The 72,089-nt window shown below is 38.7% G+C and overlaps 1 long non-coding RNA gene across 6 annotated transcripts; it reads right to left on the minus strand.

Moving 5' to 3' along the window:
* Nucleotides 1-19,106: 19,106 nt before the first annotated feature.
* LOC140864729 (uncharacterized) lies at nt 19,107-23,679 on the minus strand. 6 transcript variants are annotated; one of them, XR_012144331.1, is made up of 8 exons: nt 23,575-23,679; nt 23,351-23,481; nt 23,239-23,262; nt 22,520-22,998; nt 21,944-21,988; nt 21,085-21,149; nt 19,689-19,748; nt 19,107-19,429 (listed from the first exon to the last, which is right to left on the minus strand). It is a non-coding gene; the product is annotated as an uncharacterized lncRNA (long non-coding RNA). The 6 variants fall into 6 exon arrangements; XR_012144326.1 differs by having other exon boundaries at nt 23,351-23,673; XR_012144330.1 differs by lacking the exon at nt 21,085-21,149 and having other exon boundaries at nt 23,351-23,673.
* Nucleotides 23,680-72,089: the final 48,410 nt, after the last annotated feature.

Below are 72,089 nucleotides of genomic sequence, written 5' to 3' on the forward strand. Positions count from 1 at the left end.
ATTTAACGGATAAAATCTATAAATTTTCCAAAAATTCAAATTTATCCAAAAATCAATTTTAAAATTTTTGGACTCGAACAATTCGATCCGACGCCTCGTGGACCAATCAAAACAATTTTCGATCGGACCAAAAATAGAATTTTAACATATTAAAATTTTAATCAAAAATTAAAATAAATTTTCCCGGGCAGCCCGCGCCCCAAAAGGGGATCGGGCCGGGCAGCCTGTGCGCTGCCCTGGGCAGCGACCATCGCTGCCCGTGTTTTTGCCCGTCAAAAATTTTAATTTTTATTTTGTTTCAAAAACCGAGGCTTAAAAAAAAATTTTGTACAATCGATTAATTTAATCGCTTGATCTGAGCAACCTGGCTCTGATACCACTGTTGGAGAACGGTGATCAGATCAATCAAAATTGATACCCGGTGCAGCGGAAGTTTTAAAATTTTTTATATGGAACAATTCCATATCATGGGTATCAAAACTTTACGATTAAATTGTGCGTGTAAAAATTAAATAACAATTATAAATTTTTACCTTGAATCTCGAAACGAGATTATGGACACCAACAGATTACTCTGCTCTTGGTTGTATATCCCAGGAACTGATGGACGAACAATTCTTCAATCAGGTCCACGAACAGAAGTTTAATCCCTCTGATAGATTGCACTAGAAAATCTATCAGAAGTTTCTACGAAGAGAATTAACGAATTTGATCCGTTAAACCAGACTGGAAATTCAAAATTCACAGGCTGGGATTTTTCGAGCAGAGAGGGGATAGGGGGCGGCGGCCACTAGGTCTCAAAAACCCTAGTGAATTTCGAAAATTATGCCTCTGTTGTGTAATTTCTGTACTGCAATAACTTATTTATAATGTGGGCTGCTAACAGCTTAGGGCCCATTAGTCATAAGTTCAAGCCTGACAAGCAAAGCCCGCATGTTCAGAAATTAATATAAAATTCATCGTGACTCAGATTGATAAACCAATTTCACCAATGTGCATAGAAACCATTTCTTCATCTTTTAAAGTCAAGATAAATTTTTTGAATCCTAATTCAGTGATTTTCAAAAATGTCCATCCCTATGTCATTTTAGGAAATCTTACTCTTCTACTCTGATATAAGAAGTCCTACTTCTTTGTTCATTAAATTTAACTCTTTAAATTTAACTATCTCAACGGGGATTAAAAATCCATTACTTGTGTGACCCTCAATGGTTCAGGGATACAGCTAGCCGTAGGCTCACAACTCCTTGTGACTCGGAACAACAATTTCCGACTTGCCCATCGAATCATGGTAAGAGCGCCTAGCAACATCGCCCCATGATTCCCTAGGTATCACTGATAGTTCCTGCAAGAACCAATAGATTTTGGTTAGCGTACAGTACGGTCCCTTCATCCATATATCCCGATCGAATCAACAACCATTGGTAAATCGAGAGTCGTTCGAGATTCGATAACTATGCAATGCATCTTGAAGATCAAATAGTGGCATCGCATGTGCTACTAAGAAACCATTTCTTAAAACACATCATGTACTCTGGCCAGAGATTCGTCACACTAATATCTCCTCAGATTGCATAAGATATCCACACTAGCAAGTATGTGGTGAATCCTTGACAACAAAGCATCGACTCCTATATGTGTCGTAACTGTACCCAATCCTGACACCTGATGACCCCAATAGAGTCGGTAAATGAGTCAAAGTACAGTACTAGCATATAGAGTCTCAATGATGTTTCAAGTAGTAAGGACTAATGGTGTACAACCAAAACCGCGGACTTTATCCACTCGATAAGTGATAACCACTTGGAAAGTCCGGATAGGGTAGTTCGATCATTCATCGTATGAATATCCATTTGCATGCTTTGAACATCTCTATGTTCCATACCAATGAAACGTGGTACTCGGCATCGCAAATGCTAGTCTCAATCTCGAGCGATCCTTATCCTTATTAACGGACGGCTCAATCGACTACGAACTGTTTAGAATATACAGTGACTATAAGATGTGTTTCATGATAGCCATCCCCATGTGCTACCACATCTTACATACACTATAGTATATTCAAGGTCTTCATCTAAACATCTTATAGTATGTCACAACATAATAATATGATAAAAAATAAAGTAAACGCCATTATAAAAAATTGTAAATTATATTAAACAAAAGATTGTTTATACATAGAGTCATCAAAGCCCTTAGCCACAAGTTGGCTCACCGGGCACCCACTCTTTCAGCGTGTGCATTGATTATAGGAAATTAAATGACGCCACTCGTAAGGACCATTTTCCCCTTCCCTTCATAGATCAAATTCTTGAGAGATTAGCGGGTCATGAGTTTTATTGTTTTTTAGATGGGTATTCAGGATATAACCAGATTATGATTGCGCCTGAGGACCAAGAGAAAACCACTTTCACTTGTCCCTATGGTACTTTTGCTTATAGAAAAATGACATTTGGATTATATAACGCACCGGCCACTTTTCAAAGATGCATGAACGCAATTTTTCATGACATGACTGAGGATTTTCTAGAGATTTTCATGGATGATTTTTCTATATTTGGATCTTCTTTTGATATCTGTTTGAAAATTTTGCGTATGGTTTTGTTGCGATGTGAGGAAACTAAATTAGTATTGAATTGGGAAAAGTGTCACTTTATGGTGTAGGAAGGTATTGTTCTTGGGCACAAGGTTTCTGAACAAGGCTTGGAAGTGGATAAAGCGAAAGTGGAAGTCATTAAGAACTTGCCACCGCCGATGTCTGTTAAGGGAGTTAGAAGTTTCTTAGGCCATGCCGGATTCTACCGATGATTTATTAAAGATTTTTCAAAAATTTCTAAGCATTTATCTTCCTTGTTAATGAAATATGCACCATTTTATTTAAAATTTGATTGTATGCAGGCATTTGAGGCACTGAAAGAGCGACTGGTGACGGCTCCGATTTTGGTAGCTCTTGATTGGAATCTCCCTTTTGAGATAATGTGTGAAGCAAGTGACACAGCGGTAGGTGTTGTTTTGGGTCAAAGGAAAAACAAGGTATTTCACACTATATACTATGCAAGTAAAACTCTAAATGTGGCTCAACTAACTTATGCAACCACAGAAAAAGAATTTCTTGCTATAGTATTTTCATTTGATAAGTTTCACTCATACCTTGTCTTATCTAAAGTCATTGTGTACACCGATCACTCAGCATTGAAATATCTCTTGGCTAAGAAAGATGCAAAACCACGTTTAATTAGGTGGATTCTTTTACTGCAAAAATTTGACTTAGAAATAAGAGATAAAAAAGGTGTAGAGAATGTCGTAGCTGATCACTTTTCGAGACTTAAGAATATGGGTGAGAAAAAGAAAAATGAAGAGGGTGAAATAGGTGATTGGTTTCCTGATGAACAATTATTCACACTCAAAAATTGTCCATGGTATGCAAATTTCGCTAATTATATTGTCACAGACACACTTCCACCAAATTTATCATTTCACCAACGGAAGGAAGTTTTGTCTGACGTGAAATATTATTTTGGGAGGAACCATTTTTGTTTAAGATTTGTGCAGATTCCAAGATAAGGATATGTGTACCAGAAGAAGAGATGCAGTCAATTATGAGTCATTTTCATGATCGTCAGGTAAATGGTCAATTGGGAGCAATGAAAACAGCAGCAAAGATACTATCATGTAGTTTTTTTTTGGCCCACCATTTTTAGAGATACCCGTGTGTATGTTGTTTCTTGTGATCGATGTCAGCGCACAAGTAACATCTCTAACCAAAATTAAATGCCGTTAAATAATATCATAGAATGTGAAGTGTTTGATGTATGGGGAATTGATTTCATGGGACCGTTTCCCACTTCTTTCATGAAAAAATATATTTTGGTGGCGGTTGATTATGTCTCAAAATGGGTTGAGGCAGAAGCTTGTGAAACTAATGATGCTCATGTGGTAATGAAATTTCTGAAAAAAAATATATATATTTAACCGATTTGGCACACCACGAGCAATCATTAGTGAAGGGGGTTCACATTTTTGCAACAAATTATTCGGAAAACGTTTAGCAAAATATGGTGTCACACACAAGATCTCCACCCCATATCATCCCCAAACTAGCGGACAAGAGGAAGTTTCAAATCGTGAGATCAAACAAATTTTGGAAAAGGCAGTTAGTACCAGTAGGAAAGATTGATCGGTAAGGTTAGATTATTCTTTGTGGGCATATCGCATTGCCTTTAAGACACCTATAGGCACTACACCTTATAGGTTACTTTTTGGTAAATCATGTCATCTTCCTGTCGAGTTAGAGCATAAAGCTTATTGGGCAATCAAATCTATAAAATTTGATTCTTTGGCTGCAGGCAGAAAAAGGTTGCTATAGTTGGATCAACTGGAAAAATTTCGGGAGCAAGCATATTGTAGTGACCCAACCCGGATCCACTACCTAATCAGAGTTATAGTAAAAGCGCACGCAATAAAAGCTTAAAGCGTAAAGTGCAGATAATTAAAATACAACAAATCCAATCGGCAGAATACAACCGATGCTACCACAAGTGTATAAGTATTGTTATACAACCAAATCGAAGGTTCAGGGTAAATAAATCCCTACCCTCTACAACCTTGCACTCCCCAAAGCTCAATCCTGCTGAGAGCCGCCTAGACCGTCCAGCCTCAAACCTGCCCCGCCACAAGGTACACAATACCCAACACAGGGGCGTGAGCTAGAACGCTCACTACGAAGCAATGATATAAATACAAATATGCGCACACAGATGATTTAAAACTCAAGTGAAAATACTTGCTCATGGCGCCGAGAATATATGGTACCGGCTAGAGGGCGACTCCGCGGGGTACTCGTATATTCCATATTAGGGCTGAGCCAACCCCATCCTGACCCGAATCCAAAATAGGATACAAGTCTCATATGGAAACTGTCATACCTGACTCGAGTCCAAAATGAGATCATCGTTCCCTATGGAGACTGTCAATGACTCACATCTCTCCGGATGCAGTCACACGTAAAATCATGTATGTGCTAAGACGGTAAAACATGATAAAACATGATAAAACATATAGCACATACTCATGCAATATACAAGCAAATATATCATGCTGGCTATCTCGGTCAGTACTTACGTACCTCTAACACTGCTAGACAACCTAGCTCCACTGGCCTATACTCCAAGCCTACTAGTCCAGTCTACTTCTACTATAATTCAAATATCCATGCATCAACAATAAAGCTCTAAAAGCCTTAACTAAGCTAAAGCGTACTCCTAAATATTTTTAGGATGCCAAAGCTATACCTGCGTCCGTCGTTTGCCCTTTGCTGTCGATAGCCTCAAAACTAGGCCATAGCTCCGCGACGACGTCTAGATCACTAAGCCACTTCCGGATTCCCCGTAGGATGCCTATATCTCCCTAGATCTGAGTTAGAAGGCTTAGGAATCAGAGAGAAAAGAGGAAATTGGTGCGAGAAAATGAATTCTCGGACCCTCTATTTATAGACAGCGTTCGGAGCCTCCGAACCTGGTTCTGAATGTTCGAACTCGATCGGAACCTCCGATCGCACCTTCGGAGCTTCCGATCGCTCAATATTACGTCAGCCATGACGTCACCTTTCTGACGTAAGCAATGACGTGTGCCCTGGTCCAAATCGGAGCTTCCGATCTTGCCGATGGAGCGTCCGATCTCGATCGGAGCCTCCGATCCTGGCACGGAGCTTCTGATCCACTTCGGATCGTCCGATCCTGCTGAACCAATTCAACTAATTCGAGTGCTCTGTATCCATTTCTGAAGTCCGTTATCCCAACAGGAACATACTTAATCATGTTTTACTTAATCTAAACATGATCACGTGATTAATTACTCATTAATCACTAATTAGAAATGCGGGTTACTACATTCTCCCCCACATAAGAAATTTCGTCCTCGAAATTTAAGTCTTAGAGAAAAACATAAATAGTCAACCAAATGTTTTTTTTACAACTGAACAAGAACAAAATCTCAAAATAACTTGGGGTGCTCGGCTAACATTTGTCTCTCCAACTCCCAAGTAGCTTCCTCTGTACCTCTGCGCTGCCAGTGTACCATAACCAATGGTATGCGCTTGTTAAGAAGTACCTTGTCCTTTCTGTCAAGAATCTGCAGGGGTTTCTCCACATAAGATAGATCTCGATCTACCTTTACCTCGGTCGGATGCAAAATATGCGACTCGTCCGCCACATACTGCCTCAACAAGGACACGTGGAACACATCGTGGACCTCCGAAAGATCGGGTGGCAAGGCCAGACGATAAGCCACATCCCCAACCTTCTCGAGAATCTCGAAAGGACCAAAAAATCTAGGTGTTATCTTACCCTTGCGACCAAACCTCATCACCTTCCGGAAAGGTGACACATGCAAGAAAACATACTCTCCTACCTCAAAATGAAGTGGCTTGCGGTGGGTGTTCGCGTAGCTAGCCTGTCGATCCTGGGCTGCCTTAACCCTGCGTTGGATCAACTCTACTGCATCAATCATCTGCTGAATCATCTGAGGACCCTCAACTTGACGCTCGCCAACCTCGTTCCAAAACAAAGGTATACGACAACGACGTCCATAAAGAGCCTCAAATGGTGTCATGCCAATGCTGCAATGGAAACTATTGTTGTAGGCGAACTCTACCAAGGGTAAATGATCATGCCACGCTGGACCAAAATCCATCACCACCGCGCGAAGCATATCCTCTAAAGTGCGAATAGTATGCTCCGACTGTCCGTCCGTCTCTGAATGATAAGCCGTACTCAAGCTCAAGGTAGTACCAAGGGCTCGCTGGAAACTACCCCAAAACCTCGAAGTGAATCTCGGATCTCTATCGCCGACAATGCTCAACGGAATCCCATGCAATCGAACAATCTCCCGCACATACAATTGCGCCATCCTATCAAAGGTGTAATCGCGGTTATAGGGAAGAAAATGCGCTGACTTCGACAACCGATCCATGACAACCCAAATAGCGTCACAATTCCTGGAAGACATAGGCAAGTGGGTGACAAAGTCCATCGTCACATGCTCCCACTTCCATTCAGGAATCTCTAAGCTATGAAGTAACCCTCCGGGTCGTCTAAACTCTGCCTTGAATTGTTGACACACAAGGCATCGGGATACAAACTGATAAACATTGCGCTTCATCCTTTCCACCAAAATCGAGTGCGAAGATCCTTATACATCTTCATGCTGCCTGGATGTACAGAGAATCGACTGCGGTGAGCTTGCGATAAGATCTCATCCCTCAAAGTAGAGTCCTCGGGTACCACAACTCGACCAGAAAGACACAACAGGCCGTCTCCCTGTAAATGGAAACCAGAAGTATTACCACCCTCAGCCAAACGGGTTAACTTCTGCGTCTTCAGATCAAAATTCTGAGCTTCCCGAATTTGTCTGTATAGCGCTAGCTCTGCAAGCACAGAAGAGACACGAATCCCTTGTTGTTCTTTCTTATGACGGAACATGAATCCCAAAGAACAACACTCCTCCACTGCCTTCGAAACCAAACTGGTACGAAGGGAACTCACATAAACCTTGCGACTAAGTGCATCAGCAACGGGATTTGAAGAACCTAGATGGTACTTGATCTCACAATCGTAATCCTTCAACAGATCCATCCAACGACGCTGCCGCATGTTCAACTCAGCCTGAGTGAACAGATACTTCAAACTCTTATGATCGGTGAAGATCTCAAATCGTTCTCCGTACAAATAGTGACGCCATATCTTAAGAATAAAGACAATGGCTGCAAGCTCTAAATCATGTACGGGATAGTTCTCCTCGTGAGTCTTCAGCTGTCTGGAGTCATAAGAAATCACGTGGCTATTTTGAGTCAACACGCACCCCAAACCCTGGAGAGAAGCATCAGTGAAGACAACAAAACCACCTGATCCAGACGGTAAAGCAAGAACTGGAGCTGTCATCAGACGATGTCTCAACTCATGAAAACTGTCTTCACAAGCATCAGATCAAACGAAAGAAACGTCTTTCTTCGTCAACTGAGTCAAAGGCTTAGCTATCTGAAAAAAATTCTCCACAAAACGACGATAGTATCCTGCTAAACCAAGGAAACTACGAATCTCAGAAGCTGTAGTCGGACGTGACCAATTCAAAATAGCCTCTGTCTTGCTAGGATCAACAGATATGCCCTCCTGAGAAATGACATGACCAAGGAACACAACTCGGTCAATATAGAAATCACACTTACTCAGCTTTGCATACAATTGTCTCTCCCTCAAGACTTGCAGTACAGTATAGAGATGGTAGGCATGCTCATCCATGCTGCGAGAATACACCAAAATGTCATCGATGAATACCACCACAAACTTATCCAAAAAGTTGCGGAAAACTCTGTTCATCAGATCCATAAAAACAGCTGGAGCATTCGTCAAACCAATCGGCATCACTAGAAACTCATAGTGTCCATACCGCGTACAAAATGTTGTCTTAGGAACATCCTCTTGTCGAACTCGCAACAGATGATACCCAGACCGAAGATCAATCTTCGAGTAGACAGAAGTACCCTGCAACTGATCAAAGAGATCATCTATCCGCGGAAGAGGATACTTATTCTTCACTGTCACCTGATTCAACTGACGGTAGTCAATACACAACCGCATCGAACCATCCTTCTTCTTGACAAACAGTACTGGGGCTCCCCATGGCGAAACACTAGGTCAAATATAACCCTTATCAAGAAGATCTTGCAATTGCTTCTGCAGCCCTTTCATTTCTGACGGTGCCAATCGGTAAGGAGTTCTGGAAATTGGTGCAGTCCCTGGCACTAACTCAATTCCAAACTCAATCTCCCTTACTGGTGGCAAGCCTGGAATCTCCTCCGAAAATACATCTGGAAAGTCACAAACCACTGGTATCTCTCGGATATCTGGCTCTCCTAAGGATGCGTCAATGGCGTAGATAAGGTAGCCTTCCCCGCCAGACTCTAAAGCACGCCGGGCCTTCAGAGCTGAAACCACTGGCATCGGGGGTCGTGCTCCCTCACTATAGAAATACCATGACTCATCATCCTCTGGACGAAACTGAACAAACCTCTGATAGAAATCCACTATCTCTCGGTAGGTAGTCAATAGATCTATCCCAATGATGCAATCGAAATCCTCCATCGCTAGAATCATCAGGTTAGCACTATGCTGATGTCCCTCGAAATCCAAAACACAACCCACAACTAGATGCTTGGATAAAACCTCGCTCCCCATAGGAGTATAAACCACTAGCAACACGTCTAAAGAAATAAACGACAATCTATACTTCTTAGCAAAACGTGCTGAGACAAAAAAATGTGATGCACCGGTATCAATTAAAACAAATGCAGGAAAACCACATAAACTACAGATACCTGCAATCATCCGATCATTGTTAGCCTCTGCCTGCTCCTGGTTAAGCGCAAAGACCTGACCCTGGGTACGTGGCCTCAAAGAAGAATGACCCCGAGAAGGAGTCTGAGTAGGCTGTCTCTGAGACTGCTGCGGCTGCTGGCGCTGCTGCGAATACTGCTGCTGGAAAGGTGGCTGCTGGTACTGAGGTGGCTGAACAGATGCCTGAGAACCTCCGGAACCTCTCGCTGTTCCAACCAGCATCGGGCAATCTTTCTTCATGTGACCCTCCTGGCCACACTGGAAACATGCAGTGGTCGATCGACCACACTGCCCTGGCGGATGTCTGCATCGGCACTGACGACAACGGTTTGGCCTTTGACCACCAAAGTTATGCACTCCACAAGATCCAGAGGAAGAAGAAGAAGTACCTCTAGCTGCTATGAACGGTGCGGAAGTAGATCTCCACCACTTCCTCGCTCTGCCCTCAAGCATAAAGGCAATAATCTCCATCCTATCCTCAGCCGTGCAACGGAACTCCTGGAAGCACTGCTCCATCCTCTCAAGCCAATCCTCCGCCTCTTCAGCTGTCTCACCACCCGTCAAAGGCTTCGGGCTAACCTCCTTGAATCTGCGCATACTCACTTGCTTGCGCTCCTCGGGCTGTCCCCGATGTCTACGATCATCCGGATCGCCACAACGACCGCCGTCTACACTACCGTAGCTCTCGTCGTAATCTGCCATCTGTTACATAAGAACAGATAATTACTTAATCCGCTTTACGATATTCCCAGTGCAATGTGTCGCTCTGATACCAAAAATGTAGTGACCCAATCCGGATCCACTACCTAATCAGAGTTATAGTAAAAGCGCACGCAATAAAAGCTTAAAGCATAAAGTGCGGATAATTAAAATACAACAAATCCAATTGGCAGAATACAACCGACGCTACCACAAGTGTATAAATACTGTTATACAACCAAATCGAAGGTTCAGGGTAAATAAATCCCTACCCTCTACAACCTCGCACTCCCCAAAGCTCAATTCTGCTGAGAGCCGCCTGGACCGTCCAGCCTCAAACCTGCCCCGCCACAAGGTACACAATATCCAACACAGGGGCGTGAGCTAGAATGCTCACTACGAAGCAATGATATAAATACAAATATGCGCACATAGATGATTTAAAACTTAAGTGAAAATACTTGCTCATGGCGCCGAGAATATACAATACCAGCTAGAGGGCGACTCCGCGGGGTACTCGTATATTCCATATTAGGGCTGAGCCAACCCCATCCTGACCCGAATTCAAAATAGGATACAAGTCTCATATGGAAACTGTCATACCTGGCTCGAGTCCAAAATGAGATCATCGTTCCCTATAGAGACTGTCAATGACTCACATCTCTCCGGATGCAGTCACACGTAAAATCATGTATGTGCTAAGACGTTAAAACATGCTAAAACATGATAAAACATATAGCACATACTCATGCAACATACAAGCAAATATATCATGCCGGCTATCTCGGTCAGTACTTACATACCTCTAACACTGCTGGACAACCTAGCTCCACTGGCCTATACTCCAAGCCTACTAGTCCAGTCTACTGCTACTACAATGCAAATATCCATGCATCAACAATAAAGCTCTAAAAGCCTTAACTAAGCTAAAGCATACTCCTAAATATTTTTAGGATGCCAAAGCTATACCTGCATCCGTCGTTAGCCCTTTGCTGTCGATAGCCTCAAAACTAGACCATAGCTCCGCGACGACGTCTAGATCACTAAGCCACTTCCGGATTCCCCGTAGGACGCCTAGTTCTCCCTAGATCTGAGTTAGAAGGCTTAGGAATCAGAGAGAAGATAGGAAATTGGTGCGAGAAAATGAATTCTCGGATCCTCTATTTATAGACAGCGTTCGGAGCCTCCGAACTTGGTTCGGAACATCCGAACTCGATCGGAACCTCCGATCGCACCTTCGGAGCTTCCGATCGCTAAATATTACGTCAGCCATGATGTCACCTTGCTGACGTAAGCGATGACATGTGCCCTGGTCCAGATCGGAGCTTCCGATCTTGCCGACGGAGCGTCCGATCTCGATCGGAGCCTCCGATCCTGGCACGGAGCTTCCGATCCACTTCGGATCGTCCGAACTCCTCTTCGGATCGTCCGATCCTGCTAAACCAATTCAACTAATTCGAGTGCTCTGTATCCATTTCTGAAGTCCGTTATCCCAACAGAAACTTACTTAATCATGTTTTACTTAATCTAAACATGATCACGTGATTAATTACTCATTAATCACTAATTAGAAATGCGGGTTACTACACATATGATCTGGTGTTATCATATAAGTAGTGAACAAAGAGGAGCCACGACAAGTGGATCAAACACAGGGAGTTCAGAGAGCGTGATGCAGTGCTGCTCTTCAACTCAAGGCTGAAATTATTTCCGGGAAAACTCAAATCGAGATGGTCAGGGTCGTTTGTCATTGAGAAAGTCTACCCATCTGGCGTCGCGGTAGTGAAGGACTCTCAAGCTACACATTTCACAGTCAATGCACAGCGCCTCAAGCACTACATGGGTGAAAAGTTTGACGCGAAAATTGGAACTGTTGTGCTCCAATTAGAAAAAGCTTAAATCAGAAGCTATTGAAGTCGAGCTCTAGACTATAAATTGAGAACTACTTCTCTATTCCTTGCTTTAGTTAATTTCTTTTAATTTTTATTAGTATTATTGGTTATTTCAGTTAATTTATTTTTATTTTATTTGATTTGAAAAAAAAAGGTTTTACGGATTTTTTATGCAAAAAAGGTTCCGCCTAGGCGAGAAATTCTCTGTTTTGATAATTTTTTATGCGCAAGTTTCCACCTAGGCGGAAATAAATTCCTGCCTAGGCGGGAAATTCTCTGTTTTAGTTTTTTTAAGTGCGCATGTATCCCGCCTAGGAAAAAATAATTTACCGCCTAGGCGCGACGGATCGACAGACTTTTTAACGCAATTTCCTCCCTTTTCCTCTCACTTTTCTTTCTTCTTATCCTCTAAACCCTTTCGCCCCTTTCATCCTAAATCTCTAAATCTCATCCTTAATAATCTTTGTCTCAATTTTCAGGTGCTATAACTTCAAGAGACTTACAAACACTCTCAATTTTGGAGAAATCTCAAAGGCAGACATTGCAAGATTTACGTTCTCGAAGTGTTTTTTTCAGATCCCTACTCTCAAACTTAGAGTTCATGGTGCCTATGAGAAGCTGGGTGAGTGGTGCTTCATCTAGTTCTTCTATTGTGTCATGTAAATTCGTCTCTCAAGAAGCAAAGCAGCGATTTGAACATTCAAAATTAAACCGCACTTGTTGGCCCCAACATGGGTTTCATATTAATAAAAGGCAAAGTCTTATTGTTGTGAGGATGATTGAGGAACGGGGTTGGAAAAAATTTTGTGCCCAACCGAAGGTAGGTATTGTTCCTTTAGTAAGAGAGTTTTATGCGAACGCTGGAGAGGGTAATGAGAGGAAAGTATTTGTTCGAGGGAAATGGGTGCCTTGAAAAAGTGATAAACGTGTTGTTTGGTTTGGCTGAGGTGGATACTACGGCGTATGATGCATTGTCTGTGGCGTCTTATTATAATTTGATCATGAGTGAATTGTGTCAAGAAGGGGCGGTGTGGAGCGACCTCGTAAAATTCTCGCAATTTCGTACTCGATACCTTCAAGTACTACCCTCATTGTGGTTTGCCTTTTTAGTCTGTCGGCTTATGCCTATCTCGCACGTTAGTGAAGTGACGAAGGATCGGTCTGTGCTTTACTCTATAATGAAAGGGATTCCTATCAATGTGGGACGCATCATCTCCTCTCACATTTTGCAATGCGCCCACAACTCGCACACCAAGTTATTTTTTTCAACTATCATTACTGAATTGTGTGCATTGGCGGGCGTGAACACTAGCGGCGACGATGAGTGGATTCAGCCCCAAGCAGCGATTGATGAAAATATTTTAGAGGGAAAGAAAGATACCCGAGCCCAGTTTCCCGCAGGAGGGAGTTCGAGTGCATCTCCACCGCCTCAACCGAAACGTCAATCTATGACTGCTAAGGTCGATGATCTATATTCTTTGGCATAACATCAAAACCAGTATCAAATGGTGAATACCCAATACATGACATCTGTGGATTCTTTGATGAGGGGCATTGCTGATCACTTGGGCATGGATTCTTATTTATATCCGAGGCCACCACCTTACCCGCCGGAATTTCAGTTCCCATACTCGATGGGACAACCACCAGCTGATGATGAAGGAGTTGTACCACCGGAGCATGAAGAGGTGGAGGATTGATGGCACCAGGGCAGTTTCTTTTTACTCTTCAGTCATTTTTATTTGTGTTTCGGTGTTTTTTGTTGCTTTTCTGTGTTTATTTTAGTTGTTTTTAATTATGTCACAGTGGGGACACTGCAATGTTTTAGTATGGGAGTACTTCGTTAGTTTATTTAGTTGTTTTAGGTTTATTTTCCGCCTTTCTGCTTAGTTCTTTGAAAAAAAAATGAAAAAGTGAGAAAAAAGAGGATTCAGTGATGATGTTGTGTTGATGCAAACATGCTTTAGATTTTTGGTACTTTTTATTCTAAGCACCCCTGAAAATTTCAAAACATAAGAAACCGTAAGTTGAGTAGTGAATAATTTTTAAGCACGCATGTTAAACCAGTGAAATGTAGCGATGTATTGGATGATGTTTGTGTCTGTTGGATCATTGCATGGCAATAGGTGTTTGTGGAGCTTGATAGCGTTTTTTTTTTTTTTTAATTCCAATGATTTTTACAACAGTGTATGTACGATCTTGGGCGCACCTGTTAAAAGTTTTTATGAAAATTTTTGTGAAAATAAAATTAACTCCAACCGGGTTATGAGCAAGAGATTGAAATCCTAATCACTTGTTCTTGACTAAGTATGTGGATTAAAATGGGGTTAAAAATTTAAAATTTTTTGAAATAAAATCAAGAACAATTTCATCCGGGCCTGGAAAGAGATTGAAATCCTAATCACCGATCCATGGCTAAGTTGAGGGTTAAATGGGATTGTAGCTCCATCTGGGCTATAGACGAGGGGATTTAAATTCTAATACTATCTTAGTTATAGCTAAGTATGCGGGTAATTATTGGGGCTTAAGAAAATCGGGTGCAAAATCTGGAGGTGCGTAATTTATCTCAAGAAAGTCGTGTTTTTGTTTAGAGATTGTTGGGAGGAAGGAGCGCTTGATGGTGATACTTACACTGATTTGTCATTGGTCGTTATCAGTCGTAGAACTAATTCTTTTGAATTTGCATGTAATTGAAATAACATGGTACACACACACGTTCACTTACTCTTCGAAGGTGTACTGTGGGAAATTTGAAGGTGGTGCTTTGCTTGCGATTCATTTGAAAGAAAAGATGAAGGTTCGTTATTGATTCTCTGAGGCTTCTCAAAAAAATATATATTTTTTAGGAATTGTGATCTTATTTTGAGGCTATAACCTATTTTACTCGAGGATGAGTAAAATGTTAGTATGGGGGGTTGATATAACTCGAAAATTGCATAAAAAGGGGGGTCAAATTGGTCGTTATTAAGCATGAGATTTTTGAATATTCCGTGTTTTTGTCTAAAATTAAGTTTTTGAGCTTTATGGTATCTACTCATGTATTTAAGATTTTTTGGCAGGAAAAGACTAAAACCGGAGCTCGGGAATGACCAATTTGATGTTTTGTGCAGAATAATTTCTGCCTAGGCTGGTATAAATTACCGCCTAGGCGGGAATCGCTGAAAAAAGAATGCGGAGGCAAAAGTTTTTCCGCTTAGGCGAGTAGTTTTTACCGCCTAGGCGAGATTTTAATGGTAAAAGAAGACTTGGGCAGAACTTTTTTCTGCCTAGGCGGTAAGATTTTACCGCCTAGGCGCGATACGCTGTTCAGAAAATGAATATTTTCTCGGATTTTGAAAAAAGAAGGACAGCGTGAGGACTCTTGGCATATAAAAGGGTCGAGATTAGGGTTGGAAAGAATAACTTTGGACGGCTACAACTGAAGAGAAGGAGAGACGCAAGAAGCAACTTGAAGAATTGGCCGAAAGTGTTTATTCTTGTTCCAAAACTTTTTTCTAGATTAATTTTTAGTATTATTTCTGAACTTAGATGTTTTTCATGGATTTGATGTGTAGCTAAACTCTTTTTTTTTAGATTTAGGGGATCCGACCCCAAACTTTGACTCTTGAATATTGATTTTTAACTTTTGACGAGTTTTTAATTATGTTATTGGTTTGATTGGAATTGTTGAAGCCTAGCTAACTTCTACAATATTTTATATCGTGATTTTTTTCGAAAGAAAAATTCATGATAGAAAAAGATAACATAGTTCATGGATTTACAATTTGCATAGACATATGAAATTGAATACATGTTGATAGTGATAGTCCAATAGGTCAAAAGCTAAGGGATTCCAAGAATCGTTCATGCAATTTTATACGTGATAAATAATTGAAGACATTTAATTATTTCATGGTATTAAATTAGTTTATCATAACTTGAAAGAGTATGTTAATAAATTAAGGAATCTCGTCAAAAATATGAGTTGATTGTTTGAATTGATTTTCAGAGTCAAATAGGGGAAGATTAACCGAAATCTCAAAAATTTTCATCAATACTTGAATTCAATTTTTAGAAAAAAGTAGTTTAGATCTTTTATTTTTCTTGTCTTTATTTAATTATTTGATAATAGTAGTTGAATAGAAAAATTCTATATTTTTGTTTAAACTCTCTAGAGAAGAATAATTAAGTGAAAGTTGTTTAATACAGTCTCTGAGGACGATACTTTTACTTATCTACTATATTAAAATTTGACTCGTGCACTTGCGACAATCTGAAGCTTAGCGGTTTATTTATTTATTTATTTAGTTGATTTCACTGTGCAAGAAAAGCTCGATCAACTTGCGAGCAAGAAAATATGCAACCGTGGACAAGAAATAGTGGTAGTTACTTCTTAACATTCCTACTTTGTTTCCACAAAGAACATGAAGGAGATAAGTTCGATGATGGTGAATGCCATGAACATATGAAGGAGGCAAACAAAGATATGTTGACCACGATGAGATGCTTGATGAAAGATATGAATAAACTCAGGTTAAGTGGAGTTCCTATGGCAAACACACATGACCCACTGTGAACATGTCTTCCATAAGAAAGGAGATTCGGATGGTATCTTGAAATCCATTGAAACCCAAGGATCCATTGGGAACTCCCAAGCTGATGATAAACACCGCTTGGTGAAGCCCAATTTCAGAAACGATGTTGAGAGATACACTTCACCATCCAAGAGAGAGGAAGAAGTGTAGAAAAGAACTCCTCGAAATCTGAAGTATAACAGTAATATTCTATATTTTCAACATTTTTTGTCATTAACCAAAAGTGTTCTGCAAGACTACGTGGAACCATCAATCGAGAAAATAATCATATGAATGCTCGGGGGCCACCAAATCTCCCTCAGCCTTTGGTTATCACACAATTCATGTATAGGTACAAAAGTAAGTGCAAGATGTATCAGGGAACCATGGATCAATGGTCAAGGGACCAGTTAAGTCCTGGAGGAACCAAAATCCGAAGGCGAAAGAACCTCTCACGTATTAAAGTAACCATGGCCCATGGGCCAAGGAACAATTTATATCATTTTGGAAATGTAGAATCAAATAACTGGTCATATATACGAGAAGGAACCATGGCCCGAGGTATACAGAAAAATACATACCAGCAAAAGAACAACAATTAACGATCAAGGAACATGTTTTGTCTAGCATATTGGCCGGTTGGGCGAAAATCTTGCGGGAAACTCAGCTCAATGCATGGTATTATATCCAGGCACATTGGTCTGTTGGGCCAAAAGCCTGCGGGGGCATTTTTTTGACCCATAAATTAATTTGTGTCATTAATTAAAGCCCAATAAAGCTATAAGAACTGCAAAGAATTGGTCAACAACTTCCAAGACCCACAATGCAAGTAGTGGAATGGTGAAGTTGGACACTCGGAGAATCGGATCGACTCTCGAGAAACCAAGCAGAGAAAGAGGAGAAGACCAAGTCAAAACAGTTACAAGTTGTGGAATGGTGGAGTTAGGCATTAGGGGAACCTTCGGCACTCGAGGAACCAAGCTGAGAAAGAGTGAGAGAAAAACCATGTCAAACTAGTTGAGAGTTAGTGGGGTTGTTAGTGGGGTGGTTAATGCTGCAAGAAGTGGGCTAATGGAGTTGAGCACTTGAGGAACTGACTCGGGAACCAGCATATAAAAATGGCATCCATTCATAAATCAAGACATCAACAATCAATAAATCCAAATCAAGCTCCTAAAGCTCTCAATTTTTACAGCAAACTTTTGACATAATTTTTCAATATTTCATTTTTATTTTTTCATGTTTTTAGAATTTCAATATATATTTCCAGCATGTATTTTCTTAGTTCCTCCGCATTTCTAGTAGTATATTTCTATGTTTTGTTTATTGCAAACATTAGTCATTTTCAAGTTTTTGTATCAAAGTTAAGGTTTTCGATTGCTATTAAGAATTTTCCTTCGTTATTTCTTATATTCTTTAGCGTTAAACCGGAGAAACCAAAACCGACGGTGGAACCGAGACTTGTAATCGTTTTTGGTAGAATTTAGATTTTTCTTTTTTCCTTTTATTTTCTTTCACTTTTGGCATGATTCGTGCCTAGCACACCCGCACGCAAAAAATCCAATCCAAATAGTATCAGATCTCAAAAGATCATCAAGGGCTGAGAGACAACTCCCAACTGCCTACTGTTCAAAAGGAGTTGATCCACTGTCTGAATTTAAGGATTCATTCAACCAATTTTACTTCACTTATATTTCGATATTAGGACATGTTGTATTAATTTGACTTTGTATACTAGGAGTTTCAATTTAGGCAAGGGTAAGACATACGATTGGATTGAGTGTATTACAAGACGAAGAAATAACCAAAGTCTTCTAGTGAATCCTTCCTTTGTGAAAGAATGAGTGACGTAGAAGCAGTTAAGTCTCCGAACATCCATAAACATATCTGTGTAATTTACATTCCAGTCGAGCCACTCTATATATTTGTTCAATCTGAGAGTTGGAATGTTTTCGCACATACATTTGTTGGCCAATTAACATCGACACACAAGAAAGATTATAGTCCAGATTCTATTAACAACTGAGCTAACATTTGAAGAAACATACCACAATAAAAACGGAGAAAGACAATGAATAAAATCAGTTTTCATAGAGGGTTAAAACCGTTGTAAATGATGGTGTTCTAAAAAGCAAGCCCAACGATAATAGTTTATATCCGTTGTCTTTGGAGGCATACGACAATGGTTTTTCAACATTTTAAGTTTGTTGTCTTTGGAGGCATACGACAAGGGTTTTTCAACAGTTTAAGTTCGTTGTCTTTGGAGACATACGACAATGGTTTTGCAACAGTTTAAATCCATTGTCTTCGGAGGCCTACGACAACGGTTTTGCAACAGTTTAAATCAGTTGTCTTTGATATCATACAACAATGATTTTGCAACAGGTTAAATCCAATTTGTTTATTAGATCAAAAAAAATTTATATTGCTCAACCACATGTTAAAACCGTTGTATTTAGTTAATTTTCACAAAAATTATAAATCGTTGTCATTAATTTTTTTAGTATATTTCAAAACCGTTTTCTGTAATTTCTCTTCCCAAAAGTTAAACAACGTTGTATTTGTACGAAATATAATATCAAATAATCAATCTGAAATAAAATAAAATATTTACTACATTCAATCCATGGAAACGTTATCCTCAGGTTCCAAAAAATAACTACACGCATCTAAATTGGAGGATAATATAGCTATGTAATCGAAACCCAAAATATGCTAGCTAAGATATACAAAAGTAGTTGTGCTCATTTGATCAAACTTAGTAGTATCAAACCATAAATCACATATTCTCGATTACGATGTTCACAACATGGATTCTACACAGTTACTAGGGCGATCTTGAAACACAGCTCAATCCTTCTTGCATCAAAACCCTTATGCATTACTCTCGAGTTACCTACAAGAAAACACATTCCCAATCAAAATTTCAGATTCATCAGTCCATCTCACACTACTATGCATCAAAACCAAGCAAACATGTTGTTTTAATAAAAGCTATAATCAATAATAGAAACATGTCAGTTATCCAATTTCAAAATGAATAAGTCAATGGGATCAATCAAACTCCAAATGGATGGTTTTCAAAATTTCTGGAGAATGTGTTGACAAATGGAGTTGAAGTCACCATAAGTACTGATCTAAGATGACTTAATTACCTTAATTTCAAGGCCTATTTGGGGTCGATTATGTCGCGCACTAGTAAGAATTGGAGTATTCTGGAAACAAATACAAGATTATTGAGTTATTGCTCTGACCTCAATCCTAGAAGCATGTAAATATTTTTGTTTTTTTCCTACAAAATGGTAGTGGTCAAGAACTCTACGTTTGGCTAAGTAAGTTCACTATTTTGTAGAATGATTATAGGAGACAATGCAATCTTGGTAGGATGAAAGTAGTAGTGAGAGCTAGTGACTATCAGATTACAGAATGTAAGGATTGGAAACATCACCCTTTGTTTTGCAGGGATGGAAGTTGAAATTAGTGATCCATTATTGCTAAGCAACATTTGTTAAAGAAGGTATGAAGGATAAAAATAAAATATCTATTTTCAAAAAAGATCATAGGATCGTATATTAATTTATTTAACTTTAAATGGATGATAGGATCATATATTCCTGATAAATTTTATGAAAAGAAAGACTCAGAAATGATAAAATACATGGACTTAACCATAAACCCCAGCAACAATAAACGAAGAGCTCTTGCTTCATGCTAGAAAGAAAATGAAATGAATTTTATAAGTAAGAAATTTGATGGTCATATTTCAAAAATCAAAAATAAGAAAAGTAACTATATGAAGAACATGATTGTTTTATCAGCAGTATCCCACAGTCCAAGATTCACAGTTTTCCATCCATAGAGACATTGGCACTGAAGTTATCAAACACAGTTGGAACATAATCCTGAATCAATCAAGAACATACAAAATTATGGCGAAGAAAACACACACAAAATAAAAAAGTAAATAAAGCCCAAAAAAAGAAGCTCAAAGAGATAACAAGCAACACACACTTACAGTGGGAAACGTCGAACCAAAATTTCCCAAGAACTGTGTTTGACTTTTGAGACCTTGACACATGTTTTTGAAAGCTAGAAGCAGTGACAATTTCATAATGATATATGGCAAGTTTGATAAAACGAGATCACTAGAAAAACATGAAAGAACAACTTTCGAAGGAATATAAGCTTTGTCCAAATAAAAACACAAAAGTTTAAGTTGTAAGAGCAAAGATGGCAAAAACTCACTTGAGATTTTTGTGGTCTAGACTGCCAACAGGTGATTAAGTATACAAAGACAAACATAGAAAGTAATTTGGTATATATATAATGAAGGTGTGATCGATTGGTTTGGTTTAATAAAGAGTAAAATAATTAAAATATGCATCTGCACGCTTCGAGAATACAAATGGAAAAAAATTCTCAAAGTTGAAATTATTAAAACCTAAATCTCATTGACATTTCATCTGTAATCTTCCAGAATACAACTTAAAAACATCTAAAAAGTTTCAAGTATTAAAACTTAAATCCCATTATTATGACTAAGATACTTACAGATTTCTCGTCAACTAAAATTGAAGGTAATTTCTTCTCTGTTGCAATAACAACACGATTCGCAGCTACAACCACCAAAACATAAGGATAATGAGATTTTCTATTAGCAAACATTTTCCTTTCCATTGCGAAAGCCATGGATTACTTTAAAAACGATGGAAATAGAAATAAATATTCTCCACGAGAACCATAATAATGTTTTTTATGTTGACTTCAGGGTAGAGATCCTGATTAGTTTCCTCATCATTTAATTCAAACACGAAACACAAACCTTTAAATAATTAGGCATAGCTTGTAAACATGATAAACTTAAATTTTTTAGCTGAATTTACCCTATCTAAATGGAAAATCTTAAAGTTATAACATGAGAAACCCAAAGTCATGGTGTACCGATGTTTTAGCATTTTCTCATGTTCCTAACAATGTAAAATACTTTCTCAAGTAATGAATGTCATACCCATTCAACATTTCACTTAAACCCCTTTAACGCTAATGAAAATCATAGTCTGTTGCACTTGATTATATAAATATTATGATGAAAATCAAGAAACAAATCGAAGCCATCCTTTTTATGATCTTTGTTTCTTTCCAAATTTGTTCATTATAAAGAGAAACAAAACAAAACAAAACCACATTTTCACCATTCATCAAGTATCAAGGAAGAAGTTAAATAGCACCTCAAAAAAAAGGAAGTTCTAATCTGCATCACAAGAAAAATTCAGAAATAAAAGCATACTTTTTCCAAAAAAATCTAAATTCTACATGATCAAAATCACAATTAATGATTCTGGCATGCATTCACAAGTTATTCTATTTATCAAACAAAAATATCAAAGCAAAGATGAGTAACAATGAATACCTTTAATGTCAAATAAACCCTAAAAATGTGTGAAGTCAAGTCAGTCTGCACCAAACACAGAATCTCGTCACTTAAATTATGAGAAAGGACCCAAAGAAAACCAAATATTAGAAAATAAAAAATATCGACATTAGAACCAAATCCTACAAGAAATTCTAAAGTTCTTAAAACCGGTTCATAAAAACTATCAACGCATATGAAACTCCCGGAAACTTTCTTTCTAGCGAGCCCACAGATATTTTCTTTAGGTGGTAAAAAAGAAATATGAAATATACCAGAAAAGGAAAATAAATTTGAAGGTTATAAATGTTGTGTTTAATGTTTGATATGTACAGTTCAACTCTGGAGCATTTCATTTGGAATCACTGAAAAATCCATACACAGAGCAACATTTACAGCCTCCACTAATCTCATCAGATAGAATTATCAAAAATCATATCTTTGAGAAACAATAAACTCCAACAGCCAAAACGAAATCCCACCACCAACACCGCATTCTGCTGGAAATTGCAGCATCTTCATCACCACACAGTATTAAAAAAAAAATCCATCTCTCATTACAAATATCAAGAGTACCTGAGGTTTTCAAGGTACAATGGAAACACAATCCTTACACCCCTGAAGCCTTTCATCACCTAACAAAGGCCTGTTATGAACCACAACTTCTACACAACATCCTCCAAAGAAGAACTAGCTTCCATCTGTAACACCACAAAACAAACTACAATAAAGAGACTAAACGGTAATCCAATCTGGACCCACAAAAGCTCCAAAAGCCAAATGTGTTTTGACAAACAGTCAACAGAGGGTACAAATATGAACAATCATCAGTTCAAGTAAAATAAGCTAGCCCGGGTAGATTTCCATATTTGAACACTCGAGGTGACTCTTCCAAATTGAATGAATGTACTACAAAAAAAATAACAAGTAATTCCTCAAAAAGAACAAATTCACAGCTCACACAATCAAACTGAAAGAGGCTACAGTAATTATCCCACTCTCCTGTTCAAATCTTCTTCCCAAGAGGCGAGTTCCTTCTCCTTGCTCTTCGAGTTCTACAAAGTTATGCAACACAATTTAAACTTGAACTTTAGATAATATAGTAGAAATTCGGAAGTGCTTATCAACATTACACTTATGGTATCTAATGGTATGTCCACCATTGCATCATGTTTCTGGCCGAAACCCAAGGTACAGACAACTAATTTCTAAACACTAAAATTAAAAAAAACCCAACTAATTAACTCTGAATATTCGAAATTAATTCCAAATAAATTCTGAAAATGTATCAATACCTCCAATCGGTTCAAACATGACACCTACAACCAATAATACAACTTATATCAATTATTGGAAATCAAATGAATCAAAATTCCCAAAATTCGAAGCCCTAGTTTTCGAATTTACCTTCAACAATGAGAATTTTAGTTCTTAAGTTCTGAAATAAAGCTCCAATCTTCCAAAAATGATGGTTCCAGGTTGAATGGCGGTCAACGAAGGTGTAGCAGTGGCGAAAAATGGCCAACTCAAAAGATACGCTGGCAACAAGAGGTGGCGATGGTTAAGGTAAGTGTTGAAGAAATAAAACAATTGGGGAGAGAGAGTAAACGCAGGATAAGAGAATTGTTGACTTGTTTTCGGCGATCGATCGGCGAGCTAGAGCTGAGCTGGGTCGAAGGGGCGACGGGTAGGGGCTAGGGATTGGGTTTTCCTTTTCTTTCTTTTTTTCATTGTTCTGTTAAGACTCAAGCGTGTAGCTTGTAGGTATTTGTGTATATATATTTTTTTTTATTAAAAAATTAAACGACAATGGTTTAACAAAAGTGTTGTCTTACATTACATAAAACGATAGAAAAAGACAACGGTTAAAAAGAACCGTTGTTGTAGAGCTCCAAAAACACGCACATAGATAACGGTTAATAAAAACCTTTATCGTAAGCCATAAAAGAACCAACTCATAGACAACAGCTTTGTTGTATTTGAAAAATATAAGACAACGGTTTCTTAAAACCTGTTTTTTTTTTCATTAAAAAAGGGCCAACAACAAAACGGGTTTAGTAAAAACCGTTGTTAAAGGCTAAAAGACAACAGTTTTTTTGAAAAACCATTGTCTTTCAGGTGTTGTTGAAACCAAATTTTGTTGTAGTATGTTCAACTGATCAGCGAGATATATATTTTAGGAGCAATCCAACCGATCCAAAACAAAATACAATCGGCATCGGGGGTAGCGCTCCCTCACCATAAAAGTAACACGCATCGCCATCCTCCAGACGAAAATGGACAAGCCTCTAGTAACAATCTACTGTGGCTCGATAAGTAGTCAGAAGGTCAATCTCGATGATGCAGTCAAAGTCATTCATGGCTAAAACATCAAGTTCGCACACAACTGATGACCCTCAAACCCCAAAGTACATCCTACCACTAGAAGTTTATCTAAAACTTCCTGTTCCATTGAGGTAGTGTTGCGTATTTTTGTGCCCGCAAGTGCACGGTATCAAGTTTTAATATATAGTGAGTAAAGTATCGTTCCCACAAGGATTGAAAATTTATATTCACACTAAATACTGTAATTGAAATAATCTCAACTGTGTTTAGAAAATCAAATTTTGAAATTCAATAAACTAAAATAAAAGAAAATAAAATAAAGAATCCAGAATTTCAAGGATGATTTTGGGTACACGATATGAGATGGGTTCTAGATAGAAGATATCACTCGTTTTTTAGTCATGCAAATAATATCAATTGATTATATCATCTATTCCAATTTATAGGCCAAGAACCCTTAATTATTATTTACTACCTCTCCCGAGCGCCGAGTAAATGTTATTATTCTAATGCTAATTTTGATATCCCTATCAGAAATCAAACAACAAAATAATTTAATCAAGTTTTATGGTTCTCTTTCGATGACCTCAAAGGAACTTGTAAGCCTCCCAAACTCTACAAAAATCCTAGGATGTGTTTTCCTATGATCCTATTCAAAATCTCCTCTCCCGAGTGTCATATTTCAAATAAATTTAACATTCAATCTATGGCCAGTAAATTGAAAGGCAATCAAATCAAGAATACACAAATAAATTGTTAAGAACAAATAATAGTAGGCAAAATAATATTCAAAACATGAAAATCAAATCAAGATCCGTCAATATCTAGAAACAACCAATAAGTTTATAATGAAATAATTAAACACATAGACATATTCAAAAATCTCAGAATAAATCAAGGCAGATAATAAAAATCAGATATTAGAGTTGATTCTTCGTCCCCAGATGAATTTCCTCTGTCTTGTAATTCGATTATCCCTTTTCGTTCGCTCCCACGCCTCAAATCCGTGTCTCAAGCCTACTTGAATGTGTAGTTGTGTGTTCTGTTGTTTTCCGCTTGTTGTGTCTGTGTTGTGCGGCTCTCTTGTGTGATGCGTGTGATCTCCCCCTCTTCTAGGTCCGATTATTCTCTTTCATATGTCCTTGAAGCCCGTCGAATAAAGCCCGTGAAATCGAGACTTTTAAGATTTCAAAATTCTGTTGGTTTTTCATTCAGGCAGCGCCGAAGTGCCAGTTTCGGGTGCTGGGGTGCTGCTCGGCATCAAAAATTCTTGGAAAAAAGACGTTTGGCACTGGAGCGCTAGTTTTATGGAGCTAGGGCGCTGCATCTTGTGTCCAGCGCGCAGCATTTTTGAAAAAATCATATCAGGAGTTCTAGCCGTCGGATCAAGCTGAAATTATGACAGAAGCTTTAAAACATATTGAAATTCATTATGAACGGTGAGATTGTATTTAAATTTCCCAAACATTCCCAGTAATTTTCGAAAATTGCTGCTCCATAATTCATCATTCCCCTTCTTATCGCTATTTTTCTTCTAATCCTTGCATCTCACAAAAACAACAAAAAATATGCATAAAATCCACTCCATATATGTCAAAAACCAAGTAAACGCATATATAAATTAATTGCTGTTGTGAAAATTACTCGCAAGCGTACGAGTGTCAAGTTTTAATATAGTGATTAAATCAGATATCGATCCCACAGGGAGTAAAATAAAAATATTTAGTACTTGTAATTAAAATAGTCTAAACTTTATCTAAAAAATCAAACTTTGAGAATTTTGCAATAAAATAAATAATTAGTGAAGTTTTGATAGCACGCACACAATTTTCAGGAATAATCAATCAGAGAATAATGGTCTAGAGGTATAGATTTCACCTAGTTTCAACAACAGTCAATCCTAAATGATTAATCTTCATGAATTCCAATCAATTAATAGCCAAGAACACTTACGTATATTATTTCCTCTCTCGAGAAACAAATAATGTTTATCAACTACAATTAAATTCCAATATCCCTATTAAGAATTTATCGCAGTGATCTATCACAAAACAATGTTCTTTTTAAAAGCTCTGTTAAAATCATACACTCTCCCGAACTGTATAAATAATTAACAGTGTAGTTCTAATGTCTTATTCAAAATCCCCTCTCCCGAGCAATGATTTCAAATAAATATAACAAATCAATTATTGATCAGATAATTGAAAAGACAATCAATTCTAGAAAAAACAATTAATCTAGAAGAAACTCAATCCAATAAAATCAAGAATTCATGAAAGCGTCTACACCAGGTTCCATCCGACCTCTAGATTCTAAAAATTTAGTTCATAATAAAATTCTGAATAAAATAAAACATGTTCATAAATCTAAACATATTCAGAATTAAATAAAAGATAGAAAACAAATATGTCGTCGACGCCGTGTCCGGTCTATCGATCTCCGTCTTTGTTCTTCAGATAAGCTCCAGAAATCTCCCAGAAATCTCTCGATCAAATCTCTGATGTGTAGTGTTTAAGTGTGTGGCGGTTCTCCTTTTCTCTCAGACATAAATTTCTTTTTTATAGCATGCACCAAAAGCCCAACAATAAAGCCCAAGAAAATAAAGAAATTTCCTTTCCCGATTAAAATTTCCAAGTTCAGAAATTGGCGACGAGCGAGCGCTTGAGACTCCAGGCGGGCGCGCATAGCTCTCTGATTTCATTCTTCAATTCTCCCAATGTAAGCGCGTTAGCTCTTCCTCTTCCATTCTTTAGCGCTTGATGTAGCGCTAATCTTTTGGCCCATTAAAAAAGGCCCAATACTGTTCATTCTTTCTCTTTTTCTCTTCTGTACGTTTCTTTCCTTCACTTCTCTTCTTCAATTTTCTTTTCTTTTATTTTCTCTTTTATTCTTCTAAATCCTTTCTCCATTTTCTAATTTAACTCTCCTTATTTTTCTCATCTCCACAATAAATTCTATAATTCACTGTAAACACAAAAATAATAAAATACCCACATAAATCTGCTCGAAACAAATATTTAACAATTGAAATCATATATAAATTAAGTGTATAAAATACACTTATCAAATACCCCCAAACTTAGACTTTTGCTAGTCCCGAGCAAAACTAATAAATACCATAACTTCGAAAAACTCATTCTATCAAACCAACAAGAATAGCCAAGAAATAATATGGATCAATGGCCTCGGCAATGATTTCAAAAAAATTTCAAATCCAATCTCATCCAACCTACTAACACTTGAAAGTTTTAATCATAAGCAAAATAATCGCATAAACACACAATCTCCGCAACTCACGTTCAAAACATCCTTATCCAAATTCAATTCGCACATTCATAGATCATGAGGACTTTTCAAGGTATCATAGGATCAAATAAAGGATATTGAATCCTAAACACTCACAATCAGGTAAATGAAACGAATAAGCGTGTGTAAGTGTTTCGATCAAAATTCATAATCATTAAAAGCATCAATCAACAGTCCATAAGCTAAATTCTCGCAACTCTTCTCCACTAATATATTGGGCAACTGAGACTCGGTCAATAGGACTTAATTGGCTCATAATGTAAGGCCTGGCTCATGGCTACAAATGAAGGAAAAGAATTCAAAAATAAGGAGTAATTCATATTTATCAAACTCTAATTACGACTCTTTTTCATTCACAATTTCACACTTTTTCTCTTCAATTCACTTCATTAATTTTTTTCTCAACTTCATCTTCTTTCACAACTCTTTTCAACTTTCATCATTTTTTTTTCTTTCTACTACCTTTTTCATTTTTTCTTTTCAATTCACCACCACACCAATCCTTTTTCTCACAAATAAAACTAGGAGCATATAACAATTTAGCATTCAACTTACTCCCTTAAAGGTAGGAAATAGTGTTTAGGCTATTCAGGTAGTCAATGTAGGACCTTAAAATATTGACGAATGGGGGTTTAATCACACGTTTACACGCATGTCATTCGATTTTTAATTAAAGCTCAAACAAGGTACTAGGGATAACATATTAATAAGGTAGCTTGAAAGGCTCAAACGAATTCAGAAAAATTGCCTAAATCATTCCTAATCTCAGTATTGCCCATATTTTGCCTCGAAGAGTGTTTGAACTAGTTCTAGACAAGTCTCAATCCACAATTAATTCATACAAATTTCAATCAGTGCAGAAAAGAATAATCATCAGCAGTTAACGATGATTTTTCACAACAAATTTCAGATCATGTACCTCAAAGTACTCATATAAGTGTAGCTCAAATAGGCAACTAAGGATAAAATTTTTCAATGAAAATTAGGCCCAAAAATTCCAAACAATGCCTCAATCATATCTATGTTTGTATATCTCAAAAATCAGATTCAATTATTAATTACAGAGTATATAGAAAATTATTCATTCACTTGGTTCCATTTTTTCAAAAAAATATTTTTCAGATAGGTGGACAGTCATGGATTTCAGTTATAGCACAAAAAATATTTTTCATCAGCCATGCATCCATTTCTTTCTCAACTTATTTTCAACTCAACTCTCAACTAACACAACTAAACTCAACAAAAATTTTATCTAATAACCACACAATAAAATTTAACTACTCAACTATCAACCAAACAACTAAATCAAACATTGATTCACCCCCCAAAACATAATGTAATCATTGTCCCTAATGATTAAAAATCAAAAAAATGAACAAGGGACTCGTACCTTTGACACCGAGCATCAGTACTCGGTGTTATCAAAATTTTCATGAAAAAATAATTCGCAACCGCAACCATGGTGAAAATAGTTGAGATGCACCACATGAACATCCAAAAGATCGTGAAAATTAATACATGCACACAATTAAGTCACAAAAATAAAAACAACGCAAACAAGATACAACTCTTAATTTATGGGAAATAAGAGAGTGTGCTCGATGTCAAGCCCAAGAGGAGATTCGATGGCCCATGAAAGTGAAGCCATTGGAGCATTAATGAGACGCCCTTCCTTAGTGCGATTGCGCATGCATGTTGCTCGGTCCATGGCTGCGTAGTATTAGTTTGTACTCTGCTGGGAAATTTGCTTGAACAAGGAAGTGATTGCTCGTAAAGAGGCATCACAATCGCATGTACGGAGCAACTAGGAAAGCATGGAAAGCTACTCTGTGCGTGTTGCTGCAGGTTGCTTGTTATCGCATAAAGGAGCAGCTGGTGATGTAAAAGCTTGTTCGCGCATGGTCTGCAACTAATAAGGGAAATTGCGAAGCTTGCTGCGCTGTTGAAAATTGTTGGCGCAAGAGATTGGTAGAGCTGCGCAATCGCGCAAGAGGTTGTAAAGATTAGGTGCTGGTTTGCGCAGAGGGCTGGGGAAGCTGGGATGCGCGTTTGCTCTTGAAGGCAGCGCACTTGGAGGTGGTTGGCGCAAGCAATAAGCGCTGTTAGTCTGCGCGTTAGCGCATGGTTGAAGTGCAGATGGGAGAGGCTTGTTAGCGCAAAGATAGGCGCATTTGGGGAAAGCTTGGACGCGTGTTAGCGCAGATGGAGAGCAGATGAGGGATGGGGAAGCGCGTTAGCTCTTGGTGGAGCGCTGATGGATGAGGCGTTTGCGCTTAGGTAGGCGCTAATGAGGGAGAATTGGCGCATGGTTATGGTGCGCGATAGCGCAAAGAGTAGCGCAGATGAGCAACGCGTTAGCGCATGGTTTAGCGATGTTGTTGCAAAGGTGAAACAAAGGGGAGGCGCGGGCGCTCGACAGGAGTGACGCGGGCGCGCCTATTGCTCTGGTTTAAGATTTTTAGAGCTTGAAAAAAAATGAAAAATAAGAAAAAATTAAGGTCAAAACTTTAAAATAAAAAATACTTAAACAATTAAATAACAAAAATTAAATAACCTGAAAATAAAAGAAAATAAAATAAAATAAAATAAAATAAAAATGCTTGGGTTGCCTTCCAAGTAGCGCTTGGTTTAAAGTCATCAGCCCGACTTTAACCAGTGTTAGATCTTCCCTTTCTCTTTTACTCGCCAAGCATCAATCAAAATTGGCGCTTTGAGATCGTCCCATGAACTGCAATTAAAATTAAGAAGAAATTAATTAGTAACTTAAAAATAAAATAAAAAAACTCTAAATTAAAATCTAGACTAATTGGTAACAAGACTAAACAAAATCAAAATTTCTCCCCGGCAACGGCGCCAAAAACTTCTTGTGAAAATTACTCGCAAACGTACGAGTGTCAAGTTTTAATATAGTGATTAAATCAGATATCGATCCCACAGGGAGTAAAATGAAAATATTTAGTACTTGTAATTAAAATAGTCTAAACTTTATCTAGAAAATCAAACTTTGAGAATTTTGCAATAAAATAAATAATCAGTGAAGTTTTGATAGCACGCACACAACTTTCAGGAATAATCAATCAGAGAATAATGGTCTAGAGGTATAGATTTCACCTGGTTTCAACAACAGTCAATCCTAAATGATTAATCTTCAAGAATTCCAATCAATTAATAGCCAAGAACACTTACGTATATTATTTCCCTCTCCCGAGCAACAAATAATGTTTATCAACTACAATTAAATTCCAATATCCCTCTTAAGAATTTATCGCAGTGATCTATCACAAAACAATGTTCTTTTTAAAAGCTCTGTTAAAATCATATACTCTCCCGAGCTGTATAAATAATTAACAGTGTAGTTCTAATGTCCTATTCAAAATCCCCTCTCCCGAACAATGATTTCAAATAAATATAACAAATCAATTATTGATCAGATAATTGAAAAGACAATCAATTCTAGAAAAAACAATTAATCTAGAAGAAACTCAATCCAATAAAATCAAGAATTCATGAAAGCGTCTACACCAGATTCCATCCGACCTCTAGACTCTAAAAATTTAGTTTATAATAAAATTCTGAATAAAATAAAATATGTTCATAAATCTAAACATATTCAGAATTAAATAAAAGATAGAAAACAAATCTGTCGTCGACACCGTGTCCGGTCTATCGATCTCCGTCTTCGTTCTTCAAATAAGCTCCAGAAATCTCCCAGAAATCTCTCGATCAAATCTCTGATGTGTAGTGTTTAAGTGTGTGGCGGTTCTCCTTTTCTCTCAGACATAAATTTTCTTTTTATAGCATGCACCAAAAGCCCAACAATAAAGCCCAAGAAAATAAAGAAATTTCCTTTCCCGATTAAAATTTCCATGTTCAGAAATTGGCGACGAGCGGGCGCTTGAGACTCCAGGCGGGCGCGCATAGCTCTCTGATTTCATTCTTCAATTCTCCCAATGTAAGCGCGTTAGCTCTTCCTCTTCCATTCTCTTGATGTAGCGCTAATCTTTTGGCCCATTAAATAAGTCCCATTACTGTTCATTCTCTCTTTTTCTCTTCTGTACGTTTCTTTCCTTCACTTCTCTTCTTCAATTTTCTTTTCTTTTATTTTCTCTTTTATTCTTCTAAATCCTTTCTCCATTTTCTAATTTAACTCTCCTTATTTTTCTGATCTCCACAATAAATTCCATAATTCACTGTAAACACAAAAACAATAAAATACTCACATAAATCTGCTCGAAACAAATATTTAACAATTAAAATCATATATAAATTAAGTGTATAAAATACACTTATCAAGTGCATAAATTGCACTTATCAAATTTTCCCAAACTTAGACTTTTGCTAGTCCCAAGCAAAACAATAATGAGCAATATAGTCGTCCTCCGAATTGTTACATTCCAAGATTCAATACACATGTATACTAATTTACTCAAGAGTTCTCGTGTGTGTGTGATTTGTCAATCTTGTCTATCCTCCTCGCTTTCGATACACTAATACAACAAGTTTGTTTCATAGATTCATCAATTCCACTCTCTAGTTTCAAAACACTCTCTACCAAGTTCAACTTCTACTCACTAGGATAGAAAGGAATTTTCAAATTATATCAAAGCTTTTTCATAAAATCGCTGGACCTTGCAACCAATTTTATTTTAACCCCATAAATTACCTTCAAACTTAGCTATAACTAAATATAAGATTTGAATTTCAATCCCATCGTCCCCCATTTTTTCTATAAACTTAGCCATGGATTGGTGATTAGTATTTCAATCCCTTTCCAGGCCCGGATTGGAGTAGTAAAAAAAATTCTCTCTGTTGCTTTTGCAACTTTTTAGCTACTCAATAAATTCAATAAAATTTTCTAAATCATTTCTAAGCTCGTATTAGTCTACCCCGGTCTTGAGTATAAATCTCCAAAGTTAAGAATCAAATCATCCAATCCACTCAAAAAATCACAAAGCTTCTCTAATCACTAGGGTCTAAACAATCAAGGCATAGTGCAATTTTGTGAGAACTCAAGATTAAATATAGCTAACACTGACCTTTCAGCACAAAAAAAATTATTTATATCATAGGACAACACAATTACAACATCATGCCTTTAACTCAAACTAACTCATCAAAAAATTTCAAAATTTTTAAACACCCCCAAAACTTAAAATGTGCATTGTCCTCAATGTACAATAAACAAATGAAATAGCATAGTAATGCACGTACCTGTGACTACGACCATCAGTAGTCGTCATCCTTTTCATTGTCATTTGCAGCGCATTGAGGTATAGTAGGGGTAAAACTACCAAACTTCATCTCCACACATCCTATAAATTCACAAAGGACAAAAATTTAAGAAGTAAATACATAAAAATCAAATAAACAAAATAAATAAATAATACTAAAAACTCTTGGGTTTCCTCCCAAGCAGCACTTAGTTTATAGTCCTCAGCCCGACTGCGTCTGCACTTTCAAAATTTTAAGATCTGTGAATAAACTGCAGACATAGATAAAATATAATAAATTAATCCAAAAATAATGATATTAATAAATATAAAATAAAAAATAATAATTCTAAATCAAAATCAAGATCACATGGTAACAGTATTAGTTCACAATAAATTGAATCATCCCTAGCAACGGCGCCAAAAACTTGTTGCGTATTTTTGTGCCCGCAAGTGCACGATGTCAAGTTTTAATATATAGTGCGTAGAGTACCGTTCCCACGAGAATTTAAAATTTATATTCACACTAAATACTGTAATTCAAATAATCTCAACTTTGTTTAGAAAATCAAAGTTTGAAATTCAATAAACTAAAATAAAATAAAGAATACAGAATTTCAGGGATGGCTTTGGGTACACGATCTGAGACAGGTTCTAGATACAAGATATCACTCGATTTTCATTCACGCAAGTCATATCAATTGATTATATCATCTATTCCAAATTATAGGCCAATAACCCTTAATTGTTATTTACTGCCTCTTCCGAGCGTCGAGTAAATGTTATTATTCTAATGCTAATTTTGATATCCCTGTCAGAAATCAAACAACAAAATAATTTAATCAAGTTCTATGGTTCTCTTTCGATGACCTCAAAGGAACTTGTAAGCCTCCCGAACTCTACAAAAATCCTAGGTTGTGTTTTCCTATGATCCTATTCAAAATCTCCTCTCCCGAGTGCCAGATTTCAAATAAATTTAACATTCAATCTATGGCCAGTAAATTGAAAGGCAATCAAATCAAGAATACACAAATAAGTTGTTAAGAACAAATAATAGTAGGCAAAATAATATTCAAAACATGAAAATCAAATCAAGATCCGTCAATCTCTAGAAACAACCAATAAGTTTATAATGAAATAATTAAACACATAGACATATTCAAAAATCTCATAATAAATCAAGGCAGATAATAAAAATCACAGATTAGAGTTGATTCTCCATCCCCATATGAATGTCCTCTGTCTTGTGATTCGATTATCCCTTGTCGTTCGCTCCCACGTCTCAAATCCGTGTCCCAAGCCTACTTGAATGCGTATTTGTGTGGTTCTGTTGTTTTCCGCTTGTTGTGTCTGTGTTGTGCGGTTCTCTTGTGTGATGCGTGTGTTCTCCCCCTCTTCTAGGTTCGATTATTCTCTTTTATATGTCCTTGAAGCACATCGAATAAATCCCATGAAATTGAGACTTTTAAGATTTCAAAATTCTGTTGGTTTTTCGTTCAGGCAGCGCCGGAGTGCCAGTTTTGGGCGCTGGGGCGCTACTCGGCATCAAAAATTATCGGAAAAAAAAAAAAAGACGTTTGGCGCTGGAGTGCTAGTTTTATGGGGCTAGGGCGCTGCAGCTTGTGTCTAGCACGCAGCATTTTTGAAAAAATCATATCCGGAGTTCTAGCCGTCGGATTGAGCTGAAATTATGATAGAAGATTTAAAACATCTTGAAATTTATTATGAACGGTGAAGATTGTATTTGAATTTCCCAAACATTCCCAGTAATTTTCAAAAGTTGCTGCTCCATAATTCATCATTCCCCTTCTTCTCGCTACTTTTCTTCTAATCCTTGCATCTCACAAAAACAATAACAGATATGCATAAAATCCACTCGATACATGTCAAAGCCAATTAAAATCATATATAAATTAAGTGCATAAATTGCACTTGTCAAATTCCCCCAAACATAGACTTTTGCTAGTCCCGAGCAAAACAATAATGAGCAATATAGTCGGCCTCCGAATTGTTACATTCCAAGATTCAATACACATGTATGCTAATTTTCTCAAGAGTTCTCGTGCGTGTGTGTAATTTGTCAATCTTGTCTATCTTCCTCGCTTCCGATACACTAATGCAACAAGTTTTTTTCATAGATTCATCAATTCCACTTTCTAGTTTCAAAACACTCTCCAAGTTCAACTTCTACTCATTAGGATCAAAAGGAATTTTCAAAGTATATCAAAGCTTTTTCATAACATCGCTGGATTTTACACCCGGTTTTATTTTAGCCCCATAAATTACCCTCAAACTTAGCTATAACTAAATATAGGATTCGAATTTCAATCTCATCGTCTATAGCCCAGATGGAGTATCAACCTCATTTTTTTTTTTTTTGCAAACTTAGCCATGGATTGGTGATTAGGATTTCAATCCGTTTCCAGGCTCGGATTGGAGTTGTAAAAAAAATTCTCTCTGTTTCTTTTGCAAATTTTTAGCTACACAATAAATTCAATAAAATTTCCTAAATCATTTCTAAGCTCGTATTAATCTACCCCGGTCTTAAGTATAAATCTCCAAAGTTAAGAATCAAATCATCCAATCCACTCAAAAAATCACAAAACTTCTCTAATCACTAGGGTCTAAACAATCAAGGCATAGTGCAATTTTGTGAGAACTCAAGATTAAATATAGCTAACACTGACCTTTCAGCACAAAAAAAAAATTATTTTCATCATAGGACAACACAATTACAACATCATGCCTTTAACTCTAACTAACTCACCAAAAAATTTCAAAAATTTCAAAATTTTTAAACACCCCCCAAACTTAAAATGTGCATTGTCCTCAATGTGCAATAAACAAATGAAATAGCAGAGGAATGCACGTACCTATAACTACGACCATCAATAGTCGTCATCCTTTTCATCTTCATTTGCAGAGCATTGGGATATAGTAGGGGTAACACCACCAAACTTCATCTCCACACATCCTATAAAAAAATGACAAGGGACAAAAATTTAAGAAATAAATACATAAAAATCAAATAAAGAAAATAAATAAATAATACTAAAAACTCTTGGGTTTCCTCCCAAACAGCGGTTAGTTTATAGTTTTCAGCCCGACTGCATCTGCACTTTCAAAATTTTAAGATATGTGAATAAACTGCTGACATAGATAAAACAAAATAAATTAATCCAAAAATAATGATAATAATAAATAGACAATAAAAAATATAATTCTAAATCAAAATCAAGATCACTTGGTAACATTATTAGTTCATAATAAATTGAATCAATCCCCAGCAACGGCGCCAAAAACTAGTTGCGTATTTTTGTTTTCGCAAGTGCACGATGTCAAGTTTTAATATATAGTACGTAGAGTATTGTTCCCACGAGGATTAAAAATTTATATTCACACTAGATAGTGTAATTGAAATAATCTCAACTTTTTTTAGAAAATCAAAGTTTGAAATTCGATAAACTAAACTAAAATAAAATAAAATAAAATAAAATAAAGAATCCAAAATTTCAGGGATGGCTTTGGGTACAAGATCTGAGACGGGTTCTAGATACAAGATATCACTCGATTTTCATTCACACAAATCATATCAATTGATTATATCATCTATTCCAATTTATAGGCTAAGAACCCTTAATTGTTATTTACTGTCTCTCCCGAGCATCGAGTAAATGTTATTAATCTAATGCTAATTTCGATATCCCTGTCAGAAATCAAACAACAAAATAATTTAATCAAGTTCTATGGTTCTCTTTCGATGACCTCAAAGGAACTTGTAAGCCTCCCGAACTCTACAAAAATCCTAGGTTGTGTTTTCCTATGATCCTATTCAAAATCTCCTCTCCCGAGTGCCAGATTTCAAATAAATTTAACATTCAATCTATGGCCAGTAAATTGAAAGGCAATCAAATCAAGAATACACAAATAAGTTGTTAAGAACAAATAATAGTAGGCAAAATAATATTCAAAACATGAAAATCAAATCAAGATCCGTCAATCTCTAGAAACAACCAATAAGTTTATAATGAAATAATTAAACACATAGACATATTCAAAAATCTCATAATAAATCAAGGCAGATAATAAAAATCACAGATTAGAGTTGATTCTCCATCCCCATATGAATGTCCTCTGTCTTGTGATTCGATTATCCCTTGTCGTTCGCTCCCACGTCTCAAATCCGTGTCCCAAGCCTACTTGAATGCGTATTTGTGTGGTTCTGTTGTTTTCCGCTTGTTGTGTCTGTGTTGTGCGGTTCTCTTGTGTGATGCGTGTGTTCTCCCCCTCTTCTAGGTTCGATTATTCTCTTTTATATGTCCTTGAAGCACATCGAATAAATCCCATGAAATTGAGACTTTTAAGATTTCAAAATTCTGTTGGTTTTTCGTTCAGGCAGCGCTGGAGTGCCAGTTTTGGGCGCTGGGGCGCTACTCGGCATCAAAAATTATCGGAAAAAAAAAAGACGTTTGGCGCTGGAGTGCTAGTTTTATGGGGCTAGGGCGCTGCAGCTTGTGTCTAGCACGCAGCATTTTTGAAAAAATCATATCCGGAGTTCTAGCCGTCGGATTGAGCTGAAATTATGATAGAAGATTTAAAACATCTTGAAATTTATTATGAACGGTGAAGATTGTATTTGAATTTCCCAAACATTCCCAGTAATTTTCAAAAGTTGCTGCTCCATAATTCATCATTCCCCTTCTTCTCGCTACTTTTCTTCTAATCCTTGCATCTCACAAAAACAATAACAGATATGCATAAAATCCACTCGATACATGTCAAAGCCAATTAAAATCATATATAAATTAAGTGCATAAATTGCACTTGTCAAATTCCCCCAAACATAGACTTTTGCTAGTCCCGAGCAAAACAATAATGAGCAATATAGTCGGCCTCCGAATTGTTACATTCCAAGATTCAATACACATGTATGCTAATTTTCTCAAGAGTTCTCGTGCGTGTGTGTAATTTGTCAATATTGTCTATCTTCCTCGCTTCCGATACACTAATGCAACAAGTTTTTTTCATAGATTCATCAATTCCACTTTCTAGTTTCAAAACACTCTCCAAGTTCAACTTCTACTCATTAGGATCAAAAGGAATTTTCAAAGTATATCAAAGCTTTTTCATAACATCGCTGGATTTTACACCCGGTTTTATTTTAGCCCCATAAATTACCCTCAAACTTAGCTATAACTAAATATAGGATTCGAATTTCAATCTCATCGTCTATAGCCCAGATGGAGTATCAACCTCTTTTTTTTTTTTTTTGCAAACTTAGCCATGGATTGGTGATTAGGATTTCAATCCGTTTCCAGGCTCGGATTGGAGTTGTAAAAAAAATTCTCTCTGTTTCTTTTGCAAATTTTTAGCTACACAATAAATTCAATAAAATTTCCTAAATCATTTCTAAGCTCGTATTAATCTACCCCGGTCTTAAGTATAAATCTCCAAAGTTAAGAATCAAATCATCCAATCCACTCAAAAAATCACAAAACTTCTCTAATCACTAGGGTCTAAACAATCAAGGCATAGTGCAATTTTGTGAGAACTCAAGATTAAATATAGCTAACACTGACCTTTCAGCACAAAAAAAAAATTATTTTCATCATAGGACAACACAATTACAACATCATGCCTTTAACTCTAACTAACTCACCAAAAAATTTCAAAAATTTCAAAATTTTTAAACACCCCCCAAACTTAAAATGTGCATTGTCCTCAATGTGCAATAAACAAATGAAATAGCAGAGGAATGCACGTACCTATAACTACGACCATCAATAGTCGTCATCCTTTTCATCTTCATTTGCAGAGCATTGGGATATAGTAGGGGTAACACCACCAAACTTCATCTCCACACATCCTATAAAAAAATGACAAGGGACAAAAATTTAAGAAATAAATACATAAAAATCAAATAAAGAAAATAAATAAATAATACTAAAAACTCTTGGGTTTCCTCCCAAACAGCGGTTAGTTTATAGTTTTCAGCCCGACTGCATCTGCACTTTCAAAATTTTAAGATATGTGAATAAACTGCTGACATAGATAAAACAAAATAAATTAATCCAAAAATAATGATAATAATAAATAGACAATAAAAAATATAATTCTAAATCAAAATCAAGATCACTTGGTAACATTATTAGTTCATAATAAATTGAATCAATCCCCAGCAACGGCGCCAAAAACTAGTTGCGTATTTTTGTTTTCGCAAGTGCACGATGTCAAGTTTTAATATATAGTACGTAGAGTATTGTTCCCACGAGGATTAAAAATTTATATTCACACTAGATAGTGTAATTGAAATAATCTCAACTTTTTTTAGAAAATCAAAGTTTGAAATTCGATAAACTAAACTAAAATAAAATAAAATAAAATAAAATAAAGAATCCAAAATTTCAGGGATGGCTTTGGGTACAAGATCTGAGACGGGTTCTAGATACAAGATATCACTCGATTTTCATTCACACAAATCATATCAATTGATTATATCATCTATTCCAATTTATAGGCTAAGAACCCTTAATTGTTATTTACTGTCTCTCCCGAGCATCGAGTAAATGTTATTAATCTAATGCTAATTTCGATATCCCTGTCAGAAATCAAACAAGAAAATAATTTAATCAAGTTCTATGGTTCTCTTTCGATGACCTCAAAGGAAATTGTAAGCCTCCCGAACTCTACAAAAATCCTAGGATGTGTTTTCCTATGATCCTATTCAAAATCTCCTCTTCCGAGTGCCAGATTTCAAATAAATTTAACATTTAATCTATGGCCAGTAAATTGAATGGCAATCAAATCAAGAATACACAAATAAATTGTTAAGAACAAATAATAGTAGGCAAAATAATATTTAAAACATGAAAATCAAATCAAGATCCGTCAATCTCTAGAAACAACCAATAAGTTTATAATGAAATAATTAAACACATAGACATATGCAAAAATCTCATAATAAATCAAGGCAGATAATAACAATCACAGATTAGAGTTGAATCTCCATCCCCAGATGAATTTTCTCTGTTTTGTGAATCGATTATCCCTTGTCGTTCGCTCCCAAGTCTCAAATCCATGTCTCAAGCCTACTTGAATGCGTAGTTGTGTGGTTCTGTTGTTTTCCGCTTGTTGTGTCTGTGTTGTGCGGCTCTCTTGTGTTATGCGTGTGTTCTCCCCCTATTCTAGGTTCAATTATTCTCTTTTATATGTCCTTGAAGCCCGTCGAATAAAGCCCGTGAAATCGAGACTTTTAAGATTTCAATCTTCTGTTTGTTTTTCGTACAGGCAGCATTGGAGCGCCGATTTCGGGCGCTGGGGCGCTGCTCGGCATCAAAATTTCTCGGAAAAAAGACATCGGGCTCTGGAGCGCTAGTTTTATGGCGCTGGGGCGCTGCAGCTTGTGTCAAGCGCGTAGCATTCTTGAAAAAATCATATCGGAGTTCTAGCCGTCGGATCGAGCTGAAATTTTGACAACAGTTTTAAAACATCTTGAAATTCATTCTGAACGGTTGAGATTGTATTTGGATGTCCAAACATTCTCAGTAATTTTCAAAAGTTGATGCTCCATAATTCATCATTCCCCTTCTTCTCGCTACTTTTCTTCTAATCCTTGCATCTCACAAAAACAATAAAAAATATGCATAAAATCTACTCGATACATGACAAAAGCCAAGTAAAATCATATATAAATTAAGTGTATAAATTGCACTTATCAGGTAGCTCATCTAAGAGAATGTCTAAGGAAATGTAGGGCAATCTAAACTTCTTGATGAATCATGCAAAGATAAACGAATGTGATGCACCGGTGTAAATCAAAACATAAGCATGTATACCACATAAGCTAAAAGTATCTAAAATCATGCGCTCACTCTTGGTCTTAGCCTACTCCTAGTTGAGTGCAAAGACTTGCCGCTAAACACGTGGGGGAAAATTGGACGGACCATGAGATGAAGCCTAAGTGTAATGACCCATCTCAGAATCACAAACTAATCAAATCTTAAGCATGCAAAACAACTTAAAACACAATAATCAATTACACCAGCGGAAACTTAAATAATTCAACTAAAACTACCTGCAAGAATACAACCGGCCCTAAAACAAATATCGATAAATGTTATAAAACCACATCGACAATAATACTAAATTCCACAAATGGAAACCTGGTACAGTACAATCCACCCTGTTGTAGCTCAACGATCGGTACCTCCCGATCTGTCCAACCTAAGTCCTGCCCCGTAAAATAGGGTGTCCAGAACCAAAATCAAGGACATTAGCTAACAATGCCTATTATGAAAGTATGAGTATACACATGCTAAATTCAGATGAAAGGGTACCGAAAACATATCACGGTAGAAACTCTTTCTCAAAAAATGGCGTCATGGTATGTGGCACACTGGGCCGTCGCATCAAGAGGTACTCTCATACCATAAGAAACGTGGAATATCCAGACCCAAATTCATGGAGTCCATCCACAAATTTTGGGGCTGAGCAACCCCTCTACTAGTAATATCAAGGTATAGGCTCAACGTTATAATGCATGCAGCATAATAATCCTGACATAATAACTGCACATAAGCCATGTCATATAAACCATGCAAACATAGAACATGAATATTCAACCAGGGTATCTCGGATAGTACGTCTGTATCTCAAAATAAGCAACTTAGCAATACTGGATTTCTAGTCCAAGCCTATAAGCAAATAATTACAGTCACTAAATGTCTAATAAAAGTCTTAACTAGACTAATAGCTACTTACTGAAGCTAATCATAATCTAGTGATATACCTACGTCTGTAGTCAGCCCTTTGATGAAGATTGCCCTAAACTCAAGGCACAACACTGTTATGATCCCCATAGTACCTTGTTATCATCCGGCCTCTAAAATGATACTTAAAACTGCCTAAAAATCCACTAAAAGCAAGTAGGAACCGAGAGAGAAGAGAAGGAGGTGAGCAAAGAATAAAGGCCTCGGCTCCCCTATTTATAGATCACAATCGGAACGTCCAATCTCTAGTTAGGAGATTCCAAACGCACTTCGGAACTTCTGGTCGTCCTTCCGAACTCCCTCTACCAAACGTGTGTCTCTGATTGGACAACACACTGCTTTCGACATAGTTCGGATCTTCCAAACTCTAGTTTGGAGCCTCTGAACTCCTTCAAGTCCAATCACCAAATAAAAACCCATATCCTAGCAGATTGACACGAGATCAGAGCTTCTAATCTAAAGTTTTGTGCTTCCAAACTGCTCGGTACTTCCGATCAACAACATTTGCTTCCCAACTAGTTTGGTGTTTTTGAACACCTCTTCGGAGCTTCCAAATTTTCCCCAACACTTGAAAGCCTTGGAACCATTTTTGGTCATCCTAAATCCGATTTCCAACTCCTTAAACCCAATTGAGAACCCATTAACCATGTTTATGCAGTAGATTAAGTTAATTAAGAGTCTGGCTACTATATTCTCCCCGACTTAAGAGTTTTCGTCCTCGAAATCCAAGCTAGATAATCAGAACAATAACATTACTGGAAAATAACCTTATTAAAATATTGTTGTTTTCAAATACGACCTAACTGCTCAAAGGAAAACAAAAATACAATCAAAACAACTCTGGATGCTCAGAATGCATACGACTTTCTAACTCTCAAGTCATTTCCTCGGTGCCTCGACGCTGCCATTGAACCATAACTAGGAGAATGTGTTCATTCCGAAGTACCTTGTCCTTCTTGTCGATAATCCTAAGCGGTCTCTCCACGTATGACAAATGGTGCTCTAGCTGGACTTCTGTCGGATGTAGAATGTGCGACTCATCTGTAATATACTAACGGAGTAACGATACGTGGAACACATAGTGAATGCTAGAGAGATACGGTGGTAACGCCAAATGGTATGCTACATCTCAAAAATTTTCTAATATCTCAAACGGACCAATGAATCTAGATGCTAACTTTCCCTTCAAACCGAATCTCATCACCTTCCAAAAAGGCGATACTCGTAGGAAAACATGTTTTCCCAACTCAAAATGTAATGGTTTGCGCTTGGTGATAGCATAACTGGTATGTCTGTTCTGCACGGTCTTGATCCTTTTCTTGATCTGCTGGATCAATTTCGATCCTTCAAGCTGTCGTTCCCCTACTTCGTCCCAAAATAAGGGTGTCCGAAAACGGCTACCATAAAGAGGCTCGAATGATGTTAAACCAATACTATGATGATAATTATTTTTGTAAGCGAACTCTATCATCGGCAAGTAAACCTGCCAGGATAACCCAAAATCCATCACTGAATTCATCAGCATATCCTCTAATGTTCAAATAGTCCTCTTGGACTGATCGTCAGTCTCTGGGTGATATGCAGTACCTAAAATCAGTAGTGTCCAAGGCTCGCTGAAAGCTACTCCAAAACCGTGAGGTGAACTTTGGATCTCTATCGCTGACTATGCTCAAAGGAACTCCATGAAATTGCACAATCTTCTGAATGTATAACCTCGCCATGCGATCAAAAATAAACTCGAGGTTATATGGAAGAATAAGCAGATTTGGGCAACCTATCCACAACAACTCAAATAGCATCACACTTCCTGAAGGACTTTAGCAAGTGGGTGAAAAAATCCATCGTCACATGCTCTCACATCCATTCTAGAATCTCCAAGATTTGCATCAGACCACCTGGCTGACTATCCTCAACGTTGACCTGCTGACAAACAATTCATCGAGATACAAACTGGTAAACGCTACGTTTCATACCTTTCCACCAAAACCTTGTATGTAGATCCTTATACATCTTGGCATTGTTTAGGTGCACAGTGAATCTACTGCGATGAATCTGAGACAAAATCTCATCTCGGAAGGTCGATTTATCAGGTACCACCACTCTACCAGGAAAACACAACAATCCGTCTGTCTGAAAATGGAAACCGGATGTGTTGGCTCCTTGAGCAAGTCTCACTAACTTTTTCATCTTCGAATCAGAAAACTGCACTTGCTGGATGCGGGCAAACAATTGGATCATCTAGCACTGAAAACACTCGGATTCCCTGCTGTCATTTCTTGTGCCGGAACATGAAATCCAAAGAGAAACATTCCTGAACTGTATTAGCTACTCCACTAGTACGAAGAGCACTAACACTCACCTTACGGCTAAGTGCATCTGCTACTGGATTCGCAGAACCTGGATGGTACTTAATCTCACGATCATAGTCCTTAAGGAGATCCATCCAACGACGCTAACACATGTTCAACTCTGCCTGAGTGAACAAATACTTCAAACTCTTGTGGTATAAAAAGATCTCAAACCACTCGCCATACAGAAAATGGAGCCAAATATTCAGTGAAAACACGATAGCTACAAGCTCTAGATCATGCACTGGGTAGTTCCCTTCGTGAGTTTTTAACTATCTGGAAGCATAGTCATTCACATGCCCCTCCATGTCAGCACACAATCAACTCCTCAACTCGTCTAAGCTCACATCCTTCCTTGTCAATTACGTTAGTGGCCTAGAAATTTGTGAGAAATTCTTGATAAATCGTCGGTAATATCCTGCTAAACCCAAAAGCTACGAATCTCTGAAGCTTTTGTAGGACGACCAGTTCAATATAGTTTCAGTCTTACCCAAGTCCACTGATACACCCTCCCCAAAAATGACATGTCCAAGGAATACTACTCGGTCAATTCAAAAATTGCACTTACTGAACTTGGCATATAACTGCTTCTCACGGAGAATCTACAGTACAAGCCTCAAGTGCTATGCATGCTCGTCAATACTACGAGAGTAGACCCAAATTCTTCAATAAAAACTTTTTCAGATAATTGCGTAAGACTCTGTTCATCAAGTCCATGAACACTGCAGGTGCATTAGTTAGTCCAAAAGGCATCACTAAAAAGTCGTAATGACCATAACTGGTGCGAAACGCTGTCTTTGAAATACCCGCATCTCGAACACGCAATTGATGATACCCTGATCTTAAGTCATCTTGGAATACACAGAATTACCGTGATTTTGGTCGAAAAAATCATCAATGTGTGGCAAAGGATACTTGTTCTTAACCGTCTCTTGGTTCAACTGTCTGCAGTCAATACACAAACGCATGGAACCATCCTTCTTATTAACGAAAAGTACTGGAGCTCCTCAAGGTGAAACTCTCGGTCGGATATTTCCCTTATCCAACAAATCTTGCAACTGCTGCTACAACTCCCTCATCTCTGCTGGTGCTAGATGTAAGGTGCACGAGAAATTGATGTCGCCCCGAGCACAAGCTCGATCCCGAACTCGACTTCTAGAACTGGAGGAAACCCTGGAATCGCATCCGAAAAAATATCTGGGTACTGGAAAACTACTGTTAACTCCTCAATATTCATGCTCCCTGTGAACGTATCAATCACATAGATAAGGTAGTCTTCCTCACCCGCCTCCAAAGCCTGACAAGCCTTCAGAGCTGATACCAGAGGCATAAGGGTCGCGCTCCCTCACCGTATAAAAACCAACTATCGCCCTCAACCGGATAAAACTGAACAACCTTTTGATAACAATCCAATGTAGTTCGATAAGAGGTCAAAACATTGATACCCAAAATAAATTCAAAATCTTCCATCGCTAGAATTATAAGATTCGCCAATAACTCAGAGCCCTCAAACTCTAAAGAACAACCCAAGACTAAAAGCTTGGCCAAAGTCGAATGACCGGTGAGGATATATATATAAAGTACTACATCTAGGGATATGTACGACAATCTATAGCGCTTAAAAAAACGTGTTGAAACGAAAGAATGTGATGCACCTGTATCTATTAGAACAAAAGAAGGAATTCTGCACAAAATAAATGTACTTGTGATAACCTTCTCATTCTCTTTCCGAACCTGATCTTGGCTCAGCTCAAATAATTGTCAGGGTATATGTGGCCTCTGGTTGGTGCTCCCAATTTATTGTATTAATGGTATCTGTGGAACCGATGCTTGAGAACCCGAGCCGGATGCTGATACTCCATTCGTCTGCGGGCAATCCCTCTTCATGTGACCCATTTGGCCACAACGAAAACAAGAACCACCTGCTCCACGACATTTGTATGTAGGATGACGTCCCCCGCACTTCTTGCACTGACCTCTTGTAGTAGCCCGGTTCCATTTTACAAGATTAAGTGATTTTAAACATGTTAGAAAATGACATATAATTTTAAAAGTGCCAAAACATATTTAAGGAGTCCTTATTTGGTAAAAATAAGTGGAAAATCAGATCCGAAACGTCCGAAAATGGTGGGGTAGGTCCCGGGGGTCTTTGGGGGCCCAAAACCAGTTCGGAAACATGAGAAACAATTTGGAGCTTCCGGGCAGATCGGAGCTTCCAATCCGAGATCGGAGCTTCCGATCTCAACCAGAAACAGGTGTCAAGGAGATTTAAACACGTGGCCAGATGCAGGAGATCGGAGCTTTCGATCCTGCGATCGGAGCTTCCGATCTCGGCCGTCCAAAACGTGGCAAACATGCACCGATCGGAGCTTCCAATCAGGAGATCGGAGCTTCCGATCGTGGCCTATAAATAGGGGTCCGAATCCCTCATTTTTAAATGCAATTTTCCCTCTTCTCTCCCGATAATAGCTCTATTTAAGGGCTTCGAGACTCTTTCTTTAAGAGTTGGAGTAGGAAATAGTTTATTTTATAGCGGACAGTGTCCGCAGTAGCAGCCAGGTGGCGGAGCTCTGGCGAGGCATCTAGGAGTCGTAGCTAGGCTATGCCCAGGCTCTGGGGCATGCGACATCAGCGGGCTGACGATGGACGAAGGTATGGCTTTGGTTACCTATAGTAAATAGGGAGTAGGCTATAGTTTAATTAAGGCTTTTAGAGCCTAGTAGGTGATGTTTGGCATGTTAGGTAATGCATGGTTATTTATGCTGTACATGGTAGGCTTTGACCTAGAGGGGGAGCTTCTAGGATCTGCCTTAGTAAGGTGCGGAAGTATTATTCGAGATATCCAGATTGATTATGCATGTATTATGTGTTTGCATGGATTATGTGATTGCATGTTTTATATGCCTTTATATATACAGCATGTCATGACTATATGTTGCATACATGAGCATATTGAGCTTTTACCTTAGAGGTATCCTGTAGTAGGGCGCTCACCCTACGAGTTTGTGAATGGTTAGATACGTAAGTCTTGTGTCAGGTCACCTTATGGTTGGACACATGTACTAGTATCAGGTCACAATTATCCACTGGGTATATGAGCCACCTCCTGATGCGACGGCGCAGCGTGCTATATACCCTGGGCCCGGTCTATGAGCTTGTTTCTTGACCTGAGAGTCTTGGTACCCAGTTCACTTGCATACATGCACATATAACACCGTATACTTATACTCTCGTACTGAGCATGTTAGGCTCACTTCCGGTTACTTTCTGTTGGCTGGATTCCCTATTCCATGGGGCAGATGCAGGTAGTTCTCCCGGAGACAGGGAGGTTAGGTGGTGACCAAGGCTGGATAGTGGGGTTGACCACTAGGTTTTGCTTACCTGGTATTTGACTTACTTTAATTCCGCAGTTTCTCTGATTAAGATTATTTTATTAATTAATTGCATGCTTAAGCTTCTGATTAGTAGGTGATCACAGTTCGGGTCACTACACCTCTCTTCTTCCCAAAGTGGAACACACCTTCACCAGAACTGAACCTGAAGAAGAATAAGATGCACCAGGCTTCTTGAAAGACTCGGCTTTAGGACCCAAAGAGTTACATGGTCAGAAGGAGGAGAAGTTCATGTTACGCTTGATATTGTCCTCTGCCTGTCTACAGCGGTTAACCAACACTTCATACGACGTTGGATTGTGGCAGATAGCCACTCGTTCGTGAATCTCTGGATTAAGGCCTTGTAAAATATGGTCATACTTGGCCTCAGAGCTATTAGCAACGTATGGGAAATACAGTAACAACTCAAAGAACTACTGCTGATACTCTTCTATAGTCATGTTTCCCTACCTCAAGTTCATCAGCTCATTCGTCTTCGCTTGACGGAGCGCTGGAGGGAAATATAGCTTCCTGAACGTCTCACAGAATTTGGCCCACATAGATGCGCCTCACTCGAATATCAAGGGCGCAGAAGTGGACTTTCACCACTTGCGGGCACTCTCTTCCAGGAGGAAATTAATGTCCTGCATCTTCTATTCATCGGTGCAGTGATACACCTGGATGACATTCTCCATTCTCTCTAACCAGTTCTCCGCGACCCCCGGAGTTTCGCCTCCCTCCATTGGCTTAGGAGCCATCTGCACAAACTTGCGCAAGTTGAAACGGTGTATGGCATCCCTGTGGTGATGGTGTCTCCAAGGATTATCTCTCTTCTCATCGTCTCCCCAAACATTTACTGATACTCCCATGGCTCTCGTCTCCACGTCCTGCCATCTATAAAAGTAACATAATTTCAATCTCAAGACTGTTTACCTAGATCCCAAATCTCACTGCATGCTCTGATATCAAAAATGTAGTGACCCGCTCTGGAATCACTAACTAATCAAAGCTTAAGCATGCAAAACAACTTAAAACACAATAATCAATTAGACCAGCGGAAACTTAAATAATTCAACTAAAACTAACGGCAAGAATACAACCAGCCCCAAAACAAATATTGATAAATGTTATACAACCCCATCGAAAGTAATACTAAATTCTACAAATGGAAACCTGGTACAGTACTGTAGTGACCATTACCCGAATCACCTACTAAACAGAACTTAGGCATGCAATTAACTTAATTAAACAGAAATCAGAATTCAACTGCGGAAACCATAACATTTATACAATCCCAAAAAAAGGAATCTGTAAATAATATACAACCAAATCGAATAGCTGTATAAATCCAAAAAAAACAGAATAAAAACCTAAACGAAGTTCCAGCTGATCAACCACTGCCTAGCCCCTCTTGGATCCACCCGCCTCATCCAATTGCAAACCTGCCCCATGGAATAGGGTGTCCAGAAACACAGAGTACGAGACGTGAGCATAAAACGCTCAGCACGAGAGTATGAGTATACATGCATGCAAAGTGAACTCCCTATAAACTCGATGTCAAGGATCAGATAACAGAGACAGACCGGGCACTGGTATGTAGCACGCTGTGCCGTCGCGTCAGGAGGTGGCTCCCATACCAAAATACCAGTGGATATGCCGGACCCAAATCGATGAAAGTCCAACCACTAACAGGATAGGGTAAAACTCTACTATAGACATCTCGAACGAGATAGCTCAATATGCAAATGTATGCAACATAAATCAATGACATATAAATCATGCAGTCACATAATACATGCATACTCAGTCAGGATATCTCGAACAGTACTTTTGTACCTTAAATACTAGGCAAGTGCTATCAGCCCTAGGTCCACGCCTATAATCCGCGATACACTGCCAAATGATACTACTATCATTATAGCGCTCTAAAAGCCTTAACTAAGCTAAAGCATACTCCTACATATTTTTAGGAAGCAAAAGCTATACCTTCGTCCGTCGTTAGCCCTTTGCTATCGATTGCCTCAAAACTAGGCCACAGCTCCGCTACGACGCCTGGATCACAATGTCATTTCCGGTTTCCCGATGGGACGCCTAGAATTCCCTAGATCTGAGTTAGAAGGCTAAGGAATCGAGAGAGAAGAGATGATTGATGCGTCTAAATCTGAATCTCGGCCCTCCAATTTATAGACGGAGTTCGGATCGTCCGAACTGGACTTCGGAGCGTCCGAACACGATCGGACCGTCCAATCTCGACTTCAGGTCGTCCGAACCAAATAATACGTCATTGCTTACTTCAGCACAATGACGTCATCCATGATGACTGACGGCAGCATGTTCGGAGCGTCCGAACCACTCTTCGGATCGTCCGAACCCTGACTTCGGACCTTCCGAACCTTGACTTCGGAGCCTCCGAACTCGACGACCCTCGAACAATTTTCGAGCGTTCTGAATCCATTTCCGAACTCTGTTAATCCATCTGGGACTCCCTTAATCATGTTTTATAACATCTAAACATGATTGTAATATTAATTACTCAAAAATCGTTAATTCTGGATATGGGTTACTACATTCTCCCCCACTTAAGATATTTCGTCCTCGAAATCCGATCTTAAGTACCGAATGTAAAACAACAATCCAAAACATTCTTTATTCAATCAAATGTTTACAGAGTTTACATCTGGATACAAATCGAAAATAAAATCAAAATAACTCAGGATTTTCTGCACGCATCCTGTCCTCAAGTTCCCAAGTAGCTTCCCAGCGCCTCGGCGCTGCCACTGAACTAAAACCAAAGGAATGACTTTGTTCCGCAAGACCTTATCCTTGTGATCCAGGATACGAATAGGTCTCTCAACATAGGTCAAATCCTTATCCACTTGAACTTCAGACCGCTGCAGAATATGAGACGGATCTGCCACATATCGTCGCAATAGAGATATGTGGAACACGTTGTGAATACTGGACAGATACGGTGGCAAAGCCAAACGATAAGCCAAATCGCCAATGCTCTCCAAGATCTCAAACGGACTGATAAATCTGGGAGACAACTTGCCCTTAAGGCCAAATCTGAGAATCCTGCGGAAAGATGACACCCTCAGAAACACTTTCTCCCCAACATCAAACTGCCAAGGCCTACGCTTAGTGTTAGCATAGCTGGCCTGACGATCCTGTGCAGTCTTAATCTGTTTCTTGATCTGATCAACAATATCTACTGTCTGCTGAATAAACTCCGGTCCCTCAGCCTGTCTCTCCCCCACTTCTTCCCAGAAGAGTGGAGTACGACAACATCGCCCGTACAACGCCTCAAAAGGTGTCATCCCAATGCTAGTATGATAGATGTTGTTGCACGCGAACTCGATCAATGGCAAATGATCCTGCCAGGCTGAACCAAAATCCATAACGCACGCTCGAAGCATATCCTCCAAAGTACGGATAGTGCTCTCTGACTAACCATCTGTCTCCGAATGATAGGCAGTACTCAAACTGAGAGTAGTACCCATCGCACGCTGAACACTCCCCCAGAACCTAGAAGTGAACCTGGGGTTTCGATCGCTGACAATGCTCACAGGCACTCCATGAAGTCGAACGATCTCCTGAACGGGCTAATTGCATTCACACCCCCTGTGAAAAGTCTAAAAGGCATAAAACCCCCTAAAAAATATTAATAGGCTAATGCATCCCTCAGTTTTTTAAAATGTAGCACATTTCACCCATATGTTATACAAACTCGGGCACATTTATACCCTCTCATAGGAGTTTTTATGCTAATTTTTTTAAAACATAGGGTCTAACATGCTATTAATTTTACACAGGGTGTTTTATGCCTTTTAGACTTTTCACAGGGGGGTGTGAATGCAATTAGCCCTCTCCTGAACATACAACCGTGACATGTGATCCACAGAGTACTCTCGACTATAGGCAATGAAATGCGCTGACTTGGTGAGTTGGTCCACCACAACCCAGATAGCATCACAATTCCTTGAGGACATCGGCAAATGGGTCACAAAATCCATCGTGATAAACTCCCATTTTCACTCAGGAATAGGCAGACTGTGAAGCAAACCTCCAGGTCGTCGGTGTTCTGCCTTGACTTGTTGACACACCAAACATCTCGAAACATACTGATACACGCTGCGTTTCATCCCCTTCCACCAAAACCGAGTACGTAGATCCTTGTACATCTTGTTGCTTCCCGGATGAATACTCAACTTGGTGCGATGTGCCTGAGACAAGATCTCCTCTCGCAACTCTTCATCCTGCGGAATCACAAGTCTACCAGACAAACACAGAAAACCATCTGATTGATAGTGAAATCCAGACGAGCTGCCCTCGTTAGCTAGACGAGCCAAACGTTAGGTCTTTGAGTTAGACATCTGAGCATCTCGAATCCGCGAATGCAAAGCTGGCTCAGATAATATCGCAAACATCTGGATACTCTGCATACCTTTCTTATGCTTGAAGTTATACCCTGAAGTACAATAGTCACTGATCGCACTAGACATCGAACAAGTCTACAGTGCGGATAGTCTCACCTTGTGACTCAAAGCATTAGCGGTGAGATTAGCAGCTCCTGGATGGTACTTAATCTCGCAATCATAGTCCTTAACCAAGTTCATCCAACGTCTCTGTCTCATGTTCAACTCCGCCTGAGTGAACAAATACTTGAGACTCTTGTGGTCGGTGAAGATCTCAAATTTCTCGCCATACAGATAATGACGCCAGATCTTCAAAGCGAACACAATGGCTTCCAATTCCAAATCATGGACTGGATAGTTGTCCTCGTGAAGCTTCAGCTGTCTAGAAGCGTATGCAATCACATGCCCATTCTGAGTCAGGATACAACCTAACCCCTGAAGAGAAGCATCAGTGTATACCACATACCCTCCAGATCCTGATGATAATGCCAACACCAGCGCAGAAGTCAACCGCCGTCGAAGCTCACAGAAATTCTCCTCACACTCGGAGGACCACTCGAAATCAACACCCTTGAGGGTAAGCTGCGTCAACGGTCGAGCTAGCTGAGAGAAGTTCAGAATGAAGCGTCGATAATATCCTTCTAGACCCAGAAAACTACGGATCTCAGCAACCGTCATTGGACGCGACCAATTCAGCACAGCCTCAATCTTGCTCGGATCAACAGAAATCCCCTCCCTGGATATGATATGGCCAAGAAAGACCACTCGATCCATCCAAAACTCACACTTGCTCAGTTTGGCGTACAACTGCTCGTCCCGAAGAGTTTGCAATACCACTCGCAAGTGAGAAACATGCTCTTCCGCATTACGCAAATACACCAAGATGTCGTCAATGAAGACCACGACAAACTTGTCTAAATACTCCCTAAAGACACGGTTCATCAGATCCATAAATATAGCCGGCGCATTAGTCAATCCAAATGGCATCAGTAGAAACTCAAAATGCCCATAGCGAGTACGGAATGCAGTCTTGGCTACGTCGTGATCTCGGACTCTCAACTGATGATACCCAGATCTCAAGTCAATCTTGGAGTAAACCGAAGTACCCTGAAGCTGATCAAACAAGTCATCAATGCGAGGCAACGGATACTTGTTCTTCACAGTAACTCGATTCAGCTGTCGATAGTCAATGCACAATCGCATAGACCCATCCTTCTTCTTTACAAAAAGAACAGGAGCTCCCCAAGGAGATACACTAGGACAAATGTACCCCTTGTCCAAAAGATCCTGTAACTGATTCTTCAACTCATGCATCTCTGACGGAGCCAGACGATACGGTGCTCAAGAAATAGGCGAAGTACCCGGCATCAACTCTATGCCAAACTCGACTTCCCTAGCAGGAGGAAAACCCAGAATCTCATCTGGAAATACATCTGGAAATTCATCCACAACAGGAATACTCTCTATCCCAATACTCTCAGCGGACAAATCAACTGCATAGATAAGGTAGCCTTCCCCGCCAGACTCTAGAGCTCGACAGGCTTTCAAAGCTGAAACCAAAGGCATCGGGGGTCGCGCTCCCTCACCATAGAAAAACCAGCTATCACTCTCATCCAGATGAAAGCGTACTAATCTCTGATAGCAGTTCACTGAAGCTCGATAGGTAGTCAGCACGTCTATCCCCATAATACAATCGAAATCGTCCATCGCAAGGACCATGAGATTCGCCAACAAAATGTTCCCTTCGAACTCTAAAGGGCAACCCATCACTAAGCGCTTGGCCAAAGCAGATTGACCCATCGGAGTAGAAACAGAAACTACTACATCTAGTGCAATGCATGGTAACTTATGCCTCTTAACAAAACATGCAGAAATGAAGGAATGAGATGCACCAGTGTCAATAAGTACGATAGCAGGTATACCATAAAGTATAAATGTACCTGCGATGACCTTCTCATTCTCCTCCACAGCCTGATCATGCCTCAAGGCAAATACCTGACCTGAAGCCCGCGGCCTCAAATGAGAACTCCCAGTAGGCTGTCCCTGCGACCTCTGCTGAACGGTGGCCTGAGAACCTGATCCTGAACCAGAACCGCCTCCCCCAGATAGTGGACAATCCCTCCGGATATGACCAACCTCTCCACATCGAAAACAAGCTACAGAAGCTCTACGGCACTTGTCTGACGGATGGTTCTTCCCGCAATGGTCGCACATGTCCTTCTTCCCAAAGCGAACAACACCTCCAGAACCAGAGGAAAAGTAGATCCGGACTTCTTGAAAGATTGGGCACGGGGACCCAAAGAACTAGCAGGTCTCGATGTTGGAACACGATCGTTCTCCGGATCAAAAAGAAAGTGATACCCGGTGCAGCGAAAGTTTTAAAATTTTATATGGAACGATTCCATATGGGTATCAAATTCCTACGATTAAAATTGATAATATAAAATTTAAACAATATAAATTTTACCTTAAAATCTCGAAACGAGATTATGGACACCAACAGATTAAACTGCTCTTGTTGTATACCCAGGAACTGATGAACGAACAATTCTTCAATCAGGTCCACGAACAGAAATTTAATCCCTCTGATAGACTGCACTAGAAAGTCTATCAGAAGTTTCTACGAAGAGATAGAACAGATATGATCTGTTAAATCAGTCTGCAAATTCAAAAATTTACAGACTGAATTTTCAAACACTGTGAGAGGGAGAGGGAGGGGTCGGCCGAAAACCCTATGAGAGAGCTCTCTAGGTTTTCGAAATTATGACCTGTGTTGTGTAATTTCTGCACTGCAATAACTTATTTATAATGTAGGCTGCTAACAGCTTAGGACACATTAGTCATAAGTTCAAGCCTGACAAGCAAAGCCCGCATGTTCAGAAATTAATATAAAATTTATCGTGACTCAGATTGATAAACCAATTTCACCAATGTGCACAGAAATCATTTCTGCATCTTTTAAAGTCAAGATAAATTTTCTGAATCCGAATTCAGTGATTTCCAAAAATGTCCATCACTATGTCATTTTAGGAAATCTTACTCCCTCTACTCTTAAATAAGAAGTTCCACTTCTTTATTCACTAAATTTAACTCTTTAAATTTAATTATCTCCACGGGGATTAGAAATCCATTACTTATGTGACCCTCAATGGTTCAGGGATACAGCTAGCCATGGGCTCACAACTCCTTGTGACTCGGAACAACAATTTCCGACTTGCCCATCGAATCATGGTAAGAGCGCCTAGCAACATCGCCCCATGATTCCCTAGGTATCACTGATAGTTCCTGCAAGAACCAATAGATTTTGGTTAGCGTACAGTATGGTCCCTTCATCCATATATCCCGATCGAATCAACAACCATTGGTAAATCGAGAGTCGTTCGAGATTCGATAACTATGCAATGCATCTTGAAGATCAAATAGTGACATCGCATGTGCTACTAAGAAACCATTTCTTAAAACACATCATGTACTCTGGCCAGAGATTCGTCACACTAATATCTCCTCAGATTGCATAGGATATCCACACTCGCAAGTATGTGGTGAATCCTTGACAACAAAGCATCGACTCCTATATGTGTCGTAACTGTACCCAATCCCGACACCTGATGACCCCAATAGAGTCGGTAAATGAGTCAAAGTACAGTACTAGCATATAGAGTCTCAATGATGTTTCAAGTAGTAAGAACTAATGGTGTACAACCAAAACCGCGGACTTTATCCACTCGATAAGTGATAACCACTTGAAAAGTCCGGATAGGGTAGTTCGATCATTCATCATATGAATATCCATTTGCATGCTTTGAACATCTCTATGTTCCATACCAATGAAACATGGTAATCGGCATCGCAAATGCTAGTCTCAATCTCGAGCGATCCTTATCCTTATTAACGGACGGCTCAATCGACTAGGAACTGTTTAGAATATATAGTGACTATAAGATGTGTTTCATGATAGCCATCCCCAGTGCTACCACATCTTACATACACTATAGTATATTCAAGGTCTTCATCTAAACATCTTATAGTATGTCACAACATAATAATATGATAAAAGATAAAGTAAATGCCATTATAAAAGTGTAAATTATATTAAACAAATGATTGTTTATACATAGAGTCATAAAAGCCCTTAGCCACAAGTTGGCTCACCAGGCACCCACTCTTTCAATCTCCCACTTGCCCTAAAGCCAACTAGTCATACTACGTAGTCCCATTGCTTCGCGATGTTTGTTAAATAATGGTCCTGGCAAGGGCTTAGTAAGTGGATCAGCGATATTGTCTGCAGAGGCCACTCTCTCGACAGTGATGTCTCCTCTTTCCACGATCTCCCGGATGATGTGGTATTTCCTCAGTACGTGTTTGGATCTTTGATGAGACCTTGGTTCCTTTGCCTGAGCAACGGCACCCGTGTTGTCACAGTACACCGGGACTGGACCAACAGCTTCAGGAATAACGCCCAACTCTTGGACGAAATTCCTCATCCAAACAGCCTCTTTTGCAGCAGCTGATGCCGCAATGTATTCTGCCTCAGTGGTGGAATCCGCTGTGGTGTCCTGCTTGGAACTCTTCCAAGAGACAGCACCATCATTGAGCATGAACACAAATCCAGAGGTTGACTTTGAGTCATCCACGTCAATTTGGAAGCTAGAGTCGGTATAGCCTTCCAATTTCAGTTCTCTTCCTCCATAAACCATGAATACATTCTTAGTTCTTCTCAAGTACTTAAGAATATCCTTCACGGCTTTCCAATGCATTTGACCGGGATTGGCTTGATATATGCTCGTGACACTCAGAGCAAATGCCACATCCGGTCTGGTGGATATCATCCCATACATGATACTCCCTATGGCTGACGCATATGGTATGTGTGTCATTTTCTCTATCTCTTCGTCAGTCTTGGGACACATAGACTTGGATAGAGAGACTCCATGACACATAGGTAGATGTCCTCTCTTGGACTCATCCATTGAAAACCTTTTCAATATAGTGTCGATGTAGGTAGCTTGAGTAAGTCCTATCATTCTCTTAGATCTATCTCTATAGATCTGTATCCCTAGAATATAGGACGCCTCACCCAAATCCTTCATCGAGAATCTACCTGATAACCATATCTTTGTTGACTGCAACATCCCTACATCATTCTCAATGAGTAAGATGTCATCAACATAAAGTACTAAGAATGTCACAGCATCCTTAACTACTTTCTTGTACACGCACGGTTCCTCCGGGTTCTTGATGAAACCAAAATCCTTTATTGTTTCATCAAATTTCTGGTTCCAACTTCTTGATGCTTGTTTGAGACCATAGATCGATCTCTGAAGCTTGCATACCTTATGCTCGCTTCCCATGGATGTGAATCCCTCGGGCTGCATCATATAGATTTCTTCCTTAATGTTACCATTAAGAAATGCAGTCTTCACATCCATTTGCCATATCTCATAGTCATACCATGCTGCTATGGCAATAAGAATTCTTATGGACTTGAACATTGCGACTGGTGAAAAAGTTTCATCATAGTCAACTCCTTGTCTTTGAGTATAACCTTTTGCCACCAATCGTGCCTTGTAGGTTAGTACCTTTCCATCAGGCCCAAGTTTTCTCTTATAGATCCATTTACACCCTATTGGAACAATTCCATCGGGAGGATCTACTAAAGTCCAAACTTGGTTTGTATGCATCGAATCTATTTCCGACTGCATAGCTTCAAGCCATAAATTCGAATCTGCATCAGAAATTGCTTCCTTGAAGTTTCTTGGATCACATCCAATGTCGGGTTCACTTTGATCCCCTTCAAGAAGAAAACCATATCTAATAGGAGGCCTAGAAGTCCTCTCGGATCTTCTAGTAATAGGCGTGTCAATCAATGGTTCCTGAGGTGTAGGATCATTATTTTGTATCTTGGGTTCTTCTCGAATTTCTTCGAGTTCCATCATCTTGCCTTTCTTATCCCATAAGAACTCCTTCTCCAAGAAGGTGGCATTCCTTGAAACAAACACTTTTGTTTCAGTAGGATGATAGAAATAATATCCGATTGAATTCTTCGGATACCCTACAAAATAACATAAGGTGGATCGACTATCCAACTTATCTCCCACTGTCTGCTTCACGTAAGCAGGACATCCCCAAATCCTCAAGTACGAATACTTAGGAGCTTTGCCATTCCATAACTCATATGGTGTTTTGTTCACTGCTTTAGTGTGAACTTTGTTCAACAACAATACCGCCGTTTCAAGAGCATAGCCCCAAAACGAAGGTGGGAGCTCAGTGAAGCTCATCATGGATCGAACCATGTCCAACAAAGTTCGATTGCGACGCTCCGAAACACCATTAAGCTGAGGTGTCATAGGAGGAGTCCACTGAGAGAGAATCACATTCTCTTTTAGATAGCTCAAAAACTCGGTACTCAAGTATTCTCCACCTCGATCTGATCGAAGTGCTTTAATCCTCTTACCTAGTTTGTTTTCTACTTCAGCCTTGAATTCTTTGAACTTTTCAAATGATTCAGACTTATATTTCATCAAATATAAGTACCCATACCTAGAATAATCATCAGTAAAGGTAATGAAGTAGGTGTGACCAAATTTTGTACCAATACTAAATGGTCCGCAAACATCTGTATGGATCAAATCCAATAGATTTTGACTACGCTCAGGTTTTCCTTTGAAAGGAGATTTAGTCATTTTTCCTTTCAGGCAGGACTCACAAGTAGCTAGAGAGTTAATATCAGACATATCAAACATGCCCTCTCCCACTAGCTTGTTCATCCTCCTTGATGAAATATGACCTAGCCTAGCATGCCAAAGGTTTGCCGGGTTTTGACTATCGATTTTCCTTTTGTTCGTTGTTATCGGTTTATCAACATAATTTATTGGAACGTCTTTTAATTTTAAATTATATAGATCGTTTTCAAGTTGTTCATTTTCAATCAAACATTCATTCTTGTAAATATTGCAAATCCCATTCACAAAATTGCAAGAAAAACCATCTCTATCAAGCATAGAAACAGAAATAATGTTTTTAATCAAGTCTGGAACAAATAAAACATCTCTCAAAAGTAACTTAAAATCGTTCTGTAAAATTAAATAAACGTCTCCCACAGCTTTGGCTTCAACTCTAGAACCATTTCCGAGCCTCAGCTGGGTCTCACCCATTCTAATCTTGCGACTTCTTGTCATCACCTGCAAATCATTGCAAATGTGAGATCCACATCCGGTATCCAATACCCAAGAAGTAGTATTAAGTGAAAAATTTATTTCAATATAAAACATACCCTTCGCTGTTCGCAACTGCTCTAGATATTCCTTGCAGTTACGTTTCCAATGACCGGGTTTCTTGCAGTGATGGCAAACATCCTTGGACGTTTCCATGTTTGAAGCCTTTGTCTTGTTCTTTTTCTCGGGTCCGGTTTTCTTGGATGGGGCAGAACGTTTCTTACCCTTTGTACTTGGCCCCTTCTTAGCAAAAGAAGAGGAGCCCACCAAGAGAACCGGTTTATCCTTCTTTAAAGTGGCTTCATAAGTTACAAGCATATTGACCATCTCTTCAAGGGAGGCCTCTATCTTGTTCATATTAAAATTCACCACAAAACCGTCAAATGATGAAGGAAGAGAGAGAAGTAATAAGTCCACATTGAGTTCATGCTCCAATACCAATTCAAGCATTACCAACTTCTGAATGAGCCAAATCACGCGTACCCCATGATCACGGACCGAAGTCCCTTCACGCATGCGACACGTCATTAACTCTTTTACAGTAGCGAACCTTTCAGCTCTCGATTGAGCTCCAAAAAGTTCCTTGAGTTGTACGTGAATGTCAGCAGCATTCACGGTATCCTCAAATCGCCTTTGGAGTTCATCAGACATCGAAGCTTGCATATAGCATTTGGCCTTGATATCATGGTCCCACCATTTATCAAGTTTGGCCAACTCTTCCGGACTTATATCAGCTGGTGCTTCCTTCGGAGGAGATTTTTCCAACACATAGAACATCTTCTCCGAGGTCAAGACAATCTTCAACTTACGGAACCATTCCGTATAGTTTGCGCCAGTCAGTTTATTTTGTTCGAGAATAGAGAATAGTGGATTGCGCGAATTCATCTTAATGAAATACTGAAAAGAAACAGACAATAATCAGTGATTGTTTAATTAATTTACTAAGACATAAAATAGGCGAAATTTATTTTATGAATCTCACTCCCACTATTTTAACGATTTCACTACCCTCTAGTGAAAACGAGAAACATTTTCTTTAGTGGGAACATGGAGTCCAATTGACAAACTATAGTCCCGAATAATATTAGCCAACCATAATTTTCAAAAGGTAGAGCCCAATTGCTTCCAAAGCAACCTCCATGTTTTTACCTCATGTCCAATAAGGGCCCAATAATATGACGCCGTTTATTGTGACATGTCAAGATGACCCATCAATATTAAGTTGTGATGGACGGTCGCCATGTGGATTCCCAATAATATGAGCCAATCCCATGGGAGTTACATCCAACTTACAACATGTGTCGATCCAATGTACAGCTTTCCGACGAACGGGCCCCCCCAATAATATGAGCCAGACCGTATCCGCGGGTAGAATCTCATACATTGATCGTTGATGGAAGGTAGGAACATTTAAACAATATTTAAATTTCCTTTATTTATCTTGATATCAATTTTAAATCATATTTAAAATGAGGGATTTTTAATTTTGAAAATTTGTCTCATCATTTAAAATTTGTATGCTTGCGGGATTCATACAATTTAGTCTAAACATGCATACAACGATAATATCATATATTATATTTTAGGATGATCGATTCCATTACTAATCGACCCGTGGTTGCCAATCACGAGTCTAAGTCCAATCCTATGTGATATGCAAGTATGCAATGCAATCCTATTACATTGTGCTTCCAATTTACATTTCTTCAGTCTTTATCATTGCTTGCTGGTCCCACCTCCATCTTCAAAAACTCCCACTATTTCTAGTGAATATACAATAAATTACTATGACAAATAAAGGGATACATTGTAGGGGTGGGAACGGGCCATAAAACAGGCCCACTTTTATTACAAATGATAAAATCAAATTTGGGCCATAAACCAGATCCATTAATAAAACCCAACAATCAATAATAAAGTCAAATGTAAACAACCTAACATACACCTATAATATTGGTCATGGCAATCGATCATCCTTATCCAATAATATTTAATTCAAAAATTAATTTATTGGATATCATGCAATGACAATAAATATAAATAGATAAAATCATATTTCATACATAAAATCTTATTTTATATATAAAATCATATTTTATCTAGTTTATCCATAAAATCATATTTTACATATAAAATCCAATTTTATACATAAAATCATATTTTATTATCAATTGTACCAAAATTAATAATTAAAGATTTGATTTATGGGATTAAATTTATAAATTTCCAAAATTCAAAATTTATCCAAAAATTAATTTTCTTAAAAATTTTGGGCTCAAACAATTTTGACTCATTGCCTCGTGGACCAACTGAAACAATTTTCAATCGGGCCAAAAACTGGGCCCAAAACCATTTTGGGCTAGAATTCATAATTCACGAAAAAATTTAATTTTTATTAAAAAAAAAAATTTTGGGCAGCCCGAGACAATCCCGGGCTGCCCGCCCGTCGCTGGGCTGGACTCGTCCAGCCCAGCCGCTGGGCCGCTCCATGCGGCCCAGCTGCGCGGGCTAGGGCAACGCTTGCCCTAGCTCGCGCAGGGCTGCACGCGGCGCTGCTCGCTGCCTTCGGGCAGCGGGCAGCCCCGAAAATATTTTTTTTTTCTTTTTTGTTTTATTTTTCTGAAAAATCGAGGCTTTGTACAATCGATAAAATTTTAATCGTAAAATCCGAGGACAACCTGGCTCTGATACCACTGTTGGAACACGGTCGTTCTTCGGATCGAAAAAGAAAGTGATACCCGGTGCAGCGGAAGTTTTAAATTTTTATATGGAACGATTCCATATGGGTATCAAATTTCTACGATTAAAATTGATAATATAAAATTTAAACAATATAAATTTTTCCTTAAAATCTCGAAACGAGATTATGGACACCAACAGATTAAACTGCTCTTGTTGTATATCCCAGGAACTGATGAACGAACAATTCTTCAATCAGGTCCACGAACAAAAGTTTAATCCCTCTGATAGACTGCACTAGAAAGTCTATCAGAAGTTTCTACGAAGAGATAGAACAGCTATGATCTGCTAATTCAGACTGCAAATTCGAAATTCGCAGACTGAAAATTCTCTAAGACAGAGAGAGGGGGGCGGCCGAAATTCCTAGACTTGAGGCTAGGGTTTTTGAAAATCTGAGTGTAAGTTGTGTGTAATTTCTGTACTGCAATAACTTATTTATAATGTGGGCTGCTAACAGCTTAGGGCCCATTAGTCCTAAGTTCAAGCTTGACAAGCAAAGCCCGCATGTTCAAAAATTAATATAAAATTCATCGTGACTCAGATTGATAAACCAATTTCACCAATGTGCACAGAAACCATTTTTGCATCTTTTAAAGTCAAGATAAATTTTCTGAATCCGAATTCAGTGGTTTCCAAAAATGTCCATCACTATGTCATTTTAGGAAATCTTACTCCCTCTACTCTTAAATAAGAAGTCCCACTTCTTTATTCACTAAATTTAACTCTTTAAATTTAATTATCTCAACGGGGATTAAAAATTCATTACTTGTGTGACCCTCAATGGTTCAGGGATACAGCTAGCCGTGGGCTCACAACTCCTTGTGACTCGGAACAACAATTTCCAACTTGCCCATCGAATCATGGTAAGAGCGCCTAGCAACATCGCCCCATGATTCCCTAGGTATCACTGATAGTGCCTGCAAGAACCAATAGATTTTGGTTAGCTTACAGTATGGTCCCTTCATCCATATATCCCGATCGAATCAACAACCATTGGTAAATCGAGAGTCGTTCGAGATTTGATAACTATGCAATGCATCTTGAAGATCAAATAGTGACATCGCATGTGCTACTAAAAAACCATTTCTTAAAACACATCATGTACTCTGGCCAGAGATTCGTCACACTAATATCTCCTCAGATTGCATAGGATATCCACACTCGCAAGTATGTGGTGAATCCTTGATAACAAAGCATCGACTCCTATATATGTCGTAACTGTACCCAATCCCGACACCTGATGACCCCAATAGAGTCGGTAAACGAGTCAAAGTACAGTACTAGCATATAGAGTCTCAATGATGTTTCAAGTAGTAAGGACTAATGGTGTACAACCAAAACCGCGGACTTTATCCACTCGATAAGTGATAACCACTTGGAAAGTTCGGATAGGGTAGTTCGATCATTTATCGTATGAATATCCATTTGCATGCTTTGAACATCTCTATGTTCCATACCAATGAAACGTGGTACTCGACATCGTAAATGCTAGTCTCAATCTCGAGCGATCCTTATCCTTATTAACGGACGGCTCAATCGACTAGGAACTGTTTAGAATATACAGTGACTATAAGATGTGTTTCATGATAGCCATCCCCATGTGCCACCACATCTTACATACACTATAGTATATTCAAGGTCTTCATCTAAACATCTTATAGTATGTCACAACATAATAATATGATAAAAGATAAAGTAAATGCCATTATAAAAGTGTAAATTATATTAAACAAAAGATTATTTATACATAGAGTCATAAAAGCCCTTAGCCACAAGTTGGCTCACCGGGCACCCACTCTTTCAATCTGCTCGTGACACTCAGAGCAAATGCCACATCCGGTCTGGTAGATATCATCCCATACATGATACTCCCTATGGCTGACGCATATGGTACGTATGTCATTTTCTCTATCTCTTCGTCAGTCTTGGGACACATAGACTTGGATAGAGAGACTCCATGACACATAGGTAGATGTCCTCTCTTGGACTCATCCATTGAAAACCTTTTCAATATAGTGTCGATGTAGGTAGCTTGAGTAAGTCCTATCATTCTCTTAGATCTATCTCTATAGATCTGTATCCCTAGAATATAGGACGCCTCACCCAAATCCTTCATCGAGAATCTACCTGATAACCATATCTTTTTTGACTGCAACATCCCTACATCATTCCCAATGAGTAAGATGTCATCAACATAAAGTACTAATAATGTCACAGCATCCTTAACTACTTTCTTGTACACGCACGGTTCCTCCGAGTTCTTGATGAAACCAAAATCCTTTATTGTTTCATCAAATTTCTGGTTCCAACTTCTTGATGCTTGTTTGAGACCATAAATTGATCTCTGAAGCTTACATACCTTATGCTTGCTTCCCATGGATGTGAATCCCTCAGGCTGCATCATATAGATATCTTCCTTAATGTTTTCATTAAGGAATTCAGTCTTCACATCCATTTGCCATATCTCATAGTCATACCATGCAGCAATGGCAATAAGGATTCTTATGGACTTGAACATTGCGACTGGTGAAAAAGTTTCATCATAGTCAACTCCTTGTCTTTGAGTATAACATTTTGCCACCAATCGTGCCTTGTAGGTCAGTACCTTTCCATCAGGCCCAAGTTTTCTCTTGTAGATCCATTTACACCCTATTGGAACAATTTCATCGGGAGGATCTACTAAAGACCAAACTTGGTTTGTATGCATCGAATCTATTTCCGACTGCATAGCTTCAAGCCATAAATTCGAATCCGCATCAGAAATTGCTTCCTTGAAGTTTTTTGGATCACATCCAATGTCGGGTTCACTTTGATCCCCTTCAAGAAGAAGACCATATCTAATAGGAGGCCTAGAAGTCCTCTCGGATCTTCTAGTAATAGGCGTGTCTTGTGATGATTCTTGAGGTATAGGATCGTTATTTTGTATCTCAGGTTCTTCTCGAATTTCTTCGAGTTCCATCATCTTGCCTTTCTTATCCAATAAGAACTCCTTCTCCAAGAAGGTGGCATTCCTTGAATAAAACACTTTTGTTTGAGTAGGATGATAGAAATAATATCCGATTGAATTCTTCGGATACCCTACAAAATAACATAAGGTGGATCGACTATCGATTTTTCTTTTGTTCGTTGTTACCGGTTTATCAACATAATTTATTGGAACGTCTTTTAATTTTAAGTTATATAGATCGTTTTCAAGTTTTCCATTTCCAATCAAACATTCATTCTTGTAAATATTGCAAATCCCATTCACAAAATTGCAAGAAAAACCATCTCTATAAAGCATAGAAACAGAAATAATGTTTTTAATCAAATCTGGAACAAATAAAACATCTTTCAAAAGTAACTTAAAATCGTTCTGCAAAATTAAATAAACGTCTCCCTTAGCTTTGGCTTCAACTCTAGAACCATTTTCGAGCCTCAGCTGGGTCTCACCCATCCTAAGCTTACGACTTCTTGTCATCACCTGCAAATCATTGCAAATGTGAGATCCACATCCAGTATCCAATACCCAAAAAGTAGTATTAAGTGAAACATTTATTTCAATGTAAAACATACCCTTTGCAGTTCGCAACTGCTCGAGATATTCTTTGCAGTTACGTTTCCAATGACCGGGTTTCTTGCAGTAATGGCAAGTATCATCATCTTTGTTCCCGTTAGAAGCCTTTGTCTTGCCCTTCTTCTTTGGTACTATTTTCTTTGGTGGGGCAGAACGTTTCTTACCCTTTTCACTTGGACCCTTCTTAGAGTTAGAAGAGGAGCCAACCAAGAGTACCGGTTTATCCTTCTTTAATGTGGCTTCATAAGTTACAAGCATATTGACCATCTCTTCAAGGGAGGCCTCTATCTTGTTCATATTGAAATTCACCACAAAACCGTCAAACGATGAAGGAATAGAGAGAAGTAATAAGTCCACATTGAGTTCATGCTCCAATACCAATTCAAGCGTTACCAACTTCTGAATGAGCCAAATCACGCGTACCCCATGATCACGGACCGAAGTCCCTTCACGCATGCGACACGTCATTAACTCTTTTACAGTAGCGAACCTTTCAGCTCTCGATTGAGCCCCAAAAAGTTCCTTGAGTTGTGCGTGAATGTCAGCAGCATTCACGGTATCCTCAAATCGCCTCTGGAATTCATCAGACATCGAAGCTTGCATATAGCATTTGGCCTTGATATCATGGTCCCACCATTTATCAAGTTTGGCCAACTCTTTCGGACTTATATCAGCTGGTAATTCCTTCGGAGGAGATTTTTCTAACACGTAGAACATCTTCTCCGAGGTCAAGACAATCTTCAACTTACGGAACCATTCCGTATAGTTTGCGCCAGTCAGTTTGTTTTGTTTGAGAATAGAGAATAGTGGATTGCGCGAATTCATCTTAATGAAATACTGAAAAGAAACAGACAATAATCAGTGATTGTTTAATTAATTTACTAAGACATAAAATAAGGCGAAATTTATTTTATGAATCTCACTCCCACTATTTTAACGATTTCACTACCCTCTAGTGAAAACGAGAAACATTTTCTTTAGTGGGAACATGGAGTCCAATTGATAAACTATAGTCCCGAATAATATCAGCCAACCATAATTTTCAAAAGGTAGAGCTCAATTGCTTCCAAAGCAACCTTCATGTTTTTACCTCATGTCCAATAAGGGCCCAATAATATGACGCCGTTTATTGTGACACGTCAAGATTACCCATCAATATTAAGTTGTGATGGACGGTCGCCATGTGGATCCCCAATAATATGAGTCAATCCCATGGGAGTTCCATCCAACTTACAACATGTGTCGATCCAATGTACAGCTTTCCGATGAACGGGCCCCCCCAATAATATGAGCCGGACCGTATCCGCGGGTAGCATCTCATACATTGATCGTTGATGGAAGGTAGGAACATTTAAACAATATTTAAATGCCCTTTTGTTTATCTTGATATCAATTTTAAATCATATTTAAAATGAGGGATTTTAATTTTGAAAATTTGTCTCATTATTTAAAATTTGTATGCTTGCGGGATTCATACAATTTAGTCTAAACATGCATACAACAATAATATCATATATTATTTTAGGATGATCGATTCCATTACTAATCGACCTGTGGTTGCCAATCACGAGTTTAAGTCCAATCCTAGGTAATATGCAAGTATGCAATGCAATCCTATTACATTGTGCTTCCAATTTATATTTCTTCAGTCTTTATCATTGCTTGCTGGTCCCACCTCCATCTTCAAAATCTCCCACTATTTCTAGTAAATTTACAATAGATTACTATGACAAATAAAGGGATACATTATAGGGGTGGAAACGGGCCATAAACCAGGCCCACTTTTATTACAAATGATAAAATCAAATTTGGGCCATAAACCAGGCCCATTAATAAAACCCAACAATCAATAATAAAGCCAAATGTAAACAACCTAACATGCACCTATAATATTGGTCATGGCAATCGATCATCCTTATCCAATAATATTTAATTCAAAAATTAATTTATTGGATATCATGCAATGACAATAAATATAAATAGATAAAATCATATTTCATACATAAAATCTTATTTTATATATAAAATCATATTTTATCTAGTTTATCCATAAAATCATATTTTACATATAAAATCCAATTTTATACATAAAATCATATTTTATTATCAATTGTACCAAAATTAATAATTAAAGATTTAATTTATTGTATTAAATTTATAAATTTCCAAAACTCGAAATTTATCCAAAAATTAATTTTCTTAAAAATTTTGGGCTCAAACAATTTTGACCCATTGCCTCGTGGACCAACTGAAATAATTTTGAATCGGGCCAAAAACTGGGCACGATAACAATTAATGGGCTGAAATTCAAAATTTCAAAAAATAAAATTTTAATTTTTTCTGGGCTGCCCGGGACGATCCCGGGCGATTCGCGACAATCGGGCCGGGGGCCCAGCCCTTCGCTGGGCCGCTCGGCGCGGCCCTGCTGCGCGCTGGGCTAGGGCAACGTTTGTCCTAGCCCAGCACGCTGGGCTGCTGGGCCGCATCCATGGCCCAGCTGCGCGCAGCGTGCTGTGCGCAGGTACCCTGCGCGCAGACACTCTGCGCGCGGCCGCTGCCCTTTCGGGCAGCGGGCAGTCCCCCCGGAAAATTAAAAAAAATTTTTTTTTTTTCGTTTTATTTTTCTGAAAAATCGAGGCTTGTACAATTGAACAATATTTTAATCGTAAAATCCGAGAACAACCTGACTCTGATACCACTGTTAGAACACGGTCGTTCTTCGGATCAAAAAGAAAGTAATACCCGGTGCAGCGGAAGTTTTAAAATTTTATATGGAACGATTCCATATGGGTATCAAATTCCTACGATTAAAATTGATAATATAAAATTTAAACAATATAAATTTTACCTTAAAATCTCGAAGCGAGATTATGGACACCAACAGATTAAACTGCTCTTGTTGTATATCCCAGGAAATGATGAACGAACAATTCTTCAATCAGGTCCACGGACAGAAATTTAATCCCTCTGATAGACTGCATTAAAAAGTTTATCAGAAGTTTCTACGAAGAGATAGAACAGATATGATCTGTTAAATCAGTCTGCAAATTCAAAAATTTACAGACTGAATTTTCGAACACTGTGAGAAGGAGAGGGAGGGGTCGGCCGAAAACCCTATGAGAGAGCTCTCTAGGTTTTCGAAATTATGACCTGTGTTGTGTAATTTCTGCACTGTAATAACTTATTTATAATGTGGGCTGCTAACAGCTTAGGGCCCATTAGTCATAAGTTCAAGCCTGACAAGCAAAGCCCGCATGTTCAAAAATTAATATAAAATTCATCGTGACTCAGATTGATAAACCAATTTCACCAATGTACACAGAAACCATTTCTGCATCTTTTAAAGTCAAGATAAATTTTCTGAATCCGAATTCAGTGATTTCCAAAAATGTCCATCACTATGTCATTTTAGAAAATCCTACTCCCTCTACTCTTAAATAAGAAGTCCCACTTCTTTATTCACTAAATTTAACTATTTAAATTTAATTATCTCCACGGGGATTAGAAATCCATTACTTGTGTGACCCTCAATGGTTCAGGGATACAGCTAGCCGTGGGCTCACAACTCCTTGTGACTCGGAACAACAATTTCCGACTTGCCCATCGAATCATGGTAAGAGCGCCTAGCAACATCGCCCCATGATTCCCTAGGTATCACTGATAGTGCCTGCAATAACCAATAGATTTTGGTTAGCGTACAGTACGGTCCCTTCATCCATATATCCCGATCGAATCAACAACCATTGGTAAATCGAGAGCCGTTCGAGATTTGATAACTATGCAATGCATCTTGAAGATCAAATAGTGACATCGCATGTGCTACTAAGAAACCATTTCTTAAAACACATCATGTACTCTGGCCAGAGATTCGTCACACTAATATCTCCTCAGATTGCATAGGATATCCACACTCGCAAGTATGTGGTGAATCCTTGACAACAAAGCATCGAATCCTATATGTGTCGTAACTGTACCCAATCCCGACACCTGATGACCCCAATAGAGTCGGTAAACGAGTCAAAATACAGTACTAGCATATAGAGTCTCAATGATGTTTCAAGTAGTAAGGACTAATGGTGTACAACCAAAACCGCGGACTTTATCCACTCGATAAGTGATAACCACTTGGAAAGTCCGGATAGTGTAGTTCGATCATTCATCATATGAATATCCATTTGCATGCTTTGAACATCTCTATGTTCCATACCAAGGAAACGTGGTACTCGGCATCGCAAATTCTAGTCTCAATCTCGAGCGATCCTTATCCTTATTAACGGACGGCTCAATCGACTAGGAACTGTTTAGAATATATAGTGACTATAAGATGTGTTTCATGATAGCCATCCCCATGTGCTACCACATCTTACATACACTATAGTATATTCAAGGTCTTCATCTAAACATCTTATAGTATGTCACAACATAATAATATGATAAAAGATAAAGTAAATGCCATTATAAAAGTGTAAATTATATTAAACAAAAGATTGTTTATACATAGAGTCATAAAAGCCCTTAGTCACAAGTTGGCTCACCGGGCACCCACTCTTTCACTCGACTGAGAGAAAGACCCGTTCCGCCGAATGCTATCATCTGTCTGGTGACAACGGCTCACCAAACCCTCGTAGGACATGTCATCACCGACCGCCACACGGTCATGGATCTCAGGGTTAAGGCCCTGAAGGAACATATTATATTTCATCTCAGAGCTGTCAGCAATCTCGGGGCAATAGGATAGCAGATCAAAGAACTTCTGCTGATACTCGTCAATAGACATGGCTCCCTGTCGCAGACTCAGTAGCTCGCCCGCCTTTGACTGACGGAGTGCAGGAGGAAAATACAGCTTCTGAAAAGCTGTGCGGAATTCGGCCCATGTGGCCACTCCTCTCGCCGTAACAAAGGGTGCAGAAGTAAACCTCCACCACCTACGAGCTCGCCCATCCAGAAGATAGCCAAGGGTCTCCATCTTCTGCTCCTCGGTGCAGTGGAAAGTCTGAAAATTCGTCTCCATGCGGTCTAACCAGTTCTTCGCATCCTCCGGAGACTCACCTCCAACCAAGGGCTTAGGGCCCATCTGCAAGAATCGGCGCACGCTAAAACGTTCCTCATCACGATGACGATGATGACGGTCCCGACGACGCTCATGATCGTCATCTCCCTAGCGTTCACCTCCAATACCATGGCTACTCTGGTCATCGTAGTTCGCCATCTACAAAAGTACCTCACGGTTACCTTATGCAGAATCTAAATCCCAAGAAGACTATGCATGCTCTGATACCATAGATGTAGTGACCCTTACCTGGATCACATACTAAACAGAATTTAGGCATGCAATTAACTTAATTAAATAGAAATCAGAATTCAACTGCGGAAAGAATAACATTTATACAATCCCAAGAAAAGGAATCTGTAAATAATATACAACCAAATCGAATAGCTGTATAAACCCAAAACAACAGAATAAAAACCTAAACGAAGCTCCAGCTGATCAACCACTGCCTAGCCCCTCTTGGATCCACCCGCCTCGTCCAATCGCAAACCTTCCCCATGGAATAGGGTGTCCAGAAACACAGAGTACGAGACGTGAGAATAAAACGCTCAGCACGAGAGTATGGTATACCTGCATGCAAAGTGAACTCCCTATAAACTCGAGGTCAAGGATCAGATAAAAGAGACAAACCGGGCCCTGGTATGTAGCACGCTGTGTCGTCGCTTCAGGAGGTGGCTCCCATACCAAAATACCAGTGGATATGCCGGACCTAAATCGATGGAAGTCCAACCACTAATAGGATAGGGTAAAACCCTACTATAGACATCTTGAACGAGATAGCTCAATATGCAAATGTATGCAGCATAAATCAATGACATATAAATCATGCAGTCACATAATGCATGCATACTCAATCAGGATATTTCGAACAGTACTTTCGTACCTCAAATACTAAGCAAGTGCTATTAGCCCTAGGTCCACGCCTATAATCCTCGCTACAATGCCAAATGATACTACTATCATTATAGCGCTCTAAAAGCCTTAACTAAGCTAAAATATTGTGACGCCCCGTTTTTATCTTAAATGAGTTTATTTGAGTTAATCGGAGATTGCAGAGTTCACGAGCCGACTTGATTTTGATCAGGGTCTTTTTTGCAAATTTTGGAAATTTCAGGGACTAAAACGCAAATAATGGATTTGTTATATTATCTACTCAACTTTTGACTTTTCTCATTCATCCTTCTCCTTCCTTATCCGGCTCCTCCTCCTCCATTGAAACGCCCCATCTCCTTTTCAAGCTTTTGGATTTCAGTCCGAGCTCGATCCGGCCGTTAGAAATTATTTCTGAAGGCAGTTTAACGATCACTGCAGCGAGAGCTCCGTTATACCGTAAGTTTTTCTACGATCGGATACATTCTAGTTTTTGGATGTTGTTAGAATCGTTCTAGATTCGAGTATGTTGTTCTCTACAGAGTTCTGATCGTTTATTATCTGTCCGTTTTGAAATAGAGCGACGTTCGGATTTGTTATGATTTTTGGAAGCCATTTTCGAAAATCGTGGTTTTGAGATTTGTTGGGTTTGTCTTGTTGTTGTTGTATTAGCATTGAATTGAGTTGTTATCAGTATTGAACTGCTGTCTGCGTTGCCGGTTTGTTCAGTTATAGCCGTTATGCCGTCGGTTTGAGTTTTTGGAGATTTTGAACCGTTTTTGAGTTTGAACTTGGCTTGTAAGTTGATCGTGGTTATTGATCAATCATCTCTTGTATCTGAACAGATTCGTTTGCAGTTGTCAAACCCAGAGTTAGCAGCTGTTTGATCGTTTCAGAGAATTGGACGAAGAACGGTATAAAGAGTTTTCCTTGAACCGTTGCCTTGTTGTTGTTAGATTGTGTAGTTGTTTATA

Source organism: Henckelia pumila, chromosome 4 (assembly GCF_033568475.1).
Source record: "Henckelia pumila isolate YLH828 chromosome 4, ASM3356847v2, whole genome shotgun sequence".
Taxonomy (NCBI): Eukaryota; Viridiplantae; Streptophyta; class Magnoliopsida; order Lamiales; family Gesneriaceae; genus Henckelia; species Henckelia pumila.